Raw genomic sequence first — 72,089 nt, 5'->3', positions numbered from 1 at the left:
GAGAATAAGAACAATGCAGGCATTTTATGCTGTTGTACACTTCCCTGCAGTTCTGCAGGCCTAACCCCTCCTGTTGAACAGGAAAGGGCATACATCTACAGAAAGGGGTTCTACTCGATCAACTGCCAGGTTGTCTGTAATGTCTGAGGAATCATCCTCAGTGTTTGTGCTAGCAATTTAGGCAGTTGCCATGACTCACATTTATGGCTCACCTCTCTGCTTTACAGAACGTTTGCTAGGGGTGATGTTCCACATGGCCATCCACTGGGTAATACAGATTATGAACTGGAACCATGGGTCATGACACTCATCAAAAATGTGCACATACCCATTGAAAAAGGATATGATGCCCATGCTCAAACTGAAAACATCATAGAAAGAGTGTGTTTGGCATACTGAAGCCATGGTTCCACGATATAGACACATCAGGGGGTGCCCAGTAGTATGGCCAGGCACTTGCACAGAAATTCTTAGTCTGTTCCATGTTTCACAATATCATCTTGAGGAAGCAGCTGCACCAGTGACAGCAAGAGCCAGGACCACACATTCCTTGACCACCAGCAAGGCTAGCACCTCCAACACATGTAGACGAGGGTTATCAGGGAGAAACACCAGCTGCGCAGGGATCCAGCAGATACAGGCATGCACAATATGCCCTCATCCTAGCTAAAAGCCAAAGGATAGCACACACTCACCACCTAAGTGGCAGAGGTTATCACACACACTCACCAGCTAAGGAATGCATATAATAACCTAAGCACATACAAATAGTAAAACTGATGCCAGTCAACATCTACATACTTTACTTCCCCACGTATGGCTGTGTACTAATTGCATCAGACAGAGACAGCCCAAAAGGACATGAGTCATACCTGCAGTCATGTTGAGGTAAGTGCGGAACCTGTAGTATACAAACATATGTGTAAGAAGATAAAAGTAACTCATTTACCTGCATACTGTTAGTCGTAAATGTACTGAAGCAATGTACTCAAGCATAACTTGTGTGCGATGTCCAGCAATGGCATTATTGGCAAATATGACTGATATCTGAAATCTACAGCTATGTATTTTACACAATAGCTTACATCAAGCAGGCCACTTATGCACTGTATACAAACCAGTCAACAGGACAATTATTTCAATAGTTTCCCAAGTGGAGCAATAAGCAGGAATGCAAGCTTACTGATTTCAGTGTCTGACTTACAGTACAAACTGAAATAATCATTCCAAAATGAGCAGGTACAAAAACATACCAAACTTTCTTATGTGATGTATATGCATAAAATCATTTTGAGAAAGACACACCTAGCTAGCCACTCTGGGCATCATACATATATACAACCTTAAAAGACGCACTTAACTATCCACTCTGTGCATCATAAATATATACAACTCTAAGTCAAAATGAAAAGAACAAAAGGCACAGCACAGCGATCATCATTTGCACAGGCTGTTAGTGGAAGTGGAGTGGGGGTGGGGGGGGGGGCTCAGAAAGCCAAGGAAGACAGTGAGTGTGTCTGAGTAAGAAACACAGAACATCATAAAAGATGAAAATTTCACAGCATCAGTAACAGGAGATGTATTGCAACTAGCATTAAGATTTGCTTAGCTTGCATGTCTACCAGTTGGTATGTCTACTTTTTGTGAAATGTGTGTGTGTGTGTGTGTGTGTGTGTGTGTGTGTGTGTGTGTGTGTGTGTGTGTGTGTGTGTGTGTGTGTGTGTGTGTGTGTGTGTGTGTGTGTGTGTGCGTGTGTGTGTGTGTGTGTGTGTGTGTGTGTGTGTCTGCATGAACACAGTAAAGCTCTGTGCTAGCAACACATCCTGGTATGTTGGACAGGTGAGCCATGCATGGCAGAGCTGTCAGTTCAGGATCATTGCTCCTGACCATTAGAACTGTTTCTACCAGGAGTTGCACTGTCGCCATGTCCTCAATCTAAAGTGAGAGTTCTACCTGAATGTGATCGACATCTGCAGGATGAGCTCTCTTTACAACTACATCCAGGACCATGACCCCATGGCCTATTATGTCTGGGTTTGGACATCTATATCACTGACAGAGCAGTGAAAGTAGTGCCACTACAGGAGTGAAATCTGGCTAACACCAGGGAAAGTTGCAGCTCTACAGACATGTGGATGTTGATCCTTCCCCAGCACACTTTCTATCACAGACACTGCTCAACCCAGTGTGTCATGCATACTATCTAATAAGCATAACATACACTTGAGTAAGTTATGCAAGACAGAATGTGCCAAATTTAAGATTTGGATTCTCTCCTCTAAGGCCCTGTTGCAACATGCCTGTGCATCCATGATGACCCTATACATACGTCTGGTGGCATGTTATGATATATCTGCAGCAGGAGCAGAGTGCACAGTAGGCCTCCTCCAAGCAGCTCTAGCATTCCTCCTTTATTGTACCATGCCCTCACAATGGCTATGGGAAGACTCAACAAGCTCTGCAAATGGAGTGACTACATTACCCCGATCAACTGTGTCAAACCCAACCTGTCAGTATCTTTGGGCTCAGTGGACTGGATATGAGTAGGCATACTGAATGTGTCTGAAATAAGGCCAGGTAATGAGTGACCTACCATCTCAGTGTCAGACTAAACCTGTGCACTCCTTGACTGTGCCTCTCTATCACCACCTTCGTCATTAGAGCATACCAATATTCTGACATCAGGTAGTACAAGTTCGACACTGCCGCTGTCAGGATCACCTGTGATAATAAGCAACAAGTGCAAAAATAAGAGACAAAGGGAATAGAATGGATCCAAACTGTGTTCTAAACACACTTATTAAACAATTTTGGATGCTAAAGGAATACAATGCTTACACTCTTCTCAGACTTACATCTAAGTAATGGTTATTTCTAATCAAAGAAAGTTTGTGCTTACCATGTGCAGGAGGTCTTTTATATGATAATTCTGATGTCCCTGCAAAAATATAAAGGCAGTGGAAAGAAGGCTGATAAGCATCACAGTGCAAATGACACAAGGCCAAGAGAATAATGCCCTGCCTATTTTCCTCATAAGAAACATCTTAGACCCAAACCAGTCCCTCCCAACACAATATCTGTTGGACTGTGTCTCTTTCTAAGCTACACATCTCTATGTTTCCAGATATATTAGAAGCATGCAAGTATTTACACATAAAGAAGTCTGGAATGGCAGTAAATGCTTTATATATAACATACCTGGAAATTGTTCTTGGGATACACTTGGCCTGTTGTCAACATCAGCAGCAACATCAAGGAGTCTATTTGAACCATCTGCAGAGCTATTGGAATCTCTGACAGTGGACAGGAACTCCTCAGTTTCAGTAAGCAGTGGTTTGGTTGTAGGACCACCCCTCGTAAACATCTGTTGATCTGCAATTGCAGTTAGCCTCTTGAGAGCCACTGTAATCGTATCACTAGCATGGTGCCACTCCTGACTATAGTTTCTGGCACAGCTGCCCACTGCATTTATGTCAGCAACCACCTGCTGCCATATCCTTTCTTTCTGGTATACATATCACCTGTACACCTGTCAAGCATGAAGGATCCATGGTGGCATAGGGCTCAAATCACAACCTTGTTCTCTACATCACTGAATGTTGGCTTGTGTGTAACAGATGGTCTGGGGGCCATAATCCTGTATGACATGAAACATAAAATAGGCAAAACACATTTGTAGCATGTAGCCACATTATTCTCCTAAAATAAAATCAGTGCACACATTGTCAACACAGAACAATGCTCATTTAGGACTACACATAAAGTAAGGGAGCTGCCCAACGAAAAAAATTGCAATACATTAGCATTATAAACATTTTGTTAAAATTTATGTAATGAGGGCAGCAGTTGTGTAACTGACTAGTGGGTGACGATATTATCAGTAAATAGCACAGAATTCAATGTAGAAATGTCAATCAATTTTTCGTTAGTCTTTCCACTGTTGTGGTGGTTGCCACTGGACATTTGAGAAGCCTAATACCTCTGTTAGCTACACATGCACAACCCCTTGAAGTTGATAATAAACACACTATGCTTTTCTGTGATAACTGGTGAAAGGCCAACAACAAATGGTAACAGAATCATACCTCATAACTGTAAGAAGTACTTCTTAATGGCATACTTTGTATCCTGACTAATTGTATGTAGTCTGCCAAACATGACCTCCTGACATTGTCTGTCTGTCCTCTTTCTGAGCCATTGACACTACATGACATGCTGAAAATGTATAGCCTACATGCTGCTTGTAATGTTTGCAGCAGATGTGAAAATGCTGCGCGTCTTAGTAATAGTATAACTGTTGATGAGTGGAAATATATAACGTTTGTCCTTGTTTTTTGTGGTTTTAAATATATATATATATATATATATATATATATATATATATATATATATATATATATTTTTTTTTTTTTTTTTTTTTTTTGCAATTTGAAAAGAGGGCACACAGCTGAAGGAAAAGTGACACATTTAATTTCCATCATCATCATTATTGCAAAAATTCCTGGCACTGTAGAGCAGTAGTTGTACTGAGTGAGTAAAGTGCACCTGATTTCTCTCTTTCTGGCTTTTGCACAAGTTGTAAATGCAGAGACTTCGGACCAATAACAAAGTAGCTATGGGATTCAAATACATACTGTATAAAGGGAATGCCAAAATTATTATTCAAAATGTAAGTTGTAAATTCATCATGACTTCATATGCTTTTTTTTATCTTTCTTGCCTTCTGCACTTGCTTGCTGTTGAGTGGCTTGCAATTTAGCTTACCTGTTTAAGGAAAAAAGTGAACAATTTAATTTGGGGAGCATTCTGTAGAGCAAACAGCTTAGCGGCAATGCCTGAATGGCAGCACTCTGGAATGGAGAACATCTATCGATTGTTTAAACCTCTCTGCGTCAAAAGGTGTGAGTGCAGTGAGTTTATTGATAGAGCACAGGTCATCCAGGGTTCAAATCCAAATAGCCCTTAATTTTACAAAGGGTGTCATAAATTTGGAAGGTAACACTACCTGCAAATGGCTATCATTAGTAGCTGATTGCAAGAAATGTATCAGTAATGCATTGATACCTATACTTTTCTAGGTAGCATATCTCATTAATGACTTACTTATGAAACACATTTGATTGTGCGCAGTTGTTTATGCATAACAATTAAGCACTTGCATTATCTATGATTGGCAAAATTGTTTAGTTAAAGCCATCTTGACTCTTTGGATAACCCAACTAAGTGTTTAGGAGAGTATGTGTTGTGAAGTGGGTATGTATCATACCCAAGCTTGTATTACTCACCTCATGAAAGTCTACCCCTCTGAAATATATTTACAAACAGTACTACTGCTTCTTACATGGGAATGCAGTTCCAAGGACATCTTAACATTGCACGCATACTGGCCTATCTGAAGTATATCTCCATTCATATTGCATGCAATATATCTGTAGTTAGAATACACAAACATGAGTTTTCCTGTAGCACTGAGAAATAATTACCTTGTTTGAAATGCATGTATTCATTATTCCATAGGATTTCCACCTTCTACAGCTACCTTTTTACATTGTGCAGGCAGCAACAAATTATTCCCAAGCCATCCTATTACCTTTCCAAACAGAAAGGCTTACAATGCAAGGCATTAAGCAAGTCAATGTTGAACACTGGAAAAATGTGTATAGGCTGAGTATTACACATAGCAATTAGCACTGCCATGTTTCATATCTTCATTGCTGTTTGATGAAATCCTTGCCTCTTTGTGTGGCAATGGATCTCTCTGCTTTTCATTGTGCATATACAGTTATCATGGTTGGGTGTTTTTGCTCACTGACTGCTACATCAAGATTGGGATTTGGTAACAATGTAGACATACAATTGTTGCTTGACTTCTGCAGCACGGCTGGCATGGGAGCTGATGGTGGTATATTTAGTGCATAGATGTGGGGTGTCGAGTAAAGGATTTTTGTGACACCCATTCTGAAGTGCTATATACATAATCTGCTGCAAGGGGACTATGCTAGGTCTCAGAATAAGTCTGAGGCTTGGAACAGCTTAGCCAAGGCTGTCTCTAATGTAACTGTCATCCCTCTGCGGAGCAATGTTGTTGCCACTACAATCACCTGACATGGTGCAAGAAGAATGCCTTTAGCAAATGGGGGGATGAGTTTAGAAATGTTGACACCCCTCAGTTGTGTAACTATACTGACCCATCACAATTATTTTTTTGTGTCACCCCACCCCTTTTCTCTATCTATTTCTCTCTTTTTTGTTTTAATATTTTCCTTGGCTTAAAATTGTTCTGTTGTCATACATTTCTGCTTAAAAAATAATATTCAGTACAGGGAGATAGATCAACTACTGCAGACTGGCCAGCCATCCCTCCACAGGTTGCAGCACCAACAATAGGTATGTCAGAGTCCTCGTCTTCCAGTGATGCCTCCTCAACCCTTGCCCTATCTCCCTAACTGGTCCATTTGCGTCAAGTAGCTCTGGCCCAGCTGCTGGTTCATCAGTACTCTCCAGGAGGAGTAGTAGTAGTAGTAGTAGTAGTAGTAGTAGAAGTAGTAGTAGTAGTAGTAGTAGTAGTAGTAGAAGTAGTAGTAGTAGTAGTAGTAGTAGTAGTAGTAGTAGTAGTAGTAGTAGTAGAAGTAGTGGTAGCAGTGGTAGTGGTAGTGGTGGTAGCAGTGGTGGTAGCAGTGGTGGTGGTGGTGGTAGCAGTGGTGGTGGTGGGTGGTGGTAGTGGTGGTGGTGGTAGTGGTAGTAGTGCAGTGGTGGTGGCAGTGGTGGTGGTAGTGGTGGTGGTGGTGTAGTAGCAGTGGTGGTGGTGGTAGTGGTGGTGGTGGTGGTGGTAGCAGTGAGTGGTAGCAGTAGTGGTAGCAGTGCAGTAGTAGTAGTAGTAGTAGTAGTAGTAGCAGTAGTAGCAGTAGTAGTAGTAGTAGTAGTAGTAGTAGTAGTAGTAGTAGTAGTAGTAGTAGTAGTAGTGGAGGTGGTGATTTTGTCACCTATCAGGAAATAGCAAAGCTGGTGGAGGCTATCATTGAAAGGCTCTCAGTGCATGAATCAGATGTGTAGAAGAGGTGCTTTGCAGTGTTGCAAAGATGATGCCACATCAAGCACTGATACAGGAAACTGACACAGTTGAGAGTGATGACAGTTCTGATGGTTAGGACTAGAAAGTCTCTGTTCTCAGGCTTGACATAGGTGCACCTCCGATGTCCCCTACCTATCCTCAGTCATGGTACCCCAAACCTTGTTTATATATCACTATCCCTGTCTGTCTTGTACGTCCTTTCTGTCTGCGCCTGCTTCCTCGCCTACCCTACCCTACCTTATCCTCACTTGTCTAAACCCCTTCCACAACATTCCTCTCTCTTTGAAAGTTAAAAAAAAATGGGCACCTGTTCCACAAAAAAATTTAAAAATAATTGACGCATACATTGCTTTCCACTTCACCTACATGTCTTCTTGACACACTTGATTTAGCACAACTGGCTGTACAGCATTTTGTTGTCACCTATCCTTGGTGTGGTGACAGTCCAAAATCTGTAATTTTTGTCTACAGTTCTACATTTACTTTGTGAAGAAGTGGATAGCTATGGTTGCCTTCCACTACCTTCATGCAAATTCTGCTATAATTTCCCCTGTGTCCTCCCTTCCAGTTGTCCACCCATTGCACAACTTTCCTATGACTCCCTTTTTCATATTTTTAATCTGGTCAAACAATAGAATCACACACAATCATAGGATCTTAGGATCATAGGATGTTACTAGGCTATTGGCCCTGAGACCCTTATAAGCCTAGCGAAAAATTTAGCCCATGTTTAGACAAGTCAGCGCACAAAGCCCCTGTCCACCAGGGACCCAAGTGGAATCCCTGGCGTGTATTTTCTGTTTCCCATCCAGTTATCCATGTTACACTTAAAAAGGGATAATGAGGTACTCTGCTTGACGTGGAGACGGAGTCTATTCCACAGATGTGGAGTCTCTGGGACACAAATCTGTTCCACCAACAAGTCCTACTGATATCACAGACCAGGTTGAGGTCGCGCATACGAGTTGCTCGAGTGGAGCTTGACTTGTGGATATGCAGCAGTCCCATCAAGGCAGGGTCTGAGATTGCTTTGTATACCAGACAGAGGTCACCTCCGAGGAATCTGTATAAAACTGAGGGGAAGGACAGGGATTCTAGCCTATCTGTCTAGGGTAGATGTTTGAGGCCCTGAATTCTCCTGCTGAGGAAGCTCTGTCATCTCTCCAGCTGCTGCATGTGCTTTGCAAGGTACATGCTGGCAGGAGCATTGTATTCAATAATTGGTCTTATGAGGGAAGAATACAGGGATGTTATGACCTCTTTGTCCTTGGATGAGATACCCTTACTTATGAGGTGGGCCATGTAGAAAGTTTTCTGTACAACAGAAGCAACATGGTGGTCAAAAGTCAGGTTGCTATCAACCTGGGTGCCCAAGCTCCTCACTACTGATTGTGTACTTAGGACATTGCCATTAATGTGATAGCAACACACATAGAAAGAAATGGCTCATAAGAAAGCCTTCACATTTTGTCATTAGCATTTGCACAGAGTTCGGCATAATGTCCCAATGATGAGTGATGACAAATGGCTTTTTATATTTTATGTCAAAACCTGTCAGTTGTTGCCATCACCCACAGTAGTCCAGTTATCCTCATGCAAAGGTACTTAAACATGCTGAGCTATCAGAACACAGACTAAAGGCAACAGTTTACAATAGTTACTCTAATAGTTCTTTGCCTACCGGATATAATACAGTGCAACTTCCTTTGTGGAGTGTTGACATTAATTACTTATCTGAAGATTGTTTTTTGGCCCTAGCATCAAGGGCTTGATTCCAGATGTATGTTGCATTATTTCTTATTGTGATGTTATACTTCTATGATATGTTTAATTACTTGCATCATCATTTTTATTCAGTTATGACCTTTCAAAAAAAAAAAAAAAGCATTTGAAACGCTTCCTTATGGGCATGAAATCCATGCCCATAAGGAAGAATTTTTAAACCACCCTTAATCTACTCATGTCTTAATCAGGTTTTGACTGTCCTATACCCTCTTGATCCCCTTACATCAATTAATGATGCAGAGCATAACAGGTTTAATAACGAGGACATGCCATAAAGATGTGCATTAATGACCCATAGCAGCAGCCTTTGATATGTCTCTGTCCATCTCTGTCTATCTTAACCCCTTCTCTTTCATGCCTTTTTAGTGTTCACTATTCATTAAGCTGATAGATGTAAAGTTTGTCTTAAGGCATTTTATATTGTCATTACTTTACTGAAGGCTAATACCTGCATCTTCCCTTGCCTCAGTAGGTTATAACTGTGCCTTCAATTATGTGTTTTTTAGATGGATAAAGTAGGATTTCCTTTGTGGTGTGTTGAGATAAGGATTAGCTCAATAAACTTAATTTTGCATCTTGGCAAGGTTTCTAATCCAGCAATAGGTAAAACTCTTATCTCCTGTTCTTATAAGTGTATTTTATGTGCATGTATTGTCTCTGTATCTGTCTACCCCACTTCTTTTTTTATCCATTGTAGTCTTCAGCATTTGCTCAAAGTCTAGCAACAAGCAAGTGCACTATGTGATGCTAAGTGGCATCTCAAGTGTTATTACGAAATGTGGTCAGTTTTTGTCATAGACTGCATTGCCATAGTTATCTTAATGCAAATACCAGTACGTCTGTTGTACTTTACTAAAACAGACATAGGGTAATAAACTATGATACAGTCACTCTGTCATATGTGCCAGGCTCCTGGATATCAGTTAAAGTGTAAGTGAGGGTACAACTGATATAAATGTAACAAATACTGTTGCCTACCTAATGCATTTATTAAACATGTTGGAGTGTCTCTTACAATGTGTGAATGAAAGTTATTAGTTATTACAACATAAGCACCTTTGTGGTGAGCAAAGATAATCTGTAATAGTTTTATTTTCTACTGACAAAGGTTCAAATCCTGCCATAGGTTATACAGTAATGTATTTTTCCATATTAATATTACTTGTGTAAGTGAATGCTACATCTGTTATCAACAAAAAATATCCTCATGTTACCATCATGTTTCCAATTTCCTCACCTTCTTCAACCAGATGTATGTGGCTGTATTGCTCACTGTCACTCCTCCACTTTCTCTATCCCTGTATCGATCACTTAATGGTACAAAGCAGGACGAATTCTGAATGAGGATACAAGTAATACAACACACCATAACAATGGTCATAAATGTAGCATAACACAAACTGTTATGTGTCTCTCCATCTCTGTGTCCCTCATCACCTCTTCTGGCTCATCACATTATACTGTTACATATTTAGTAGGCTGATGTATGAAATGTCCATCTTATATCATCTAGCTACTGTCCTTACTGTGACAAAGAATAATGCCCACACTTCACAAGTTCTGACCTACACACATAGTTAGGATATGTGTTGAGCCATAATAATTATTTCAAAATACATACCATCTTTGTCATGTTTAACAAATTGTACCCCAGTTAACCTGTGATTTCCCTTGAAGCATTTCTGATACATATATAGCAGGTATAAAAGTTTATTTCAGTAGGTGATACTGACACAATTCAGGCAATCAACATATTTAGGATAGTCATTCCAATGTAGTATTACAGTCATGGTCAAAATTGCTTAGAACAATATCGCATTCTGACAGACATTGTAAAACTATCTGCAAACTTTGATTTAAGGCCTGTTTTATCTCTCTCCTTTCACTTAGGTCCCTAAGCTTACAGCTTGTGCCACAAAGAAAACAAGGTGATATGTGGATTTTCAGTAATGTTCAGGGTGCTGACAACCACACATCACCCTTAAGCCTGTTTGCGCTACAGAATGCTCACCAAATTAATCCCTTTTTTCCTTCAGCAGTGAACCTTCTGTGCTTGCCACCTAACATTGTGCAAATGGTGAGGACAAGCACAACAATTCAGTTCTGAATAAAGCTTTGGCCCTAACATTCCAAAGCTAGAGTACAAACATGAAGTGTATATTTGCAAGGCACTGAACAAGTACTGCCCTGACGAATGTTGACATCTTAACACATTAAACATTAACAGAAAACAGATCTGTTCTACATTTAATTAAAATCAGGTCATTTTCTCCTGGCCTTTTATTTACACAAAGGCTGGCATGCAGCACCACTGAATACTGTTACTTCACATTCCAAATTCAACCACTCAAATTAGAGTCATGCATTCATTAATACTTTCCCACATTCAAACAAATGGGTTTTTCTGCATTACACTTTAGGAAGAAATTTTGAACACAGATAGGCATTGTTCCTGCATGTTATTAATTCATTACATGGAAATGGCTTACTGTACACAAGTGAAGTGCACTGAACTGCGTGGTTAACTAACCACTTCACTCTGTACAGGTATGTCTGCACTGCAGCACTTAGACTTACAAATGATACGCAACCACATAGAGCCTTGGCACACATACTTCAGACTTCTCATGTAGCATGTGTGTATAATACACTTGCATGTAGATTGTGGCAGTAGATAGGTAGGGAGTTTGAATACAACTGTGAGAACCGTGTGTGTGTGTGTGTGTGTGTGTGTGTGTGTGTGTGTGTGTGTGTGTGTGTGTGTGTGTGTATGTGAATGCACATGCATGCAGGAGTGTTTTACACTTGTTAGCATTGTCAGCATTTAGAATCCTATATGGCTGTAGAAGTCATATTTGCACACATCTACTTTGCAAGACTTAGCTGATGTCATCAGTTCAAAGACATAGTGAAGCTCACATGCAGTCAGACTTCTGTGACACATGCCTGTAATACATCTGTGTGTAGATTGTGCCAGTAGATAAGTAGGATGTTTGAATACAGGACTGTCTGCCTTTGGAGAATAGGCTGCAAATACATATATTATGTTTATCTATAAAAGGTGCTGGTGCTGTGCCACCACTTTTTAGCAGAAACATTGATGTAATACACAATGGTGATGTCATCTATTGAAATGTGCATTGTCACAATTGTGAGTGTTGCTTTTATTTCAGCAAACTTGGATGATGGTAGGTATATGGTCAAAATCCTTGCATCACTGTTTACACTCAGTGTACATGTTGTTAACGGTGTTGTCACCCACATGTGCTATGTTTATGTGCAGTACAAGAGTTTATTCTAATTTTCATCCCGAGATGCTGTATTGAAGACTATTGCTGTCATTTTATTAGATTTTCCTTCCATACCAGTTGTAGTAAGATGCTTCTTAGGGCTGAGGACATGGGGGCATAGTAATGTATGCTGTCGTCTAAGTAAGGTGCGTGTTCCAATATAGGATTATATCCACATTGTACATGATTATTGTTCTACCATCACAATGACAGCAGCAGAAGGGCACAGATGTGTTTGGACTTACCTAGCATCAGGCACTGTTGTTAGACATACAGTAAGATTATTTCAAAATAATTACAGGGACAAATATTCCTTGAATCATTAACATGATATAATGCTTTCATGTAAACATATGACAATTGGGGGTGCACTTTTACTGTGGTACATTCATTGATCTCACTATTGTGTTGGATTTCTCAATGCTTAGTCAAGTATTTAAAACCAGCATTGAGTGGCTGAAGCATTTAAGTCCTTAACTATTCTGCAGAAATGACAACCCTTGTCCCCCAATTCTAATGCGTATGTATAGAGTGGCAGAGGCCTTCCTCATCCATTTTATTAAATAGAAATTAATGGCAAATAAAGTACATCTGATGTAATGACTTCACATAGGTGGAATTCAATAGCTGTGATAACAGTTCTACTGTGGCACGTATTATTCATAGCCGTATTGTTAGTTGGAGGAGTTCTACAGCATGATGTTCAACTCTAGCATAGGAAATCTTTTTGTGTAAATGTACTGCCATCACACAACAGCCATTACATCACAGTAGTATTACCCCTTGATATGTTGCACAAACACATGTGAATGTATGTTTGAATTTCATGCCAGTAGAAAATTTGTTCTGCCAATGACATGGTAAGACTGCTGCTGTGGCACATGCATTAAGAAGTGCGTTGTGCAAAAGTGTGCTCCATTTCTTGGCTGGTATGTGTACAAAAATACAGAGAAACTTTCCTTGACCAAGGAGCATTGATATTGGACTTATTACAATTGTGTGTGCATAATCATAGCCCATTTATTGCCATCATTCTGACATGCTGATATGACATTCATTATCAGGGATCATTTCTTCATTCACTAATTAATTTCATTTGTTTGTGACAATATCTATTGCCATCTCCTGTGACAGATGCCAACATTACATAGCTGGAATAAATCTCATCATAGTGTGGTGATTAGATCTATTCTTATCTGTCTACCTGATAAATGTGTTAGGCAGTAGTGCCTTAGTCAAGGGTATTACATATTGCACACTCTTCTCCCACGTTTGTAAGGTCACACACACCTACATATGGGATTAATACCTATTAGAATATGAAAGTGCAAAAATTGCTTCAAAGGTGATCCTCCTTGTACATGTGTTAGGCCTGTTTCTGTAGTGAAAGAAGTGAATCAACAGCTCAGTGGTAACATTGATGGGATGGGTTAGATTCTTGCAAAAGGAGATTGTGGCTTCTGAGTCATTCTTATTTTCTAACATGTTTAAATCGACAAAGTGCAGGCTATGCAAATATCCCTTAATGTATCTTCTGTCCTTGCTAAATATCTCCTCAACTCACCATGTTAATGACATTTATATCTCATTTAATCCCCTCTGTTAAAATGTTCCTCTCTGCAACTCTCACATCTTGTAATATTATGTCTGCTTTTATTTACCTACATTTGCTCAGGAAGTGTAACCACCATTAATTATTATGACACATATATTGCATAATGTTATTATTAAAATATGTCTTTGTGACATATGCACCTTTTAATCAATTATCTTAGTACAATTTGAACATTTACCCTCCCTTGTATTTCTGTATACATCTCTTTGATTTCTGTCCATATTGTCCTCACTACACTTTTCCTGCCTGGTAACCCTTTTATTGTTGTTGCCCTTGTCATCCCTCCCCTCTTATTTATTTCTGTATTTATATGTTTGATTTTTGTGCACATTGCACTTACTATTCTCTGCCTAGTACAGTCTGCATTACTTGCCCTGTGTACCCATTTGTGATGTTTGTGAGAGCACATGTAAAAGGTTTGCCCATAGGCAAGAGTGTTTGTTTACTGTGAGTGCTTGTGCTGCTCAAAACATTTTCATGGTCGCCCACACAGTTGCTGGCCATGCAAGCATGTTTGTATTCATTTAATTGTGATGAGCAGCATGCGTATGTGATTAGCACTGCTCCTCATCATGCGGAGCCTACACAGTTATTCATAAATCATGGGGATTATTTATATGGAAGAAGCGAGGTGGTATTTGCATATTTGGTTAAGACAGTAAAGGAGGATATTAGCATAATGACAGAAATTAAAAATACAAAAGGAGAGGTGAAATGAGCACAAGAGTCAATTAGGAATACTGTAGTACAGCAAGAGTGGTTTCTGGCCCAGAACCTGTAGTTTATTGGCCGTTTGAGCAGTTTTTCCATCTCTTTCAACTGTCTGGTTTAAAAGCCTGTGCTTGTTTCTGACCTTTCCTGTAACTGGTCTAGTCCAGATACAGATTTGCTGTATCCAGGACTGTTTGTAAGCTTCTGAGCCACCCAAGCCTTTCTGTGTTGGAGGGAAGCATTCTAGCTTATCAGTGGGAGTGACAAGCACTAAGGTAGCCTATCTGCCACAAGATCCAGGTACAGATTCTTAATTTTAGCACTTGAATTTGTTTATTCATGCTCAGCACTTGTTCAGAACTTGTTGTTAGCACTAAATAAGCTACAAATTACTACAGCACTCAGCCTTCATCTTTACCTAGAGTAAAACACTTTTTGCACTTACTTTCCTCACTTACTTAGAGAAAAAACAGCTCTTATACTCACTTTCCTCACTTGTCTAGAGGAAAGTAGTTTTTTATTCAAGCATGTCCAAGGGTCAGCTCCCAGTGTTCTCTCCTGTCTATCTGATGAATCTGGGCATCTTGGGGCAATGTAGCAATTGCCTCACGTACACAGACAACCCTCTCCTCCTACCACCCAACACCACAACCTGTGAGAGATGCAATTATCTAGCCAATCTGGAGGTAAAGCTCTCTCCAACCAAGACTGAACTTAACAGTCAAGAGGATAAATTAATCACTTGCACCACACCACACTCATTACATAGTCCCACTAAACCTACACCACCAAAATCCACACATAGAATCACAAAAACATTTGCAGAGGCTCTCAATAATAATCTCCTCAAGCAACAGAGAGCTCCAAAGCAGAAATGCAAGCAACCTCCACCCCCCAACACAATCCAAATGACACATAGCCCACAGACTCAGTGTGCCAATAAACCACAGCTCATAAGGCAAAACAACGTACCAACACACTAGTCATAGGTGACTCTATAGTCAGGCATACTCATGTCCCACTCACCAGGCTAAGCAAGGAGAAGGTTACTGTCAGCTGCCTGTCTGGTGCCGGGATCCGCCACATAACCCATGCACTCAGGTCACTCCACAACAAGTACAAATATGACACTGTCATTGTCCATGTTGGTGTGAATGACCTGAGACAAACCTCCCTGGACTACATGAAAATAGACATGGAAGAGCTCTCCAATCTTGCAACCCAGGCAGGTATGACCCTAGCCCTGAGTAGTATCCTGCCATCACCCAGAATGATATCGCAGTACAAGAACAAAATGATTGACTTCAACAATTGGCTAAGCTTCTGGTATCATTCTAAGGGGATCCAGTATCTGTCTGCCTGGGACTACATGTTCGATAGACCACAATGCTTTGCCAGAGATGGCCTGCACCTGTCACCCCTGGGATTTTGGATACTGGCTAAGGGTCTTGCTGCCCCTATAGTGCCTTTTTTAGGCAAGATTCAAATGACAAATTCACCACCATAACAAGAACAGGCAAGCAAAAACTGAGGGTAATGCTACTCAATGCTAGAAGTCTAAATCTCAAAATGCACTCACTCGAGGCACTCCTTAAAATGGACAACATCGATATCTGTGCAGTGACTGAGACCTGGTAAAAGACTCGAGAGATCACACCTGCATTACCAGGCTATAACTCATACCACACTTTTCGGCCATCTAACCTGGACCAGAACACCAAAGGTGGAGGTGTGTCCATATTCATTAAGGATATCCACACCTCCAGGCTAATTGCGCAGCATAATGCATCCAAGGTTATCCAAGTGCAACTAACTCTGGGCAAAACTGCAATCCAAATTGTAGCTTGCTACAGATCCCCCACCATGCTCCAGGATTCCCACTCCTCTTTTCTTGATATACTGGGAAGTATTATGGTTCAACCAAACACCCTAATAATGGGTGATTTCAACTATCCCACCATTAACTGGGAAAACTACTCATGTGCCAACTCCTTCACTCAACTCTTTCTGGAATTCATAAATTCCAATGCCCTGGATTAACTGATCCACACCCCCACCAGGGGCAACAATATCCTAGACCTAGTCATTACCAACATGAGTGACCGGTGTCACACCTGAAGTCAACTCCTCATTGATCAGATCTGACCATAAGCTAATCACTCTAGATATCCGCATCCTGCCCCCACCCCCCATTAAGGAAACCATGGTAAAATATTTCTCCAAAACCAACTTCATGCTTCTTAAGACAGAAGTGGCGAACTTCATGATACCCATGCAGATGGACAATACAGTTACGACTGCTGAATCCTACACAAATGCACTCTATAAGCACTTACACGAGTGCATAAATTGTGCTATCCCAAACAGAACCAAGACACTATCCTCCAAAAAAAGGAAGCCAATCTGGTGGTCCCGGGCCATAAATAAACTCTACAACAAAAGGAAGAAACTGTTGCAAAAGAGAGTAAAATCTCATTAGTGGAGGAGCTCCCTGGTCAGCCTCAGCAAGAAGCTGAGATCCCTTATAAGATCCTACAAAGCTAGCTACAAAAACAAAATCGCCATTGATTCTAAGGGTAACCACAAAGTATTCTATAGCTATGTCAAGAATATCAATGGCAACACCAAGATCTGCTCTGAGTTACAGCACAACGGCATGAAAATTACAGAACCAACTGATATTGCCAACATCCTAGCAGATAGATTCAGTGCTAACTTTACCCCTCCTCACCCCCTAAAGGGCCTATATCTATACAGGAAGAATGCAGTGTCCCTGTAATCACATCTATGCAGGTAAAAGCTGCACTCTCTAAAACCAAAAACACAGCAACCATGGGACCGGACAACATCCCAGGCTGCATTTTACATGAACTTCAGAATGAACTGGCTCCCCACCTAAGCATCATATTCAATCATACATAGTCTCACATCAGGCTTTGTGCCCACTGAATGGTGCACAGCAACAGTTATCCCACTCCACAAAGGGGAAGCCACCACTAATCCTGGGAACTATTGCCCTATTAGCCTGATGAGCCTGGTCTGCAAGGCCATGGAATGTATCATCATGGAACTCATAAACAAAGACATTAGTAACCTCCAAACGCTGGACCCCACCCAGTTTGGATTTGTGAAAACCAAATCATGCCTTCTGAACCTGATCAACTTCTTTGAGGCAGTCACCAAAGCCATAGATGAGGGTAAGGTGGTTCACAAAGCCTATCTTGACCTCGCCAAGGCTTTTGACACCATTTTCCATTCTGGAATAATAGCTAAACTCACTAAACTAGTTATAAATCCCTACATCACAAGATGGGTTGCCATCTGGCTCACTGATAGAACCCACATTGCAAAACTTGCAGACTCCAAATCTGACTTCAAACCAGTGACAAGTGGAGTAACACAAGGTTCAGTCCTGGGACCTCTCGTGTTTTGTATCTACTTCTCTGAAGTACAGGCTAACACAGAAGGCCTCTGGCTAATGAATTTCACAGATGACTGCAAACTAGGAGCCATAGTCGAGTCGCCAAATGATGTGGACATCCTACAGAAAGGTCTCACTGAGACAGATGCCTGGTGTCAGAGGAATGGACTCAAGCTCAATGCCAAAAAGTGCATTTTCATCCAATTTGGTAAAAACTCTGTACCCATGAACTACCACATAAACGGCAGTCTACTTAATGCCGAATGTGTGATAAGAGACCTTGGGACCCAGGTGGACAGTACTCTCTCCTTTGATAATCACATCGCTACAGTAGTCAGGAAATCCTTCTATGTGGCACACCTCATCACAGAAGGGTTCTCATCAAGGAAAAAAGAGGTCATTGTTCCCCTCTACTTGGCACTCAATAGACCCATGAGAGAGTACAACGCCCCTTTTGGAATGTACCTTACAAGACATCTGCAGCAGCTGGAAAGGCCAATTAAGTACCTCAAAAACAGGATTACTGAGCTCAAATAGATGCCCAACACTGACTGTCTCAAAAAACTCCAGCTTTACTCTGTAGCATATCGCCTAATCCGAGGAGATCTCTGCCTAACATATAAATCTATGTTAAACCCAGAGCTGATGGACATGCTACACCTAAAGAAATCCCAATTCCTCCAAGCTACACACTCTAGGGCCCTAAACCTTGTCACCACAATAAACAGGACATGCTGGAGGAATAGATTCCTGTCCCAGAGACTTCCCATACTCTGGAACAAGCTACCCATCTATGTCAATCAAAGTTCCTCATTAGCAGTCTTCAAGAAAAATCTTGATGAGTGGATGGGAAATAGGAAATACACCCCGGGGACCACTTTTCTGGCTCTGCTCAACAGGGGCACAGGAAATGAACTTTCTTGGGTGGCGTAAGCCAGGGAACCTTGTTGGCTAGGCTTGCTTAGGCCCTTGGACCGATAGCCTAGTGCCTACCTATGAACCTATGAACCTATGTGGAAAATAGATAAAGAGTATGAGGATGGATAATAAGAGAAAATATAAAGTAAAGAAAGTAAAGACATTTCCAGTTAAGGATGAATTTGAAAATGAAATTATCACTAGTGATGAGGGATGAGGGAAGTGCTAAAAAAGTAAATATTGATTCAATATCAGGCCCAGGTGGTGGGTCTATATCACATCATCAAACTCTTAATTTATTGAATACCTAATTGTTGAACCCTAATTGTCGAATTACCTATTCAGCAAATGACTTAATCATCGAAGTAGACTTTATCGAAAGATTTTACTTGGCCATTCTGGAAAAAACACTCTGTGATTCACACGCCAACTGGCCATGCTTTACCCATTACCTCATTGTTGTGTGATCTCGGAGTTGATATGTTTAATTTGCAGGGGCACAGCCTCCCTGTAAAAACGTAAAAACGGTTTACCTTCCGCAGTGTTGGCCAAGTAAAATCTTTTGATGAATTCCACTTTAATGATCAGGTCATTCGCTGAATAGGTAGTTCGACAATTAGGGTTCCATGATTAGGTATTCGACAAATTGAGAGTTTGATGATGTGATATAGAGCCCCAGGTGGTATAGGGCATGGAATATACAAGAAAATAATGGACTGGCCAAGAGGGTATTTTATAAATGTACTGAATGAATGACTGAAGGAAGGTTTAGTTCATTCATATGGAAGAAAGATGAAAAGAATTAAATAAAAAATAGGAGACCTATCACACAAAATAACTCAGATAATATTTTTAAGGGAATAATACAGAGAGATTGAAAGAAAAGATGAGGAATATTATGGAAAATGTATATATGCTATAAAATGAAAGGAATGTCAACCATTGTTACTGGTTGCAAGAAAAATTTTGGATGATATTATAAGTAAAAGAGAAAATCTGAAACTTATAGCAGGTGATATTAACAAGACATTTGATACTATGCTTTGTGGGATGTAATGGGGAAGTATGTAATAGAATTAGAAGAGTGTATATCTCAGCATATCAGAAGATTAGAGTGAGAATGTTAAGGAATGGGTGGCAGCATATATGAATATGATTGAATAAGAAGAAAAAATATGTGAAAAGGGCGGATAAGAATTTATTTTATGTAATATGGGTTACTTGGAAGAAAGACTGAATGAAATTTTGTTTAATGTGAAATGGATTTTGGCAGATATAGTATGAAAAATTAGATTATGTTTGTAGACGATTGAATGGTGTCAGTTATGGAAGAATAACATTGAGGACATTTTGAAAAAAATGGTAAGAAGTAAGAAATGGAAATGTATGTATATGTGCCTGCAAATATATACATTTTGCAAATATGTATTTTTTAATGTTGCATTAAATGGCCCTTACTCTTTATGACAAGTACCATGGTATATTTTACATCTACATGAGCTACCACCAACTCAGGCAGATGGTGCCTCAGTTTAATGTCTCTTCCAAAGGACTGTTTACAAGTTGCACTGAAACAGACATTTAGCTTTAGTGATATAACAAAAGGATTAATTGCAAAGTACAGGTGTTGTGCTTGCTAGTCTGATCTGATCACTTCTAAGGTTAGTAAAGGGAAAAGTATCTATAGTATCAGTTTCCCCCCTCATGATCATATCTTCCTTGAACTGTCATTTTCTCTGCAGCCTAAAAGCTCCACTGTGTTATATCCTGTGCATTGTGTAACCAGCCCATGCATCGACATGCATAGACAGAGCGTATGCCTCATTTCATTGTGTTTTCTGTGTCACAGGTTAGAGCTGTGGAAAAGTCCTCAACTCTTTACAATGTACTGCAACTGTAGCTGCCTTGGGTGTGCTACTGCTTCTGCATGTTCCTTCCCACTCTTCTGCTGCTACTATGGCTGGCATGAAAGGCCTAGGCATGATGTTTAGCTACTGAACCGTTTGTTTGCATACTGTCCATTTCTGTAGTACGGCCCTCACAACAAAGGCCTTGCTGTAAGGACTGTATTATAGTGCCAACCCTGATGGGTCAAGATGTCAGTAACATCCCTTCAATTATAATAGCTAGGCTAAACAAAAACTCCACCCAATACCACAAAAAACAAAAGTCAAATAAGGTATTGGATTTGATGTCCCTTTACTGCACTGTAGTGCGATCTCGAAGTTGGTATATTTAAGTAGCGGGGGTGTTTTCTGAAAAAGTCTGTAGAAGAAAGTATGGAAATATAGTTTGTACGCTAATTCTGTGGTTTTTGTGCCTGTTTTCATCCAGACTTCATTGTGCCGTTGGATCCAGTACCTTATTTGGGTTAATAACTGTGTTTTGGATCGGGGTCCTCAAACAGGGCTCTAAGGGACATTTAGCATTGCCTGCAACACACAATATTTTTATGTGGCAAGCTCCCTGTTTGCATGACTCCTCTGTTCATGGCTTGTCTATGTAGCTTGTGAGTGTACAGGACAACCTGGTAATCCTGACTTTGTGGGATATCTCCTCAGTAGAAATGTTGGTATATGTCAGATGTTTACTAGTTGTGAGAATTACTTGTCTTGCCTGGGTGGGTGGTACAAAGACACAGCTGATATATATATATATATATATATATATATATATATATATATATATATGGGAGAATTCTTGAGGTTGGGGAATATACCCTTCCATGATATTGCATGATGTCAGAGTTAGTATATATAATTAACAGGGGGGGTAAAAAAAATGTTTTTTTTTTACTATTTTAGTTTCTATTTTTAGTTTGTGGTTGCTGTCCACAACATATGCAGTAGAGTATCAATGTTTGCATTGCTGATATTTTGCAGTTGATATTTTGAATATTGACATTTAGGTCTTTCAAGAAAAGTAGTTCTATCTATCTGTACACACACACACACACACACACACACACACACACACACACACACACACATATATATATATATATATATATATATATATATATATATATGTATATATATAGAGAGAGAGAGAGACAGAGATACAGATATATGTTTATATATGTACACATATGTATATATAAAGACACACACACACACACACACACACACACACACACACACACACACACACACATTATTTTGGGCATTACAGACAATCTGGCAATGCAGGGAGTGAATGCTGCTCTTGCTGATATATTGTAGGCTGCCTGGGTCATAATTGCAACAGGTCTACAATCTATCACTACAAGGAATTCAAAGAAATTCTGTAATATAAAAGCACATATGGCATTGAGTGACTCCTCCACGATTCTGGAGAACCAAATATGATCCTTCTCGTGTTGTATTATAATGCTGAGGGAGTGTTTCTGTATTCCTGAGCCTGATATCCACATTATGCCTAATGTGTTCCCCCGTAGGTCACTGGAAGCTCTCTGTAGCTGAGATGGTTCAAGCTATGCTTACCATTGCATTCACAGAGAAGGGCATACTACACATCCCCACATTTCTGCTTGTGGTTGACATATTCATATTTTGAATAGGTCTTATAGTGTCCCTGTAAAGTTAGAAATGGCCCATCAACTATTAGCCTGTAAGGTGGTGGCATTTCTGGTGTTGTCAACACATCATCCTGTGATGCTGGTGGCAAATGTGCTCAGTACTGTGAGCATTGCCTCTGATGGCAGTTCAGAAAAGATGCTGATGTTCTTCTGCAGCTGCTTTTCTTAGTAGAATTCCCACTATACACCAGGAGTCCACCATTTTGACTCCCTTCATTTGCATACTCTATGAGGCTGATTTGCATGGAGTTCCTCATTTTCATGTCATTACACACTGCAAAATATGTTATTCTGTCCATAATGTAGATACTCTGTTGGGCACTTTCCTGTGCATGGCCAGTACCCCTGTTACTTTGTAAAGTGCAGTGCACTAATCATCAATAAGTTAGTCATTTATCTTTGTGAATCTCAAGATCTAGTAGATATTTACAACAAACAGCATCAGTATATTCAGTAAAATGCTTGCAGCGAATGAGTGGTATGAAAAAATAAAGGATACTGCTAAATAGGAAAGCTGTGATGAACCCTGCCCTTTTGAGAGGAGATCTATGCTTGGCATACAAGGCATTGTCAGACCCCACTCTGATGGACCTCCAGCATATCCACAAAGCAAACAGTACCAGAATTACCCGTTCTAAAGCCTTAAACCTTGGCTGTGATATAAATAGGACCTGCTGGAGAGATAAGTATGAATTGCAGAAACTACAACATCTATGGAACAGGCTCCCCATCCATGTGAAACAGGGTTCCTCCCTAACCCAATTCAAGTGCAACTTGGACAACTGGATGGGAAACCAGAAATTCATCCCTCGTTTGGTACCTATGTCTCTAATGCAAACAGGTAACCTGTAAATGGTTCATCTCCCAGGCCCATGCTTACACTTGAAGGGTGTCATAACTTGTCAGAGATTTGGGATGCATGGCTAGGCTTAAAAAGGTCCTTGTGGTCGTTAGCCTAGTAAACACCTATGAACATATGAAACTATGAAGGACATAACTTAAATTCTATGTTTTTATGAACTCATTCAAATGAGAAAAAAGGGTTAATTAATCCCAACAAAGTGTTAGCAGTATGGTGGGTAAAGAGAACAATACAGAAGTGTGATTATATTCTATCCACAAAATTTGAGCATGCTTGGAATGTAGTGTTTCTGCAGTAGTTAGTCAATGGAAAAGTCTGAATATCTGTCTATGTCTGTCCATCTATCTAGCTATCTAACTCTGTATGACTATGTTAGTGTTTGTGTGTGTGTGTGTGTGTGTGTGTGTGTGTGTGTGTGTGTGTGTGTGTGTGTGTGTGTGTGTCTGCACCTGTATTCTGCCATGCAAGGAAGCCTAGTTTTTTTTTTTATTGATGCACTAATCTACTGAAATAATCAGCATATTCTGACTGAGGTTCTGCAAAAAGATGCAGGACAATTAATTAATTTATTAATTAATTAATTTTGTTATTGTTGTTAGCATCATGTGCACAATCTGACCTTCATTCTGGCACATTTAAGATAATACCTCTTAAGTAATTTTAGGCTACTTGCCATATTTATTAATTGATAACATTATAGCTACAAATTAGATTTACAGCTTAAGCAAAAAAAGTATATACACATGCAATGAATATTAACTGGTCCCAGTCATTTTCTTTGTCTGTTTCTCTGGGACCATATGTAGCTTTAATCTTTGTCTTGACCTAGGTGCTAATTGCATTATTTTCATAGGAAGGTGAAATACTGTGTAGGGTTAGGGTGGCTTTCTTCCTTGGAAAAGATGGTAAGATATTTTAGATGTTTTCTGAGTAGAGCAATTCAGCAAGAAATTATCATGTAATGCTTCACCGTGCAGTTAACGTACGAATGAAAATAAACCTTTCAGTTTACCCATCTATGCACATGTATTGTTATTTAAGCATTACAGATTTAACCATAACAAAGAATTTAAAGCAAATAACAAGGTAGCTATATATATTGGTTAATGCTTCTATCACGAAATATTGCATCAATCAATTCACCATTAGACATCCAAGAAAAGCATCCGTGTTGGCTACAGTGTATTAACAAAAGATCCACCATTAGTAAGCATACCTTCATTCAACATTCTAACAAAGAATGAAGATTTTACAAATGTAAATCCACAGCATCAGCAGAAATAAAAAAAAATTAAAACAAAAAAATAAGTCTGATCTGACAGAATCCTATAATGTGTGTGTTGGACCTAAAAGAGGACTGTTTAAGTAGTGCAGTTTGTTTTATTTGAAAATATTTTGTCTTGCATGTGTTCCCATTGTATGCTAAACATTGTTATAGCAGTCAGAATTCCAAGAATTTAAATATAATTACAAGGAAATATAAGCTAAGTACAAAACAGTTGCATATTGGAACATTCCCTTTTCTCTAGTAATTGGAGTGTATTAGATACAGCCCTCAAAATTAGGTGTGTAATTTTAATGTGTAACAGTTTCACATTTTACTATTATTTTACAAGGATCACATTTAATTTTTACAGTTTCAGTACTCACAAAACCGAGTTTCAAATTTCTAATAAGTTGTCCTAATCATGCATGACCATAGGTATAACATGTGCAAAGGAATTGCATGTATCAGTACAATCCCTATGCTTTCTATCCTGTAGAATGAGGCAGTTTGCACGCATCTTTAAGATTAATTCTCACATGGTTAGTGATTTTGTATGCCACTAGCAGTTGCACAATTGAATTTCTGCAGGAAGGATTTCATCATTTTAACAAGAGCACATGTTTAGAGTGAAAGAATTTGCCAATCAACATATTAAAAAAGTGAAACTGCAGTGTTGCAGTAGTATATGCTTTGTTTTCCAAAACATATATGGAAGTAATATATGCCACACAGCTTCAGGCTATGGAATTCTTTTATCATTATCTGCTATAAAATACAAGTTTGCTTTCTTTTATTAGCTGACCACACAATCTGCACATACCTCGAGTACACTAAGAACACATCACTGCTTTTACTCCACTATGAATCATTGTTTCATCTGGATGTGACTACAACAAGAACATATTCACCTGCAACTCTGCCCAGGTGAAAATCACAAAGATCTTCTTTTTGCAGGAAGTAAGCCTCCATATACCAACACTGTGGAGGCTACTGCCCTCATATGACCTTTATATTCACATATTCATTCCACTGTTGCACAATCACAGAGGAAAGTGAGAAATGCATGGAAAAATGTGAACAATTGATGGTGCTGCAAAAGAAAACAGTGCTGACAAGTGACATTCAGTGAGAAACTGCAAGTTCTATCAAGGTGCAACTCATCCATCTGCAATCAACAAGTTGCAATCTAATTCACTTTGCACACAGCGAAAGAGAAGCAGTTCATATCAGACAACATTAACTTTCAATTCCAGTACTATCTTTCTACATTTAGTTTCATTTTATTTAAAAAACAGAGTCACAGTGGAAAATAAGATAAAGACACCCAAAGGCAAAGATCACCAGGGTGAAGCACTATTTCACTGAAAGCATACATAGCTTTAAGTCTAGTGTTGTACATCTTGAGCTGCTGCTGCATATACAATTTGTGGGAGGAAGAAATATTTTATGAAAGTGATGTCTCCCTACATTATTTATTTATTTAAATAAATCTTTGCAGCTATTACTTACATTGCTTTTTTGCTGTATTCAATTGATTAATTAAATTACTGGGAAGATGAAGTATTTTGAAGTGCGTGACTTTCTATTGTTTTTATTTAAGAATATTTCTGCAAGCACATACTGATCTCGCCTTTGTCTACCCATTTTTGAAAATGTGGATTTATTTGTTTGTTTCCAGGATAAACTATTTTGAGATGGGTGAATCTTAATGTTATTTATCTAATTATTCATCTGCAGGCATATGCATATTTGGCCTTTGTTCTTACCATCTTTGTGCTGTGTTTGTTCTGTTGCTATGAGAATGACTTATAATGGGGGGGAGGTAGTTTTTTTTTTTTTTATTTTTGCTTTTTATTTAAATATAAAAATACTACTCACTGTTGTCATGTTCTTATTGTAATATGTGTGAATTGATCCTTTAAAACCAAGCTGTGTTAAAGACATCAGACACTCACAGTGAAACAAAATGCAAAGAGTGTGTGTAAAATGCAAAGAGTGTGTGTGTGTGTGTGTGTGTGTGTGTGTGTGTGTGTGTGTGTGTGTGTGTGTGTGTGTGTGTGTGTACATGCATGCATGTGTGTTTGTGTGCACTTTCTGTAGTGCAAAATGTTCTGTAAAGCCATCCATTTGACTTGCATTAGTTCGAAGAGATGACACTGAAATGGAATTTGCATTTTTTAAGATAATGCTAATCTGTAACTGCTATACACCATAGCCTGGTATTTTATACTTGGTGACTGTTGAGGGCCCTGCCTCTCATGATCTATACACTTTTGTCCGAACAAGGTTGCCTCTATGAATAAATGTGAATTGCCTTCACCTTGCCTGCTTAACTATGCACTCCATATAATGTATGCGGGTGATAGGATGTGATTTTGCTTTAATGCTTTTATTAGGTATCAACCCACTTTTTTAAAATTGTTCTTTTTGAATTATTTACAGCATTCTATTCTGAGATAACTCTAAGCTCATGTTACAGATAACATCATGGAGATAGATTGCTTGTCACTCAGCAGTAAGACCATAAAGCACTATCCCAATTAAATCCAAATTAAATACTTTCAAGGCTGACTGTGTGTATGAATATATGGTCTGTATGAGGCTTAATCTCTTAAAGTTACTAACATGCATAACATTTTTATTTAAAAGAGACTTCTAAACCATTTCAGCTTACAAATATGACCAGAAAACTGGCATTCCTCTCTTGGGGCCCATAATGGGTATAAGGAACTACGTTTCATGCTCCATCTTATCAACTTCATAATGCATTCAAACTGTTAAGCAGGTACAGTTGGGCAGCTTAGTTTCCTTTCTTTTTATGCAGACCTAGAGTAGGTCATTGCCTTAGCCAGTTTAGCTTCTCTCAATGTAGAGAAAAATGGATTAATTCAAATCTATATTCTATATAAAAGACTGAAAAAAAAAACTCTTCAGTAACTTCTGGACTGATTGTGCAGTTTGCAGCATAAAACATGCATCATCAAATTTAGTTACAGGCAGAACATAGTCTAAAAGAAGAATAACATTAAATGCCTTGTGCTGGTATGCTCAGTTTACAGAAGGAATAATTTGGTAGAGTGGGGGCAGCCCTGATCAGTCATTTCAGAGTAATGAAATGTCTTCAATAGAATTAATCCTCTGTAAGAGGAAGACTATATGTCCTTCTATTCCATTGTTGCAGTATTCTGCATGTGGGTTTACCCTTCTTCCTTTCTCGTACATCCGGCCAGTATTCCAAAATTTTTCAGTCCCTCAGGGTGCATCAGGCATCTGACGTGGCTGTAGGTACATGGGCCATAAAAGTCATGTCTGCACGCACCAGCTCTCAGAACTTTTCAGTTGCCATTCATATGCCAGGTATTCCTGTTACTTGCTGATGTGGGATTAGAAATAATCAGATAAGTACCCCATTGGGGAACCTTTCAGTCCTTCATTTTTTTTTGCATATAGTTTGTTTATGTCATCTGGAAGGGACAAGTGTGAGTGTGACCAGCAGATTCCCCACAAAGACACCCACGATCAGTGCCTTTTTTGTTTGGGTAAAGAACACGACCATGAGAACTGCTCTATTTGTCAGGTGTTCATTCCTAAGACCTTACATCACTGTTTGCATGGTCTGAACCTTTACCTAGAGAACCAGCAGTTAAAGCAGCTTGCATTGGGGATGGAAGGTGCTTCCGACACCCTGACAGAACCACCTAAGAAGAAGGCCAAATCCGTGCAGCCTACCTCTTCTGTTGCAACTCTACCGCCCATACCTCAGCCTGTGACCAACATTGGCCTGACAGAGGAATCGTCTCCTGCTAGACAGGATAAAGTGGGTACCTACGAGGAAGCCGCACAATCCCAAGCATACAGCACATCCGTAGAGGCATTACCGATGTCTGCATCAGATGCCGGGGGGGGGGGATCAACACTCTCTATGGGACCGTTGGATTCTGCCAATCTCATCCATTCTTCTGACTTGAGGCCTTCTCCTACCCGGATGCCAGCTAGGCCTCTTGAGAATAAACAAAATACCAAACATCTCTCTCCCCTGCCTGAAAACATGCCCGATTGGCAAGCTTTCAGCCAAAGCCTATTCAATGCCTTCAAGGCCTTGCACCCTACCTCAGTAGGAAGCCCTAGCATAGTTCTTCCACTCTTAAGTCCTAGGCCTCAAACTTTGGCTACTATAAGGAGAGGGGAAGAGGAACTTTCTGACTCCTTCTCAGAGGACTCTCTCTTCTACATTTCACAAATCACCTCTCCCCTGGGATATCGCTCCCCAAAAGACTCCATTGACCCTGACTCCCCAGATGTGGATTTAACCTTCGGGGAATCATTCTGGAAAATGAAAGACCACTTTAAGTGGGAATCCGCTGACATGACTGATGTGCAGAACAAGTTCTATGACCTCATACAGGTGGACTCTCCCAGTCCTTCTGCTGTCCCTCCTATTCTGCCAGAATTTATAGATGCCTTTTCTGCAGCATCCCTTAACCCTGACTCACATCCAGTTGCCCCATGCAGGTCTGACAGATTGTACAAAGTTCCAGAATCAGAGAAATTTCTCCTTAAGTGCCCTCCAGCTGACCCAGCCACTATTTCCATTTCCACTGATAGGGCTTCCAAACTTCTACCTACCACAATCCTACTTCCAGCTGACAAGGACAGCAAGACAATGGAACGCCTGGGCAAGAAGAGCTACATTTCTGCCATTCGGTCTTTGAGGGCCAGAAATTACCAGACTCACATGGCCAAGTACTCCTTATCCCTGCTGGACAAAGCCACCAAGGAATTTACCTATGTCCCAAACTGTGCAGCCAAAACCTCACTGTCCTCCCTCCTAGCTCTCACCTCTCAGATGAACAGACACTCCATAAGGTGCAGTTATGATGCAGCTGAAGCCTCAGCTAGGTCAACTGCATTAGCTCCTGCTTTAAGGAGATATTCTTGGCTACATCCACAGCCCCTGCCTGACGTCTTCAGAGCAAAGCTTATTGATGCCCCTTTAGATTATTCTGCCTTGTTTGGCACTAAAGTAGCTGACCGCTTCAAGTCTCTACAGCAAAAAGGCAAAGAAATGCAGGACCTCAAACACCTGCTATTTTCACCCATTCTATAGGAACTACCCTGCCAAAACTCAATTCATAAGGAAACAATCTCACCCTATGGTTCCCTCCAGGCCTAGGAGACCTCCTTGAAAACAACCCCTTCTGGCTAGAGCTTCTTCAGCCCCCAGCCAGAGGCCTCCCTTTCAAGATAGAGCAGGTTGTGTCTGACTACCTGCCAGCCTTACTACCAACCCCTCCTACCCCTCTACCCCTGTCTGCCTATCTGTCTCACTGTCTCCCTGTATGATCCCACATTACCTCAGACAAATGGGGTCTTTCCATCATCTAGAATGGTTACTTTAGTATGAAAGAACACTCCTCAGCCACTCCCCAGTCAGCTCCACCTCCTGCAAGCTGTACTGCAAGCCCTGCTGACTCAAGACTCCATAGAACCAGTACTTCTAGAAGCAAAAGGAAGAGGATTCTATTCAAGAATTTTTCTGGTACCCAGAAAGGATGGACCATGGAGACCTATACTAAATCTTTCATGTCTCAACCTTTTCCTAAAGGTCCTTAAATTCAGGATGCTCATTCTTTCCAACCTCTTCCCCATGCTTCTGCCCCAAGGGTTCATGGTAACCCTAGATATAAAGGATGGATATCTGCACATCCCAATAAAGCCCACATTCAGAAAATACCTGAGGTTTTTGGCAGGCTCATCCTATTTTCAATTCTCTGCCTTGCCCTTTGGTCTTTTCACTGCACCCAGGGTATTCACAAAATGTCTGGCTCCAGTCATCACTTATTACAGGACAAAGGGTATCCAAATATTCCCCTACCTAGATGACCTGCTGATTCAGGCAGACAATCAGAAGACCCTCCTTCACACTCAGCTTCTTCTGTCCCTATTGCAGTCTCAAGGATTTCAGTTACATTTCCCAAAATCTCACCTGGAGCCCACACAGGACATTGTCTTCCTGGGGTGCAGGATTCACACATACCTCATGAAGGCCTTCCTGCTGCCAGACAATGTGGTATCCTTGACAGCCCATCTGCTCTGCATCCTCCATGCATCAGAACTGACAGCAAAGCAGTACCTGAGACTTCTGGGTTACATGGCAGCCACTACACCCATGCTCCCCTTAACAAGACTGCACATGAGAAAGCTACAATAGTATCTTTGGTCAGTCTGGACCAACATTCCCATCCCCCGGAATTCAGGGTCCCCCTTCTACCTTGCTTTAAACAAGAAATTCAGTGGTGGCTGGAACAAGTGGCCAACAACCCAAGCCTCTCTCTCCAACCACCCCCACCTACACAGATCATGCATACAGACACTTCAGATCTGGGCTGAGGTGCAACTCTAGGCCAAAGACATGTGCAGGGTCTGTGGCCAAACACATACAAACTAGAGCACATCAATATCAGAGAGACGAGGGCAATCCTCCTTGCTTTGCAAGCTTTCCTACCTTAACTCCAGCAAGGCCAACTCAAGATTTTCATGGACAACACCACTGTCCTGTGGTATCTAAACAAACAGGGAGGGACCAAATCCTATCTCCTCTGCAGACTGGCTCTGCTGGTGTGGGAGCTGGCCTTCTCACATAGGATTACCCTACAGGCAGTTTACATCCCCTCTCTTCACAACTCCCAGGCAGATTATCTCAGCAGAACCATCAAAAACAATCATGAATGGTTGCTTCACAGAGATGTCTTCCTGGATCTGGTCCACCGGTGGGGTACACCTCAAATAGACCTGTTTGCCTCCTCCATAAACAGGCAACTTCCTGGCTTCTGCACAAGGACACCAGACAGGCACTGGCAACAGATGCCTTCTCAATTTCTTGGAAGGGGAAATTCCTGCATGCCCCCCCCCCCCCATTGATTCAAAAGTGCTGCTGAAAATTCAGCAGGACAGACCAACAATATTGCTGGTGACTCCCTACTGGCCAAGACAGCACTGGCTCCCCCTTCTCCTTCATTTGTCGAAGGGCAATCACCACAAGTTACCCCCCCCTCAGTGGACCACGTCACACAGCACAAGGGATCACAGATATGCCCACAGTGGCAGTCTTTGCACCTCACCCTGTGGTTGATAGGATTCTGATCCCCTTCAGACACCTATACAATGAGGATGTGCTCAATGTCCTGCAGGAGGCCAAGAAACCTAACACAAGAAAAGCTTACCTCTCAAAGTGAAAATGTTTTCCATATGGTGTCACAAAAGACAGTTGGACCTGCTGGCAAGTGTCATCCCTCTGATCCTGTCTTACCTGTGTGAAGTATTGCAGACAACTCTGGCCTACACTTCTATAAAAGCACACTTGTCTGCAATCTCTGCCTGTGTCCCTCTGGATCCACCCCTAGCATCCAGGCTTCCTACCAAACTCTTCTTCAAAGGGGTACTTCACCTACGACTCCCCCCAGGAAACCTTCCCCTCCTCCCTGGGATCATAACTATGTACTGGAAAAACTCACCCTAGCTCCTTTTGTACCAGCAGACAAAGCCTCCCTAAACCTTTGCACATGGAAAAATGTTCTAGTGGTGGTTCTGACCTCAGCCAAGAGGGTCTCAGAGATACAAGCTCTGATGGCTAACCCACCATTCCCATTCTTCCACCTTGACAGGGTTACTTTCAGAACTAACCTGTCCTTCATGTCCAAGGTGGTGAATGACCTATTTTTGCACTAGGCCACACACCTGCCCAGCTTTTTCTCCAACCTGCGAGGGAAAGTGTGAGAGTACTCCATTCCCTAGATTTCCCCAGACAGCTTAGGTTTTATCTCCATAAAACCAAGTCCATTAGAAAATCTGACCAACTGTTTGTCTCTTTTCACCCCAGAGCCCTGGGGAAAGCACTGACCAAACAGACCATTTCGGCCTGGGTCTCCAAGGCCATTTTTTCTTCTACATATACCATGGGAAAACCTTGCAGGGCAATATTAAAGCCCACTCCACCAGAGCTATGGCTTCTTCAGGAGCATTCTTTAAGGGGCTAGACACCAACAAGATCCTTGAAGCAGCTACTTGGTCCTCTGTGCACAGTTTCACCAAACATTACAAGCTGGGCCATATCTCTAGGGCCATGGCAGGGTTTTCCAGGTCTATCCTTTACATATTCCTGGAAATTTCAATCAGACCACCACCACCCCATTCACAATGAGCTTTAGCACTCACCCACATGTAGAATACTGCAACATTGGAATAGAAGGACATAGAAAAGTTGTGTAAAATCTCACCATAACCATAGATGTCCTTCTCCTCCATGTTGCAGTATTCCTTCCCATCCTCCTTCCCCTCCTGTCAGGTTGCACTTGCCCTTCAGCATGGCACTGGATGGGCTATGCCCTTCTAGGACTGGGTCCAACTGGGGCCTTTTGTTCTGATGGCTGGTGCGTGCAGACATCACTTTTATGGCCCACATACCTACAGCCACATGAGATGACTGACACACCCTGATGGACTGAAAAACTTTGGAATACTGGCACAACATACACAAAAGGAAGAAGGGTAAACCCACATGTAGAATACTGCAACATGGAAGAGAAGGACAGATATGGTTATGGTAAGATTTTACACAACTTTTCTTTATTTTATAGGGTGATTACCAACAATCTTTGTTAAAACAAAAGTTGAAAAGTCCCATTCTCCTGCATGCATTACATCAACAGATTCAAATATTTAAGTGATACTTACAGGCTGTGGCAACAAACAATTTGTATTAAGGTAAAGTGTTCATTAGAAATCTGATCAGGTCAGCACAGCATCCATTCCTCACTCATCAAACTCATTTGCAACAATCTTTTTAACTGAGGATTTAATATCAATTAGTCTGACAATCAGTAGCTTAGAGAGTATCTTTATTACTAATACGCTCAATCCTCTGACCTTGTTGCGTCTTTGCTAGTTTTGAGCATTGGAATGATCAGTTACTTAAGGAGTTCTTTAAGCAAAACACCAAAGTCAAAGATGTCCATATAAATCAAGCATTAGATGTAGTGATGTAGTGATGTATTATTTACTATATAACAGATTCATAAGATTCTGTGAGGAAGCCACTGTGCTGGGGAAATTTGTCCTCTATTTTTTCTTTCAGTTGCTGCCTTGTTGGCTGATAAGGACTGGTGTCTCATGCAGGGAAAATACTCTGGGTTCCCTTTTGTAAAACTGAAAAAAGGGAAATCTGACAGTAGTGCTAGCAATAGTTCTAATTGCTGCCTGATCATGCCTGCCCCCTGTTGTCTTAGAGGAAAAAATATGTCTCTTATCCATATTTTTATTCTAAGCTGTTTTCTAAAAGTTGAGGCTGACAAGTACCAAAAGCCCAATGTCTGATTAATCTTCTGCAAAAAGAAAGTGGGCAGATGTCAATCTAACTTATCCATTTTGGCCTTTAAAACATCACTGCTTAACAACAGACTGAGTGTAGGGACTTACTAACTGCATTATATTGCTATAGATCTTTGAGCTCTCTTTCAGTATATAAGCAACAAGGTATTAACTATCCACAGAGGCTGTACACAGCAGATATTGCCAACGAACACTAAAACGTCACTGAACAAACTAAACAAATAATATAGAGACGCGGACTGCTAAATATAGTCCAAGTTTATTAAAATAGCGCTTTCACCACAAGGGCTTCATCAGACTATATTTAGAAGTCTGCGTCTCTATATTATTTGTTTAGTTTGTTCGGTGATGTTTTAGTGTTCGTTAGCAATATCTGCTGTATACAGCCTCTGTGAATGGTTAATACCTTGTTGCTTATTTACTTTATATTTGGAACCACAGGAGCTCTTACCCTTTGGTGGTGCTTTTGTTTATATTTTCTCTTTCAGTATGGCAGTTTAAAGGCCACATTGGCCATCCTTATCTATGCAGACGTGATGAGTCCTTTCAACATAATCGTAATGCTATAATTCAAATCCAAACAGTACATTTGCAGACCAGTTTTGTACTTGTATTTTTATCAATGAATTTTAAAAGATAAGAATACTTAAACTACAAATAAAAAGGCTTGTTTTGAAGGCCATCCAACTGTGTATTTTATTTTATTTAATCTTAACAGTGCACCCTCACAGGATGGCAATTGTGGATATTTCTAATCAGTATCAAAGGGTCTTTTCATTCTTGGACAACACATTTTTTTTCTGAACTCAAATATCTTTTAACCACAAAAAAAAAAAAAAAAAAAAAAAAAAAAAAGCACAGAAATGTCAAAATCTCCAAATTCAAGTAGGTGGGTATCTCCCCAGTGTAAGAAGCAGAGGCTTGCTATCTGACAGTTAACCTGAGTCTGTGACCATGATACTTGTATCCAATGACATAGAGCCTCTGAGCAAAGGCATGCTCCAGTATATGTGCTTGTGCAAAGAAAAAGGTACACACCCTGTCATTCATATGACATAGTCTTCAAATGTCAACCAGATTAGCTGCCACAGTAATCATTAGTGTTACTTTCTGCAGTGTTCCTTGTGTTTAGGTGTACCTACTATGTCCACATGAATATCATGGACTAAAGTTAAGTTGAGACCATAAGTTATGAAATGATTCAGTGGGATGTACAGCACCCAGCCCCCTGCAATTCAGAAAAAAAGTCAGAATTTAAATTAGCTTTTTGTGATTTGACTAAGGCCATATGACCATATACAGCAGCTAACAGGATGAGATATCTGAAAGTCACATCCTTGATAAAGTAAGATTATTCACAATGACCTTTTCCTTATTAACCACATGAATAAGAATGCCTTGCCTTTTCGACTCCAAATGAGCAAAGTTTCTTCACCACTCTTTCCTACAGCTTAGGTCATTAACTTGACTTTTTCTTTTGGGATACCCAGTTCTTGAACTGTTATAAAATCAATCTTTGTTATAAAATCAATCTTTGTGTAGCACATGTAATATAAAAATGACACAGGTGATCCTCAGTGGCCTTTGTCTACACAAAATGCACTATTCCCTGCAATTTGTAAAGACTCCATACACTGTAAAATGGGACTTAAAGAAAATGGCAACTTGTATTTATTTTGCACCATAAAGAAGTGTCAGTGATGACATGTTAGTACTTTTCACAGAGATTACATAAACCCTTTTAATTGTCAAACTGTTGGAGCACTTTCTTTGAAATTAAAAACTCATTCCCTTTAATCAAAAAGAGATGTACTCAACAAGTAGTGATATTGCAACTCATTTGAATCCATACAAAGGTACATTTGTCACTCACAACTAAATGCTACTATTGCATCCTAAAGATGGAAAGTCCAGACCTACCGCATACAAAATCCCCTAATAATTGAAGGAAGTGTTATCTTCAACAGACTGATTCATGGATTTCTAGTTATTCTGCTTATCATTTCAAAAAAAATTGCCATGTTAGTAAAACAGGTCATCTGTGAAGGATTATCTTTATGTCTGTATGTTGTTCATCCCCTCAACATGCATTCTCATATTAAAGACGATGCTACTCTGCAAAAGCAATATTTGGCAAAAATAATATCACTTAAAGACAAAAATGAGTATATGGAAAAATCTTACACACTGCTTCAGCATCAGCAGGGGTCAGTGCAATCAGCAGTATACTTTCATACAAATACCAGCAAAGAACCAGGATCATATTTTATACCCAAGGTGCTCCTAACAAACTGCATTACCAGAAACTGAGGAACCCCTTAAATTTATGGATAAGCAATACGTGATCAGGAATAATTGAAAACACAGAAAGTAGAAGTCAGCTTGATGAGAAAGTGCATCATGACACTGCTTGAAGCCTTCAAAGTGTTACCGCTTGATGATAGCAGCATCAAAACTATCTGAACTAAAGGTCTCAGACTATAGAAACTCACTTCCCAGTGATTCACCTGCTATGGGTTTCTGTTCAAAACTAATTAGTTCTATGCTCAACGGAATACAACTTTTGGTTCTGGGTGCTGTGAATGGCTCACCACCAGAAAGAAAAAGTGCATTTTTTAACAGCCAACCAGCCCTGCTAGTGCCAGCCACCTCACTCATCCATTTATATTACTCTAGTACATGGAGATTACATTCCACAACTGAGAAAATGATAAACTTGTTCCACATTTCCCTTTAGCAAGATTCAATCTTTACAGCACTTAGAAATGCTTAAAAGACATTTATTAAAGTTACCCTAAGCGTTGGTTAAACCAGATCTCATGTTAGGGATTAAAACGAGATGGTACTGGTCAGCAAATTACAGCAGCAAAAGGTAAAAGAGCTTTTAAAAGGTGTTAGAGCTTTACCCTGCCACACTTTTAAAACAGAAAATGTGGAGTAACAGTGGCCAACAGATTTTAAAAGTTGTCTTATCTTCCGCTAGAGGACCACTTAATTTCTGCTTGCTGTGCCTCTCAGCTGCACCTGATTTTGAAGAACATCTCTGATTTTGCATCATATGTTTGCAGTGTCCCTCCTAATTTTTTTTAATTTCTGGTAAATCTCTGAGAATTTTAGTTAGTCAATAATTCCAGACTTTAGATTCTCTTATTTCTTATTGTTATGAAAATGCATGTTTATCCAAATCCTGTTGTTCTAGTAACATTTTAAGTGAATCAGAGCAATATTTAAAAATTTCCTTTGTATTCATCTTTTCTCACCTATTATTTTGGATTTGTCTAGAATTCTTAAATAAAATGTTGTGAGGTATGGTCCTGTCTGTCTGACAGCACTAACTTAAAAATGCTGTATCAGCTTTAAAAGCTAATAAACAATTTGCACTGCTATGCTTTCTCTTCTTTTCACAACTCGTAGAACATGGAGCAAATGAAGATCCATGCAATTCATAGAATTATGATGGGTTGTCTGATCATAACCCTTTATTATGTGTTCTCAAAATGGATTCCAAGATTCACATCTTGAGCTCCAGTCTCAAGGTGAATTTCTTTTCCTTCTTGTTGCAAGCACATGATAAGCTGATTATGGTCAGAGACCTGATTGATATCTTATGAATTAGAAGCCCTTGAAAAAGTGGTAACACATATTGAGTTATGGAGTTCATTTATGTACCCACTAATGTCCATATTCAAAACAAGAGGCTATCTGTTACAAACATTTTTTTCTCATTATCCATTACAATCTTCCATGTAAGAAAAAGCTTCTGCATACTTCTATTCATTGTGTCATACCCCTTTCTCTTCATATGAATCCCTCATGGCTACTTATACTGGCTCCCAAAAGTAAAGAAAGACACACTTTGTCTAAAAGCACACTTGTTTTATTTGTTATTATTTAATGCATACTATTTACAGCAGGTAAAAGCTGTCCAGTATTTGAAATATTAATGTCACTTTATTTAGCCATAACTGATAATAAAAGACTTGTTTTTGTGGATGACCAGTATGCACATCACCACAAAAAGCACATTCTCTTACTGTCTTGATGATATATATTTCAGCCACAAACTGTATCCATATGGACAGCTTGCTTATCCGAGGACTGTAATTTCTTGGTTACCTAGAGTAATCCATTGGAAAACTAAAGCACTGCTTGTGGCCAACAGTTCTACAGATTGACCGATAAAACACTTGCAATGAAGTACATACACTTAGAGACATTGAGTGCTGTCCCTGACCTTGGATATTCATTTAAGCAAGTCGAGCTGCTGTGGAAGTAAAGGTTGTTAGCCATTAGACTGTCAGAAAGTTAATTTATGAACTACAACAACCACAAGGATCAGACGTTTTCTGAGATTTTTCAAAATGTAGGAATCATTGATAATAACCTTTTCTGCCTCTTAAATCAGCAAGCTACCTAAGTTGCTGGTTAGACAGCAAAATATCTGTCAATAAATACTTAGATTTCTTTTGCAAAGCATTAAATTCAATTTTTATTTTGTAACCATAAATTGAAAGCCAGAGTTCAAATCATTCTTAAAGCTGTGTTATAAATGCATTAAAGAAAATAACATTTGCTATATTTTATTCTACAACGAACACATAACAGCAATCCATACATCATATTTTCTGGGTAAAGAATGCATAAAAAAGTTAAAGGGGTGTGCTTGACTCAACAAACAAGGTGGTCATCTGACAGACCTCCCAATTATCCCTGTTTTGAAGAAATGTTCTTATTTTCAGGCCTAGTTTAAGAAGTCCCTGTTTTGGAGTTATGTCACTATTTTCAGACCTGATGTACCAGTTGACAATATTTTCTGTGAGCCCCTCATCACATGTGATATTTGAAGCTGTCTAGTAGAGGGAAAACCTTACTACATGAGCAACATACTGGTGGCAACAATAATCTGAAGAAAGAGGACAGGCATCATCCAACTTACTTTTTGAGGCAAAGTTAATGAACTTGTGGTAGAATTTTTCAATACAATTCATTAAAGTCTACAGATGTCACACTACCTCTGTGATAAAGGGCTTATATTTATCCATCATTTTTATCACTCTATTTTTTTTTAATGCATTTCTTAGATGTAACCCACATGCCTACTGGAAGCAGGGAAAAGTTGTGTGTTATTCTCTTTTTATGCCAATTAGATGTGCAGATTTTTAGCTGGATAGTTCCTATTTTTATTTATTTATTTTATTTTATATTTGGTTACCAGGTAGGACACGAGTCATTTTTCAGCGGTGGCCCGGGGAGAAAAGCTCCACATATAACACATATTAATAAAGTATAATTACACATGTACAAAGCATAACACTACATGTTTTCTATCAAATAAAGCTATGATAATACTTTAATCTGTACATCAGTAAAAACATTCAGTAGGATATAGTATTATAACGATATAAAGTATACACAAAGTGTCTGTACTTAGAAGAAGGAGCGACTGTTTAGAGGAAGAGAGAGGTATGAAGAATGAGACTTGCAAGATAAAGAGGAGTCTACAGCCTAAAAGTGAGAGGAATGTTTGCCCTAGATTGAGCAAAGAGACAATGGAGTTAGTCTCAAGCTAGTTTTAAGAGCTGTTGCTCCTATTTTCACTGTCTGTAGGCTGAGAGATACGTCCTCTGATAATTGTCATCTGATTGTTAAAGTCCATACTTTTTGTGGCCTTTCTTCACTAAATTACAATTATTAAATGATCACGATGCAATCAGAGCTCTTTTCTCTTCTCAAAAAAATTAAAAAAGGTTTGCTAATGAAGGCATGGTACTTTTGTCTGAACAACTTTCACTTCTGTTAGTATTAAAAGAAAAGAACCGAAAAGAAAAGAAAAATAAGAAAATAACAAGTAGAAAATGAGAGAAATTAGGATACATAGAAAATAAAATAATTTGGAAATAAGTTTTTTCTAGTAAAAATAAGATAACATGAGGCATTATAATTTGTAAATAATAATAATAACAGAGGTGATGCATCCCTGAACTCAACTGAATACTTCTATAGAAACAGACTGTATGCAGAGTGAGACATCACTTTCAACTCAATCAGAAGGACACCCAGGCATATATTAAGTATCATGGTCTCTGAAATACTATAGAAATGGTTGCTCAACAACAGCAGGAAACTAAGTGGAATTTCATGTATACAGCATCAAACCTATGTAATTGCAGTCTATAGTAAATTAAACAACTATATGTTTCGCTGCACTAAATGGATTATTGCAAAACAGTTTTTCTGCTATGCTGGTCTACTTTGCAGCTATATTTTTATGGGCAAGTAAAACCAGGATTTTCTTTTTGACATAGGCAGAGACTGAAATCTTTATTAAAAATGTACAGGAACAGCAGTGCCCAGCATTAAGTCACATGAGCTGAACATGTTTTATCTGAACCTAGGGTGGATATTGACAAGGTGATGATGTTATTTTCATCAAAGAGTATGAAAGAGCAAACTGCCCATTCTACTTGATTACCTTTTGTAGGGATTTGGTAATTGTCACTCACTGAAATATCCCAAAGTTCATAGAAAAATGTTCTATACCTCTTATAAATGCACCACTTTTGAAAGATAAACCTGGATCTTTCCTCATGACAAATGATAGTACCACTTCAAAGGACCTAGTTAGTTCTACAAACTGGTGCTGAGAGGGTCATTGAGACAGGATTATGCACCATAGTAGCACCAGAGTCTCACTTGTGAACAAAGATACACCTGGGCTAAGGTCATTTCAGGCAATTTTGATACAGCAAATGAGTATTGCTAGATAAAGTATAAAACAAAACTAGACAAACCATATCATACAACCTGATACCTAAGAAGAACACTTTAAATACCTTTGTCCGATCTCCATACTAGTATGGCATTTCACTATACTTCATTTAACTGTAGCATTATAGTCGTTATTGTAGCATGATGTATTGAATTAGGTCACATTTTCTCAGTTTGGAAACTGACTGAATTACATTTTTAAGAAGTGTATATATGCCATATAACATGGCTGGTAGTTAGTCTATAGGTTTAAGCCTCTAAACTTTTTTATTTTTGTTTTATTTTATTTGACATTTGTTGACTGGAAAAGTCCAACTGAACAAGACCCCTTTTTCAGAGTAGGCCTGGGGCGGAAAGCTCCAGATAGGTAAAAAAAAATAAAATTTTTACACGAGTACATACAAAATTTACATAAGTAGCTGTTAATGATTAGTAACATACAAAGTATACACTAGTGGGAAAGAAGTAGTGACATACACTTGGACAAGATTTTAAAATTGCAAAGGCTTTATTTAATTATTGCAATTTTTTTGTGAGGGGATACATTATACAGCAAACTGCTTCATATATCATGTGCATACGGTTTCATAAGGGATGTATGTGTCCACTGTGGTTGCTTGGTTAATAAATAAATCACCTGATAAATTACAGTCATAGAAATTATTTATTGGTTTTGTTATCTGCCTAGCAAATACTTCATTATTTTTATAAAGTGCATCTTTTGTTGTTTGGTGTTTAATGAGAAAAACGTTGGAAACGTTTTATTTATTTACTGCTACAATTAATAATTATTTACTTCTCTTTCCAGTACAGAGTGGATGCATTGTGAAAGAAAAGGCAAATCAGATATTGCTTTGCAAACTATTATGGCACATTAAAATCTAGTGACAGCTGGTATGGGCACAAATGGCAGCAGTAAAAAAGAAGAGACTAGTAGGATTAGGCACATCTTCAGAACAGCACTGATCCTGCGATTTCTATCTGAAATTTACATGGCAGACTATGGCTGTGTATGTTTAAGTAACTATGAGCATGTTAAAGTAGTTATGATTTTACCACTAACCTTTCAAAAAATGTTAGTACATATTTAGGATCATAGTTTTATAGGTATGTATGAGACAATCAGTGTACAGGCCTAGCCAAAAAAAAAAATAATAATAATGCTTAAAATTACCTCCAGACTGAAGGAGGGTAACACTATAACTCAGATAACCATAGGCTAGGAGAATTAGAGACTTCCCCCTGGGTTACCCAGGTTTACTTTGAAGGAGCCAAGGCTTCTACTCTGTGACATGTAGCAGAGGTTTGCTGCAGAAGTGAGGGAAACATTGGGATATGTATCTATCACAACATGTCTTATTAACATGTTTATAAAGGGGGGCAGAGCCTGAATGGCTAACTGGTAGCAGCATTTTTAGAGCTCCACAAAACTAGTTCAAATAACAGGAAAATAATTAATTTAATTGAACAAAAATATCCAACTATTATTGATAAACTTATGAACTAATAGTGTACTAATTTTGAAAGCTGTTTGTCAATATTTTCCTGTCAAATTAATCTGGAGACTACTATAACCACTTGGAAATGAGTAACTCAAAGAACTCACACTCTGAAACAGCCTTGAAGAAGGAAATCCAATTGATGTCCTCTGTACTGCAGGAGCTGTCATTGAAAATGGATAATTTTAAGGACAATCTTTAAAATCTAAAAGAGAACTGCCAAAAACAAACAGATGTATTTAAAGAATTATTACAGCAGCAACAAACAAAAATAATGGACATTGAAACATCTCTCTCTGATATAGATCGAAGGTTGAAGGAAGAAGAGAACCAAAGTGAATTTCTCTTACAACAAAATAACTGGTTAATCAACAATATAGATGATTTAGAAAACAGAGAAAGGCGCACAAATATTAGAATATTTGGTCTTCCAGAGAAAGCTGAGGGTGAGGACATTATTTTATTTTTAAATTCCTGGTTGCTGGAATTCTTAGACCTAAAAGAAGGACTGTCAAATGGCATAGAAAGGGCTCATTGAGCCATAGGAAAACCTGTATCATCATCCCCTAATACTTCTCCTAGATCCATTGTAATAAAGTTTTTATCATACCTTGATAAAGAACTTATACTAAAGTCAGCATGGAGGAAAAGTCCTTTAAAGTATAAACAACACCAAATAAGATTCGATAATGACTATTCAACTAGAGTTCTAGGTTTAAGGAAGAAAGCATGGCCATTTGTAAAATTCCTGAAACAAAACAAAATCAAAGCTCAACTTGCATACACTGCAAAAATCAAGATTCTTTACTCAAATGAAATGAGAACCTTCGACAACATAGATGATGCATCTTCTTTTATCAAGAATACAATTCCAGAAGAAATGGACTGGTCAACATCTAATTCACTGAAACGATACCAAGAAAAAAATTCCTGGACTGATGTAAAGAAGAAGAAACAAAGAACTGAAATAAAAAATGCAAAAAGTTTAAATACTCTCAAAGATTCTACTAAAAAGTGAAATATATACTAAAGGAAAGGGAAACCAAAATGTTTGTACATTTACTTTTTTTTTAGTTGTCTCAATATGCATAATATTGTTTATAAGTCTCCTGCTTTTCTTTTTTAATACAGTGATGCTTCAACTCTACTTACTACAGGATGAGGCTGCTTGTGTCAAGTGGTTAGCACAACGATACTCATATCAAATTTAGATGTGTAATATTGTAGGGATTGTTTCTTTCAAAAAACTCATTTTATTTACTTAATCGACTGTCTTGATGGGATAGAATTGAGAATGGGAGGTGGGGAGAGGAAGGAGAAGAGTAGTGAATGATCTGGGTGTCTCCGTTAGGAAATACTGACATGCAGCTCATATAGATGGTTTATAACCATCGGGTTTCATGTGGCTACAAGATATCAAACAATAAGCAGTAGGTATCGGTAATAAAATATAAATATAGTAGATATATAACTGATGAGTGTTGAACGCTTTGTTGTTTCAGTTTAAACGCATAATTTTCTTTTTTTTTCTTCACACGAACTGTCTGACGAGGATATGAATAAATAACGGCTGTTTACAAGAAGCCTCAAGCTCATTTCACAGTCAAACACACTTGCGAACACATGAATAACGTCCTTGTAATCATTCAACACCACAGTAACACTAATAGCTTGCACTCACGCTCTACAAGGATACGGTGATGTAAAAGAGAGAGCAAGAGGACAGAATACAGTATAGTCTTACTAAGGAGAGAGTAAGAAAAAGGAAAAAAAATAGTATGAACACACTCAGCTTTATCGGACTACAACAATTATAAAATTCAATGTGAAAAAAGCCCACTATACTAGTACACAAACTAAATCACTACATTAGAAATATAAATAAGAACAGTTACCTTTACAGAGTGGTGAGTGGCAGGGATTCAGTGTATAAACTGTTAGTCAAGATACCAAGAGTTTTCACGTCAATACAGCTGTACACTTCCTGTTAGTCTTAAAGTGACAAGGACCCTCTAACATAGTCCTGATAACACGCTGATTATTAATGTTCAAAACATTCAGGAAATGGTCAGGAATTTGTTTCAAATGTTATGTACAGAATTTATTTTATCTTCCAAATGCTTCTGATTTCAATGCTATAATTAAACTGTATTTCAAAAGGAGAATTGACTTGCATATTGTAAAGCTCTTGGTAGACTCAGAATATTTAGTTGGTATAAATATGAAGTACTTTATAATAAAAGTAATGATAAGACAAGGCTAAACGATAGGAAGAAATAAGTTTACTCAGTTCAGGAAAACACTGTATACTAACTCTGTAAGAGTTAGAGAAACATAGTCAAAGTGATTTATTCTACAAATCCCAAAAATGGAAATATGAGTCTGTATGTGTCAATATATGTGTTTATAAGCACAGAGATGAGCACAAAATAGTGACAATACTCAAATATGTCATTCATCTACATGGCTAGATTTGACAATTTGCACATGTGCAAATACAGACATATCATTTTTAATTGATTCTAGTTATGATTTATATATTTTACTTGGAAACTTAATTTACTTTTTGCCATGCATAGAAACTCATTTACTGCACCATAGCTAAGCTGCACAACAAAGGAAATACTACAATGTGCTTCAGTGGGCATTCTGAGTCTGATATTTTTTAATCAGTAAGCTTATCCTAAATAAAAATATAGTTGGTTTAATAGTTTTTGTTGACAGAAAGTTAAAACTGTTCATTTGAATGAATAAACGAGATGGGTCTTATATAAAAAGTTTATAAAATGTTTATTTAACCTATAGTAAAATCTATGTATTAAACTTATGGATTATATGAAAATACAAAAGAATACTAAAAACTGTAAGACTCTAATATGCATTATAAACTAGGGTTTGAAGTATATAACCAAATAGTCAAAGAAACATTGGATATAATAAGTAATTTATGAGTTTTAAATTATCTTGAACAATAACTAGTTTGTAGAGTTTACTATATGTTTGCACTAAAAAACAATAGAGTTTACTATATGTTTGCGCTAAAAAACAATATCACAACTGTGTTTATTATACAAGTTCTTGATTCATGGGAAATTTATAAGCATATACCATTCAATTATTTTTTTTTAAATCTTAATGTGTTTATGTAAAATAGATTTCATTACAATCAATATGTATTTGGAAAATATTTTATCTGTCATCTACTTTTAGATGATTAACTTGAACATTTGGTGCTTATATTACTATGTTAATAGTTTTGTCATGTACATATATAGAAAATCTATAATCACATCAGATTCAGAAATGATTCAATAGTTGATATCAGTCAGTCACTATGAATGGTTCAATTAAAATAGTATATTATAAAGTACATATTTGTGTCTTTGCAAATTGTTCCTTTACATAAGGGAGAAAGAAAAGGGGAAAAGAAGATGACATTAGAGCAATTGGATGTCGGGTTTAACTTATTTGAGATGAATATACTTAGCCATATGATTTATATGTTACTAAATGTTCATAATAAGGAATACATTTATATATATGTATATAGCCTACAATTACGTATGTGTTTCACTATGTATATACTATGTAGAACCATAAATATCATTCAACATATACTAGTTTATAATTTCAAAGGTCTCTAAGAATACAATAATGGAGCATGAGGAAATCTGTCTACCCAACATGAGGGTTAATCTGGTAGATATTTTGTTTATGTCTATCAGATTAGGAATGTATATCATTCTATGTGTGATGAGGGGGAAGGTTGAAAGAAAAGATTATGTTAATCAAAATAATTTTACTTAAATCATTTTATACTTTTTTATTATGGCCTGAAATGAACAGCAATATAAAGGTATTACAAAACAGATTCAGTCTATTTATGATACATGAAATGAGACTTTTGTTCCAAATACAATACGATAAAATATACTTGAATATTAATATAAATATTAGCAAGCATGAAACTCAACAACAAACATGGACTTAACACTACTCTCACTGAGCATAAATGGTTTAAATAATCCAAAGAAAAGATCAAACCTACTAAAATATTTAAAATTAAACAAAGTGCAAGTAATATTTCTTCAAGAGACTCACTTTAAATATGATGAAAAGCATTTATGGAATCCAAATGAGTATACAACAATAGCGCAATCATCATATAAGACCAAAACTAGAGGAATTAGGATACTATGGAGAAAAAACATCATTAATCCCCAAATTCTTTATAGATATGAAGATAAAGAGGGGTTTATAACAGTAGTTATAATAAAATTCAATAATAGAATCTGGACATTAGTAAATCTTTATTGGTTCCCAGGAACAGGAAAAAGTATGACAAAGAAACATCTAGACTTTATTAGTAAAACATATAAAGGTTGCTTAATATTAGGTGGTGACTTTAATTGCATTCTTTATAATTCAGAGACCACCAACAAAAAAATTTACGTATAACTCCTATAGCAAAACTACTCAAAAAATGGATTGAAAATTACAATTTAATAGCTACATTCAAATTTAGAGAAAATAACTCACTGTTATTTTTGCATCAAGATCACAGATTTACAACCCAAACAAGAATAGATAGATTTTTTTGTTGCACAAGACCTTGATGCGAAGATAAATAGTTTTACAATCATACCATGTTCATTATCAGATCATGGAGCAATCCTTATTAATATTCAAACAATTTTTTAAAAATTAATACAAATGACAAGAATTCCAGCATATATTATGAAACTAGAAGAATTTAAACCTTGGCTACTCACAGAGTTGAAATTCTTTCTAGACACTAATCTCACTAATGAAATCAGCATAGTTATGGTATGGGATGCTCTAAAAGCTTATATTTATGGTCAAATTATCACATGGTTCAAAAATAAACTAAAAGAATGGGAATCAGAATTACTTAACATACAAAATCAAATCATAAAAATAAATAATAATAATAATTTAACAAATGCACTGACTAATAAGAAGAAAATTAATGACCTGCATGAAACATTTAATGAAATTTTAACACATAAAACTAATCTAGCACTAGAAAGATTAAAATTAAACTCATATACTGTTTCTCCTAAACATATGCATAACTTGGCGATAAGAGTTAAAGTACAATCTAAAAGAAATAACATTACTACTATTATACCTGAAGGAAGAAAGAACAAGAAAGTGTCAGACATAAGTGATATATTAGATGCTTTTAAATATCATTTTACAGAATATTATAAGATGGAAGGAATTCAAACAAAAAACTTTAATTTAGATTTGAAACCTGAATTGATTAAAACAATCCAAGAAAATTCAAAATTAGAGCTTCAAAAGCAAATTACTCTTAAAGAAATTTCAGAGAAAATCAAAGAAAGCAAAAATAATAAAACTCCAGGAATGGATGGTATTATAGCTGAAATATACAACATCTTTCCATCATCTATAATCTCAGTCTTCCAAAAATCCTCAATAGAAATACAAAGACACAACACCATTCCACCATCTTGGAGATACTCATTAATTACTCCTATATTAAAAGAAAATAAAGATGCATCAAAATGCAGCTCCTATAGACCAATTTCATTACTAAACAATGATTATAAAATCTTTATGGCTATTTAAGTCAATAGAATCAAAACATGTATGATAAAAATTATAAATGAAGATCAAACAGGGTTTATACATAATAGGCGCACCTATGATAATATACAAAGAATACTAACTATCATTGACTATTTAAATAGAGAAAAACAAGAAGCCTTAATAGTTGCATTGGATACAGAGAAAGCTTTTGACTCCTTAAACTGGGATTTCTTGTTTAAAATATTAGAGTATTATGAGTTTCCTAGCTCCTTTATTTCATTAATAAAGAATATATATATATATATAAAACAATTTAGCATATGTAAAATTAGGACCATTCACCTCTGAATCAATAATATTGACAAAAGGCACTAAACAAGGTTGTCCCATGTCCCCCATATTATTTGCATTAGCCATTGAAATATTTGCCATCTCAATACAAAAAACAATACCAAAATAGAGAGTATAAATTTATATAATCAATATAATTCAAAAATAATGTTATTTGCAGATGATATACTTCTTCCCACATCTACTTCTAAAAATTCATTAAAAGAATTAGATATACAAGTTGATACATTTTATTTGATTTCAGGACTACATTTTAACAAAATGAAATCAGATTTTATGATATTGAATAAAAAATGATTTTCAAATAAATGATAATCATATAATTGGTAAACAATCTCTCACTTTAAACTATCTAGGTATAACATTAATACAACATTAGAAACAAATTTAAATATAAATTACAGGGAAATCATAGACACAATAAAGTCAAATATAATAAAATGGAACAAAATATATATAACATTTGAAGATAGATTGCAAGTACTAAAAATGATATTACTTCCAAAAATCCTATATATATAGCTCAAGCTATTCCGGTAATACCAGGCAAATATTTTTTAAAAGAAATAAATAATTATTATTAAGATTTCTTTGGCATCCTAACAAAAACAGAATAGCTTATACACACCACATTAGATCATGGAAACTAGGTGGAATCAATTTCCCAGATATTGAAACTTATATTAGAGCCTCTATTTTTAAAATAATTATAAATTGGATAGATCCGTGCTATTCTTCTAACTGGAAATCTCTCCACACTGTTATTTATTCAAATTAAAATACCATTTTAAAGAATTTAATGATAGACAACCATATTAATAAACCATGGCATATCTTATGCACTAGCCTTCAATATAATCTAGCAAAACCTACTAATCTAAAATACTTAAATGATATGTATAATTCATTTAGAAGATTTGTAACTTCTAATACAGATATAAAGTTATGGCTAGAACTTTTATATCCTTTCAATGTAACAAGAAATTTTCCAAACAAAATGCATAGGACGGTTTTCATTACTTGGGAAAAGATACAATTAATTTGCTGGCAACAATGCATTAATGAACATAAGCTTTTGGATAGTCAACTTATAATAAAAACTTATAATCTCTCTACATCAGAATGTGTGTTATTACAACGTATATTACAATACTCGCAAGATATATGCAGAATAATTAACAATTCTTCTTTTAGAGATAGACGTAGACTTATAACTCATTTATATCAAATAGTATATAATAATCAAAATGGGAACATTTGACATCAAAATTATATACAATTTTAATAAATTATAAAGTTAAAATCAATCAAAAATTTTGGAATCATATAACAAAAGGTCCTCCAATAAATTTATCCCTGGAAAATAAAAGCAAAATACTAAATTATGTTAAATTGACATCCAACATGCAATTCTGGAGGATTTACACATGGAAATTTGTGCATAGATCTTTTTTTACTCCAAATAGATTAAAAAATGTAATACTTCTAATAATGTTACATGTTGGAGATGTTTGCAAAGTTGTAAAGCAGATTGGGTACATGTATTTCATGACTGTATTAAAGTTAAAAAATTTTGGGAAGATGTCAGCAATTTCATACAGGCCATATTCTCAGATACATTTGTAGTAAGTAAATCTCTAATTTTGTTGAATAGTAATGAGAATTTAGAATTAAATAATAGCAATCTCTACCTACTATGGAACATTCTAGAAAATGCTAGAAAATGTATTACCAGAAAATAGAAGTCAAATCTGGAACCATCATTTAAAGAATTTCTGCTAATATTGAAGGAATCTGCATTACTGGAAACCAGAGTAAAAGAACTAAGAATAGCACCAAGACGATGGAACAAGAATCTATGGGAAAAAATACTTTCACTTATTGAGACACTAAACTTGAATTTAAACTCTTAATGAGAGTGAAAGAAAAAGGAACAAATTATTTCTCATTAATATGATGTTACTCTGACTAGACTGATTGTTGTTGTTGTTGTGTCTTTTGGCTTTTCCCGGTTAGGGGTCGCCACAGCAGAACTCCGGTCTGCTAATGAGTGGCAGTAGATTTTTACGTGCTGAGTTGCCAGCCCTGACACACAACCTTCAACGAAGGTACGCCAATTCACTCATGTCTCCACACAGAAGACGCTTTAGCTGAGAATCGAACATATCAATATAATAATTTAATTTCAGGCCAACTGTAGATATTGTATATAGTTAATAATACTGTTTTACTTATCAGAAAATGTATTAAGATTATTATACAATGGAATTATTTGAAAAATGAATAAAAAACATTTGGATCAAACATGTTTATAAAGGTTTAGTACCTTTAACCAGGTATTTGAGCTTCCATTTTTTTTCTGTGAAGGAATCGGAGGTTTAAGATGATTGGATCTTTCATAGTTCAGAAGGTTAGACACAGATATCCATGGAGGAGTTTATAAGAGACTAGGGAAAAGAGAGGGGCTGATAGCCTGTCCTGAAAACTAAGATTGTTGAGGCCACTGATATTTTTAGTTATGAATTTTTGAGGTCTCTCAAATTGAATGATATGTTCAGACAAATACATGCCAAAAGGTGCATTTTATTAAAAAAAATGGGTCTGATGTGATATGAGTAAAGGGAAGTAAGAATTATTTGGATCTATTGCAGATGCCTTTGGAAATTAGATGAGCCAGATAGAATGCCTTCCAAACTACTATAGAGAGATGATAATAAAATGTTCAGGAATTATTGACAAGAGCTCCAAGATCCCATACAGCAGTGTCTGATTGTTATGGTGTATCACATAAATGTTATATGAAAATATTTTCCTTACAAAATAAACTATCCAATATTGTTTTCACATTTAATTTGAGGCCATTATTCTTGCACCAGTTGTTAACGTGGTCTAACCCATACTGGAAAAAGCATGTGTGAGTGGAAGATCGAATAACAAGAACCAATTTACAATCATCCTGTCATCTTCAAACTTAGATAACCATAGGCTAGGGGTGTGGGTGTGAAGGTCAGAGAAACAGATGACAAAAAAGAGATGGCCCAACTCAGAGCCCTGTGGTACACTACTGATTAAGTTTCAGAAGTGTCAACTGTGACTATAATCACATGGATTGCGTTAGACAACCAGTTAGCTATCCACTACATAATGTGTATTCAAATTTACAAGTCTGACAATAATGCCTACATGGGGAATCGTGTCAAAGGCCTTGACTAGGTCTAGATATGCTGTATGCACTGCATAACCACTAACCACTGTTTTGTTTAATTTTTCAAAGAAATTAATATGATTAAAAGGCAGGACCTTCATTTGACAAAGCTGAATTGGTGGTGGCCCAGGGTTAAGAGATTTGCAATGTCCAAATTACTGAGGTCTGAGATAATATGATCCACAGCATGTCAGGTTTCATTCTGGCAAGCCAAAATATCACATGCGGTTATCCTTTATGATCAAGAAAATATTTTATCAGACAAGAGTATGGAATATCTAATTTAGAGTGCTAAACAACTGACAGAGAAATATCATCCTGATAGTAAAATCAATTTTTTAACTGTGCCTTGTGTGATCAGTATGATGTACATAACCATTTTTATATAGTGTGTGCCAAACAACAGAGCTAATAATAATTATAAATTCTTCCCATAATTATTGCTGGAAAGATAACTTTCTTTTTTTAAGTTCAGAAGTCTGTGATCTGCTGTGCCTGATGACTAGTAATCATTACTTAATTGTGTGCATTTAAAAGACAGCATGCTCATGAAGTCCCCATCTATTAACTGGAATGCATCTCATATATGAAGAAAATGGTGTTATTTAGAAATAAAATCTAGGCTTGCTTAGAATTCTAATTCTATGCCATGTATAACATCTACTTACCAAATTATTATAGTAGTCATTTAGTGTATGTCACTATGGAAACTGAAGGCAAGTTATGTGGGATACCAGTGTGTTGTCTGGTTGTGGACCCTAAAACCAAATGCAGTATCACATCCCCTTTTTGAACACCCCCATCTTTCCACTAACAAGCAACATCCTACCAAATGTACATGGGTACTCGGCAAGGTATATAGGGCATTGGTACTTCATCTGGCTGAGGAATCTAAAACCAGATGCTGTATCACTCCTGAAATGGTTGTAGCATTCTCTTACTTCACAAAAATATCTCTGCCATTAACATACAGCCTGTGCCAGGAAACTCTGCAGACTACATAGGTTTCCCTTCCTTGTTTTGTTAATATTTAGTCTTCTTTATTTCTCCCATCTCCACTAGTAATACAATCAATATCTGAAAGGACATCCTGTTAAGGTATAAACTTCTTTGATCTCAATATACCTTAATTCCTAACCATTCTCTCTCTCTCTCTCTCTCTCTGTCTTTCTCTCTCACTAATTATCTCCTCTTCTATCTATGTCTTTTTCTTTATACTTATATATTTACTTCCTTATGTCATTTCCTCCTCACAGGTGAAATCCAAAGCACATTGGTACTTTGCCTGGCTGTGGAACCTAAAACCAGCTTCTGTATAACTCCTGCTTTGATTCTATCTCTCTGTTAAGAAGCTATATCCTACCAAAGACATAAAAGTAGTAGGCAGCATGCTTCTGATACACCTTCTGATATTGCTCTCTTACAGCTGTTGCACAGCCAACTATATATATATTTTTTTCTAAAGGGACTGTATATCAAGTCAGCACTGGAATGTGGACTTCAAATCAGCCACATTCACCTTAAAACTGAAGCCAGAAGCATCGTCCAATACCTTCACAAACAGAAATAATGCCAAGGTTATTCTGTTGAAGCTAAGTAATGACGTGGCTCAATTCAGCATCCCTTTCAAACTTGATGGCCCCACTGCTTATGCAGAATCCATTGCCACCATATTCTATGTGCAAATGAATAGCTGCATAGATACATATGCCCCCCGCTGAAGTAAACCAAAAAGGATAAACAGTGAGTGACATAAACTTAATCCAGCATAAAAGATAAAAGTATGAAGTCCAAAAAACAGCCAGTAAAAGATTGAAGTTGAGTCTATGTACACGCCAAATGAACATGGCTCAAGGAAACATTTTAATGGCTGATCACATGGATATTTACTTAGAATATGCTGCAGTTTTTTACGTGCTGGTTATTGGAGCTTATACATTTTTCTCTCTAAACCAGATTACATTTATACCACTCATAGCATATCCTGTTTTGGCTTTCTTAAGTTAGTCCTGCTGAAGTGCCCTCAATCCATAACAGGTTTGGATAAACAGCACTGGAGTTTGCTTCACTATAGCTGACTTATGATATATTTGATCACTCTCTGAAGTAAATACAATGCCAAAGTCAAAAAGAAACACCTATGGTGGAACTCAAATATAAATAAGCTCTACAGCTAAAGAAAAATCTCATTGTAAATAAAAAAAAATGTAACTCTCAAGATGCAGAAAAAAGCTCTTTCTAAACTTAACAGAGAACTCTGGATCTGTATCAAATCAACCAAAGACAAGTATTTGGTAAAAAATGCCATTCAGGCAAAGGACAATCACAAAACCTTTTTTAGCTATATTCAAAACCTTAGAAATAATCCACAACACTTTGCAAAGGTAATAGTAAATTATATCATATACTCAGACCCAGAGGATATAGCCATGAACTAGAGAATAAATATAGCTCAACTCCTCAATTACATTCCCAGATATCATACCTGCACCACTCTGCTCAAATCTCCTATGAGCAAGTCTTCAAGGTGCTATCCAGGAGGCAAGAACGCTGCTTCTATGGGGATAATTAATGTAAGGGTCAGCTTACTGGCCAGCATAGAACAGTACCTGTCAGACCCCCATACAATGGCTATTTAGAGTCAGCCTCCAAAAATGCTTTGTGCCACATGAGTGGAGGATAGCAACTGTCATCCTTTTGCTCAAAGGTAGGGCATCAATGAACAATGGAAATTATAGACCCATAAGTCTATCCAGCCTAGTCTGTAGGGCTATGGAAGGAATCATTATGGAATTAATAAATAAGGACTTAGGTAAGATACAAACTACTAAACCAAATCTGTTCAGATTTGCTAAGGGAATATGCTACCAATAACTGCTCTTTCAAGGCATTTTCACTTTGTTCATCCACTTAACCTCCTTTAATTTGAATTAACATTTCTCTAAAACAGACACAATTCATGCTCAGAATCTGGTGATGAATGCCTGTACTGAATGGCTCATATCCCAATCTCTGACCAATGACCTTCTTCAGTCTTCTCCCATTCCCAACCACTGCCACACCAAGGAGCCTGCACATTTATAGATAGATAGCTTCTCCTATTCCATCTCTATGCTTAACTTTACAATGCTCTTCCTACTGTCAAGCAATTACTCTTTTGAGGAAATTAAAAGACAGCTTAAAGCTTCACTACTTCTCCTCCCCTTTTTGTTCATTCACTGACTATAGCAATAAAGGCAACAACAAGGAGCATATTCAACCACAACACGTTCCACATCCAAATAATATTATCACTTGTACACTTACCTTTAAACTATTTAACTTTTATATATCAACATCTGAATTCCCAGTGCAAGAATACAATGACTAGTGCACCAACACTCCTTTATTGTAACAGACCTATTCCAAAGCTTCTCTTAGTAAAAATCAAAAGAAGTTAACTGTGCTGCTTACAATAAAACATGCTCAATATATCATGTTCGGTACACAAGATATAATCAAATGGGTCCCCTACACATGATCGAAATCTCAGAAAGCTGAAACCCATATGGCTGAGACCATATGATTGACTTTTGAAATATCAATCATGCAGAACAGGTATCTCCGTATAGTGCAGAATGTGAAGATCCCCATCTTCCACACTGTAGTGCGATCTTGGAGTTGGTATATTTACATTGTAGGGGATGTGGGGGTGTAGGGTGCCCCCCTGCTAGCAACGTGTAGGTAATTTATTTATTTTTTTTTTAACATGTTTGAAATTTCAAAAGTCGAACATATGCCCCCGGATTTATGAAGCCCTTTATTGCATGCAGGATTAGTCTAAGAGCTATTTTCGGCAATATGGCCGACGTGCGATCCAGGAACAAGCTCCCGGGACGTGCACGTGAGCTCTTAGACTAATCTTGCATGGACCGAGCTCCTGTACGTAAATTACCCTCATTTGCAGTTGAAAAACATGCAAATGAGGGTACGTTGTGATCCAGGAAGCTGGCAGCTGTCTGTGCAGGACGAGTGCAGTCTGCAGAAATGTACTCGATTAGTAACCGAGTACATTTCTGCAAACTACAAAACAGAGGCATGACAGCCCCAAATAAAGTGTGGATATGATGTGTAAAAATGAAATGTTTAACATTTTGTTTTTTGGCCAATATCGGCCATTTAAGCTGAGGGCAGCGGCGTGCAAACTGGATTGGGCTAAAAATAAAAAAAATAAATAAATAAAAAAAAAAACTAAAACAACCATTAAGAAGAAAATCATTATTCTGCCATAATAGTCAGTGACAGGCAGAATACAACATGGCCAGTGCAGACTGGTTGCTAAGGAGGAAGGCTGAGTGTGGGATATGTAACCAAGGATTAGCAGGCAATCCTATGCAAATGAGGGGAATGATATATAATCCCAGATTCCCTGTCAGTGCAAGCCTGCACTCAAGAGTGTAGGACAAGGAAAATCAAGAGTGTAAGCCCTAGACATAGCTGACATCAGAAGGGGGTGTGTCAGGCATGCTGTAAGTTAATTGGAGCACTGTGGCTCATGTTTGCCCTTAGCTAAGCTAAGCTAAGCTAAGGTGGGGGGGGGTGTCCAGGGCTGTCCTACCTTACACCAAGACAATCATGGTGTACACAGGTAGAACAAGCCCAAATCCTGTAAAACGTGCTTATGCGTGTTTGCTCGGTGTGCACCAGGTTTAAAAGAAAACAAAACAGGAAACAGCAGCTCTGTTCACATCTGAGCACTGTGTTTGTGTGGCACACACCTGGGCTTAAACAGAAAGGCAATACAAAGGGAAAACAGCAGTAGGAAGGTAATCAAGGAGAACTAGCTTAGCTGGCACGTGAAATGTATCAGAATCAGACAATTACACAGACAGCAGACCAGCCCAGCCCAGAACATTACTATAAACTAAGCAAACACCTTCACCTCTGGTTTTTCCACACCCTACACCACCGGTGTATACAAGCGGGGAAATTTTAATAAACAAACCTACAAAATGAGAAGGACTGCAGCAGGCAACATAGAACAGCATGCGCAAGTGGCTGAGGGTGGTGAGGATGTGAATGCTGCCAACCAACCCATAGTGAGGAGACAAAGAAGAGTGTACAGACCCAGGGTAACCTACCAGGGGCTACATGAGCCGGAGATAGTGGAGCTATATAGGGTAGACAGAGACCTCCTACAGCAAATTGTTGAGCTGTGTTGGCCACACATGACACACCAAGCTGGCCGAGGGGAACCCATCCCAGTGGATACCAAGGTATGTGTAGGCCTAGGTATACTAGCCACAGGTACCTCCCAGAGCACAACTGGGGATATCATGGGGATCTCACAGGCATCAGCATCCAGAGTATTAACCCATTTCCTGGATACCATGTCAGCACATGCCAGTGAGCACATATATTTCCTCAACACACGTGAGGTGCTGACCAGCAATATGCATCTCTTCCACCAAGCAGCAGAATACCCTGGGGTAGTGGGTGCTATAGACTGCATGCACATATGCATCAAAGTACCACCTGGTGAGCAGGGTAGGGCCTACATCAACCGCAGGGGTATCCCCTCCATCAACTGCCAGGTTGTATGTGATGCCCGGGGCATTATAATGAATGTGTGTGTTGGCTGCCCTGGAAGCTATGACAATTCACACATATGGCATCTGACACAGCTGTATCAGAAATTTGCCAATGCGGATATCCCCTATGGTCACCTACTGGGGGATGCTGGGTACACACTGGAGCCGTGGCTGATGACACCCATCAGAAATGCACATACACCTGAACAACAATGCCATAATGAGGCACACGCACAGGTGAGACATATAATAGAGCATGTGTTTGGGATGCTCGGGTCATGGCTCCACTGACTGTACACATCCGGTGGAGCCTTGCAGTATTCACCAGCTACATATACCCAAATTGTTATGGTATGTGCTATGCTACACAGTATGATCCTGCAGAAACTGCTGCAGCAGGAACAGCATGGGGCAGGGCCACACAGCCCCCCCACCAATGCCAAGTCCTGTACAGGCACAGAGTGACTCAGAGGAGGAACAACCTGAGCCTGCACCAGTAGGCAGAAGGAGGTGTGCCAAGTATGCCCTGGACTTGGCAAAGAAGCAACACATAGCACATGCACAGACACAGTAGGGACCCAGGGAATGACACCTCTCTCTGACTCACACAGATAGTAAAAGGGATGCCAAACATGACACTACCTGTTCTCAACCATGTATAGGGAGTGTACTATGTCCATTCGACATATGCAGCCCTCCAGCACCATCCACAAGTCTGGCTCACCCTCAAGGTAAATCAAGCAACCTACCAATTGCCAAATGGAGTAGAATGTGTTGTTACCTGTAGCCATGGTATGGATGTGCGCATGCAAGGAAATTGGGTGGCCGAATGTTATGGCAGCAGACAGTAGACACCCATAGTGGCACCATAACATCTGTAACACATACTGGAGTCACCATAGTAGCCAGTACTATACAGGGTGACAAAACCCACTGCAGGAAATGGGCTGAGTGACGTGTGTCCATAAGACCCACACATGCCAGTCAGGAAGGTTCACATACCCAACAACAGTCTCAGCCAGTAGGACAGGTGTAGACAAACACAAACAAATGCTGTACTATGACTCCTGAATGAGCCCTATGGGTAATCCTTCCTCCAGGCCTACACAGACAGACTACAGCAGGCCAGGCAGTTGGATGTAAGTTGTGAAGGCTAGGAAGTCAGAAACTAATATGTAGGTAATTAAAGCTAAGATGTGTAGTACACTGGTTTGCCTCTAGCAAGCACGATAGGTAAGACTACAGACTGAAGTAGAGTACCCGACATACCAGTACAGTCCTAGCAAATGTGTACAAGTGTCAGGTGTGCCTCCCCATCCTACACACACTTATAGTAACAGTCAGGTGTGCCCCCCCCCCCACTCCTGTGTAGAAATGTAGAAACAGTCAGGTGCCCCCCCGCTATGCAGAAATGTAACAACAGTCAATGCCAAATGACAGATGGATACCCTGCAGACACAGCATGCTACCTGTTGGTGTACAACATAAAGGTCAGCACCGCAGTACAAACTACCTGGACTTGATCCACACATGCAATACAGATGGCCATACTGGGCATGCTCACACACTTAAACACCTGAAAGCCATGTCTGCAAACACCAGTGGACCAGACATATCTGTCAGTCGCAGTTCTCAGTGCAGACACATGTCAGTATGCACCGCTCCTGCCTTGCACACACAGTGGATAGGAATACAGACATATATATAAGGACAACACACTATAATAAGCGAAAGGTAGATGGACATAGATGTGTGGAAGAGGGTGACCATGACAAGGAACCATCCAGGCCTGTCCCACCCAGCACACAGCCAAAGGGCCCCAAACACATGAGGTTCAGATGTCACTCACTGCAGGTACTAGCCACCAGTATCTGTCAGCATGACAGACTATGTGGTGCATGCGCCAGCTCTGCAACATGACTGTACAAGGAAATAGTCATCTAGTAGCTGTATACACATACCTGTGACATATGACCCCGTGTGTGCCCGCATGTGACATGTCAACCCCTACATGAATGGGTTATGGCCCATGCACACACCGTCCTCCCCATAGCAGTATTATGACAAGCCTGCTGAGGTCATCCAATGTGAAATACACCTTTGGGAGAATTGTAGGTCAGTAATCTACATGGCCAATCCCATAACTGCATACTGTTGTAGTGATAAACTAGTTAGGTAGTAGTTCTAACCCAGACTTGGCAATTATATGACTATTTGTGTGTGTGTCTGTCTCTGACTGTGTAGCGAGAAATGCTTTTTAGGCTACTCACACTCCATGCAATTCATATATTCAACTTTGGCAAGGCTGCTGATGTCACTCACCTAGGCATACACCTCTGGGAAGGGTGTAGCCGAGTAATCTCTGTAGCGTATCCTGTAACTGAGTACTGCTGTAGTGTGATGTAGAGCTGTGATAGGGTTCCATCTCTACCCATGGCAGTTCTGAATGTTGTGTGTGTCTTTCAATGTCTGTGTATTGAGCAATGCATTATAGGCTACTCACAGAACATTTCAACTGCCCTACTTTGGCAATCCTGCTGATGTCATTCATTATGAAATACAACTTTGGGGAAAAGGTTCTTTAGTAATCCTTGTGGTGTGACCTATAACTGCTCCATGCTGTAGTGTGGTATAGGCCTTGGTCAGGGGTTCTATATCCACACATGTCAGTTGTGGATGGTCTGCGTGTGTCTCACTGTCTGTGTAGGGAGTAATGCATTTTAGGCTAATCACTCACAGTAAAGTTGAAATGCCCTTCTTTGGTAATCCTGCTGATGTCATTCATTGTGAAATACACCTTTGGGGAAGGACTTTTCTAGTAATCCTTGTGGTGTGTCCTATAACAGCTCTTTGCTGTAGTGTAATATAAACATCAGTCAGGGGTTCTATACTCACGCATGGCAGTTGCGGATGTTTTGTGAGTGTCTCACTGTCTGTGTAGGGACCAATCCATTTTAGGCTAGTCACTCACAGTACAGTTGAAATGCCCCAGTTTGGTAATCCTGCTGATGTCATTCGTTGTGAAATACACCTTTGGGGAAAAAATACTCCAGTAATGTTGGTGGTGTAGTGTAATAAACTAGTTAGGTAGGGGTTCTACTTCCAGAGGTGTGTGTGTGTGTGTGTGTGTGTGTGTGTGTGTGTGTAACTCATATCCTGTGTAGAGGTGGTTGTGAGTGTGTGACACCTGTGGGCAATGTAGAGGGGTTTTTGCTTATTTCTTTTATTGTGGCCCTACTATATATCACAATGTCAACCATACAGGGATAACAGATGTAAATAAGCTGAGAGGCTTGGGTGCAAAGCCATACCCATATATGTGGCATCAAGGCCAGCCAATCACAGTTAGCAACCCCAATATTACCCAGAGCACACATGTGTCATACGCCCACACATGCCTAGGCACCAGCCAATATGTGGGTAGTACACTGCATATTGGCCACTGATAGTAACTATGCAGTGACAACAGTGGGCTACAGAGGGCATGTCACCCTGCCCATCTGTCCAATATGCACGTACATGCAGACAGTGCGCCTCCACCATGTTCCCCAATGAATACCTGCACCACCTGTGGTGCTTTCACATGTGACTCACAATGGACATACCATGCCTGACAACATGCCCTGTATGGACAGATGACACTGACCTCAAGGAATGCTGTTAGCATGCTATCAATGTAGGTGCAGGGTAAACCTGCTGACCATTACCAGTTCCCGCCACAGGTGGGCAAGACTGGCACATCTGATGATAATCTGTGTTCATAACATGGGCCAGACACCCCAGGTACAGTTCCACATGTCACTGTATATGCATGTGGGAGATGTGCACATCCCAGACATTATCCATGTCATGGACTAAGGAACACATACATGGCAAGTGATGCACAGCATTGGCCACAGACAATAGTCACCCAGGTGACTGGATGGGGGATGCAATACCAACCTGTGTGGGCAAATGCAGAAACTACAGACCTAAGCCACAATGCAGACCATTGTCATGTGGCCTGAAGCCAAGGTATACCCAACGCCTACCCTTGTACAGCCTGCTGGGACAGTTGACCACCACACACCCGTGCAGACATGCACTCATGCATGTCAGAACTGGCACCCTGTGTGTTCGTGCGTGTGTTGTATGGTGCGTATGTCCACATCCACACTCACTACAACCCCCCCTGGGCATACTGAAGCATGCTGTCTGATGTCTGACACCTCTTCATACTCTTTGCCCGTACGACCTCTGTATGACCCATGTGGTGCATGTGATACCTGCACATTGACATGCTGTGGCAATCCCACTAGTGATGAGTTGCACTCCTGGCCCTGCCAAGTGTGTCAGTGTGTGTGTGTCTCTGTGTGAGTGTGCCTGTGTTGATGCTGGCACCTGTTCATGCAGACAGGCATGTGTACATCACCTACCGTATATCTACCGTATCCCTGTTGCAGATGTCACTCACCATCACATATATGTTCTGAGTGCTCCACAGCAGGGGAGCCATGTGACGCATCCAATAACTGCAGCAAATGGTGATAGCACTACATAGTTGTCGGGGGTTTGATACCCTGTGCTGGTAGGTGTGTGACACACACATGCTTCAGTTTTACTCTCCCACCTCTCCCTGACATGTATTTGCTTCTGTCTGCCTCCCCCACTCCCTCTCTGGTGGATGTGGAGACCCTCACCTGCTTTGCTTAGGCATTAGTATGTGTATTTTAAGTGATTCTCCTGATCAGCTGATGGCCTCTGCATGAATTGCAGCCCTCCCCTAGTTGATTGCATGTGGAACAGTTGTGGTAACATTTCCATAGCCAATTGCATGGAAACACACTCCAATACCTAGGAACATCATGGTGGTGTTGGCCCTTTTCAGTCAATGTGAGCAGGAACTAGATCTGTTGTTTGGCAAACAGCATCTCAGATGAATTGGGGATTTACCTCTAACAACATACACTGTGGAAAGAGGGCAACAAACAGGAGGGGGATGTGCCTGACCTGACTAGAAACTGTAAGTGCTGCTAGACTGCATTTGGAGTAATGTTGGTTTAACAGTGTTTGTCTGGATATGTCTGTCGTACATGTCGCAATACTTGCCATGTCAGTTCCATGTATATGAGGAATCCCCATCTGCAGGGTCATCTGCAGACTGGGCAGTGTTGTGCCTTTGGTTTCATGTGTTAGCCACAGTGCATCTGTCTGTGGAATGCAGAAGGTAGTGTGAGGATTGCAGTCTGTAGATGGTGAATGCCATGACAGTTACTGACTTCATATCCCTCATAGGACATATGCTGCAACAAACTCCGTTACAATGGTAAATTTATGAGGTTATCACAGCAGCGTGTCTATACTGGCCCTGTGTATGTGCTGTCAGCCACACCTGTGTCAACCTTTGTACATATGTCGTGCATGAAGTGGTGCATATGTGCTGTACACCATAAATACTGTCATCATATCTGATAACAAGCCAGTGATATATCAGATTGCTACACATGTCATGTACAGTAGGGGTAATATTTCATGACATAACCTGGACATTTTGTGGATGTTTGTACAGTGTACACCACTGAAGACAAACACTTTAAAAATGAAAATAACACCAAGGCAAGGAGCAAGGTACCTTCAATTTAATGAATAGTTAGCGCTTTTGTCTTGACAAATATCAAAACTTCTTCAAAGTACAAGTAAAAAGCCATTTCTTAAACTTTTTATTCAAAACTTAAATTTGTATTTGTTGTTTGATGAATGCTATTCTGCTAGCAGAGGTCCATCCTGGGTCTCTAGCATTTGTAACCCCCCCCCCCTTACACCCATCCCAGGCTGTTTTTGAAAAAATATGTGAATTTCATTTAAGACATCTGCTTCAAAATAGAAATAGGCCAGGTTTTACTTCCAACTTTAATTTTTATGATTGCTTGCATCCATCGGATGTATTTTAAAATTAAAGGCTTTATTAAGATAACAGGTGAGGGCATAACCTGGTTGCTTCATTCATTTTAATTATCAGTTTTTATGCCTTCAATATACTTTTAACATGCGATATTATGGTTACATATGTCTACATATTTTTACAGATTTCTTCTGCCTTTTGTATGTAATTTACTGATGTGTATTTAAATGTTAATTGAATGTTAATTGAACTTGGTTTCTTTTTAAAAAAATGGCATTTGACTTGCTGTACTTTGTCTGAGGAAGTTTTGATATTTGTCAAGAGGAAAGCACTAACTATTCATTAAATTGAAGGTACCTTGCTCCTTGTCTTGGTGTTATTTTTGGTTTTAAGATGTTTGTACAGTACTGAGGTCTGAGTGGCACATATGAGGATGGTGTAGAACAGATAGTCCATATACTGTAATATTATGCTAGCTTACCATATGTGGCTGTGTTCACACTGGTTGTGGTTATGCACTTTCACACAGATGTATCTTACCCTGTGCTGTGACATGGCTGTTGAGCCTGCTATATATGCAGGTACATGTGCATTCCCCCATACGAGATGTAGGTTAGTGTGGAGCCAGTCTGCCTGTAGCCTGCACAATGCATTGTTACATGCCTAGCAGCTTAGTGTACTTACCCAGTGAGATGTCATGTGCAGATACTTGCCAGATGTACTGCTGCCTGGCCTCCCTTAAAAGTCATGCATGTTAGACAGAGCAGTGGGATGCTGTACAGATGTAGGCCAATATCAAGTGGGTAGTATGTGTCCATGGTACTCCTGTACCAGCAGTCATTATGTGTCATGCCGGACAGGAGTGTGTGAATCCAAAATCTATGGGGGCAAATGTATACCAGTCGTTATGTGTTATACCCATCTACATGGCTGTCTACATTCATATTGTCAGGCCTGGTACACATGTTGTGCACTAAGGGATTATGTGTATACCTCTGGACTGTACAGGGTGTGTCTGAAGTTCCACATATATTGGCCAATATCTCTGCTGCACTCCACAGGGGTATTACATGCTAGCGGCTGTACTTTACAATGATTTCCTTAGGATGTCCGTCAGTAGCCAATGGCACACATGTTATAAGCAGATGTCACCTTCCACACACACACACACACACTATGTCTGTGAAGACAATCCCAATGATAGTAGCAATAGTCTAGTAATGTACCTAATATACATACCTGACATCCCCTTGTACTATGACTTTGGGACTATAGGGGCTGAGGTAGGGCTACACTCCATGTCCAGGACATATGGTGGAAATATGTGTACATATACTTATTCAGATAGCCATGTATATATATATATATATATATATATATATATATATATATATATATATATATATATATATACATATATATATATATATATATATATATATATATATATATATATATATATAATTACACATGTGTACTACTTCCAATTACCACTGTCATGGCAACCACTCACTATAAATCCCTACAGCATGTGGGTGTGGTCCCATTAAATTTCTTGTGTGATGGACATCCTTCCTGTGTGTGGGCATCAATGTTACAGACAGCAGGTAGCAATACTTCTTACAGGAGAACCTGCACACTCAGAGCAGCCACATATTTGTAGGAGGATCAGGAACGACAGACAGACTATGAGTAGAGTTACTTTATGCTTTGTATAGTACTGGTGTTACAGGGTGTGAGTGTGTACATACTAGTCTACATTGGAATGCAGTCTGTCTGCATAGCTCACTACTGTGGGCCTATCTTCTTGCTGGATACAGGTATGCCTAGCTGTGTTGTCTGTCCATCACACAGGTCCTGTGTCAGATATTACACTGGCAGTGTGTGTGTTGCATGCTATCAGTACATGGCTATATCCATGTCTGTTTCTAACCTCATTTCCCTGACTAAGGGTATGTTGTAGACTATCCTGTAACACCAGCACCTTGCTTAGTGTATGGCAACAGTGTTCCACATATGTGCCTGTGTTCCAGGGTGTGAGTGTGTACATACTAGTCTACCTTGGAATGCAGTCTGTCTGCATAGCTCACTACTGTGGGCCTATCTTCTTGCTGGATACAGGTATGCCTATCTGTGTTGTCTGTCCATCACACAGGTCCTGTGTCAGATATTACACTGGCAGTGTGTGTGTTGCATGCTATCAGTACATGGCTACATCCATGTCTGTTTCTAACCTCATTTCCCTGACTAAGGGTATGTTGTAGACTATCCTGTAACACCAGCACCTTGCTTAGTGTATGGCAACAGTGTTCCACATATGTGCCTGTGTTCCACTGTATGTTAGATAGAGCAGTGGGATGCTGTACAGATGTAGGCCAATATCAAGTGGGTAGTATGTGTCCATGGTACTCCTGTACCAGCAGTCATTATGTGTCATGCCGGACAGGAGTGTGTGAATCCAAAATCTATGGGGGCAAATGTATACCAGTCGTTATGTGTTATACCCATCAACATGGCTGTCTACATTCATATTGTCAGGCCTGGTACACATGTTGTGCACTAAGGGATTATGTGTATACCTCTGGACTGTGCAGAGTGTGTCTGAAGTTCCACATATATTGGCCAATATCTCTGCTGCACTCCACAGGGGTATTACATGCTAGCGGCTGTACTTTACAATTATTTCCTTAGGATGTCCGTCAGTAGCCAATGGCACACATGTTATAAGCAGATGTCACCTTCCACACACACACACACACTATGTCTGTGAAGACAATCCCAATGCTAGTAGCAATAGTCTAGTAATGTACCTAATATACATACTTGACATCCCCTTGTACTATGACTTTGGGACTATAGGGGCTGAGGTAGGGCTACACTCCATGTCCAGGACATATGGTGGAAATATGTGTACATATACTTATTCAGATAGCCATGTATATATATATATATATATATATATATATATATATATATATATATATATATATATATATATATATATATATATATATATATATATATATATATATAAAATTACACATGTGTACTACTTCCAATTACCACTGTCATGGCAACCACTCACTATAAATCCCTACAGCATGTGGGTGTGGTCCCATTAAATTTCTTGTGTGATGGACATCCTTCCTGTGTGTGGGCATCAATGTTACAGACAGCAGGTAGCAATACTTCTTACAGGAGAACCTGCACACTCAGAGCAGCCACATATTTGTAGGAGGATCAGGAACGACAGACAGACTATGAGTAGAGTTACTTTATGCTTTGTATAGTACTGGTGTTACAGGGTGTGAGTGTGTACATACTAGTCTACCTTGGAATGCAGTCTGTCTGCATAGCTCACTACTGTGGGCCTATCTTCTTGCTGGATACATGTATGCCTATCTGTGTTGTCTGTCCATCACACAGGTCCTGTGTCAGATATTATACTGGCAGTGTGTGTGTTGCATGCTATCAGTACATGGCTACATCCATGTCTGTTTCTAACCTCATTTCCCTGACTAAGGGTATGTTGTAGACTATCCTGTAACACCAGCACCTTGCTTAGTGTATGGCAACAGTGTTCCACATATGTGCCTGTGTTCCACCCTACCTTCTCCAACTACATACCAAGCTTTGCACATATGTCATGCTGTCGGGGTTGTTCTGTAGTGGGCTGTGAGTATATCACACTGCCATTGCTGCCATTAGTCCACTGCTGTTGTATTCACCACACATACAGTGGGGCTGGGGCCATATATGTGTGGGCGTCACCTACACAATACATGTGTGCCCTTATGCACTCCAGATGTCAGTGTATGTAACAGTGGTATATGGGCCAGTATTATTGAGTCTAGGTGGAGAACACCATAAATGACCTAGGCTGTTACAAAATGTGGGGGTATCAGGAGTGAGCTGCCACAAGGTATCTGGATGTACAGTACCGTATACTTCATCTATATTGATATAACTTACATGAATTGGGGTACAGCAAGCCTACTGCCTCCTGCCATACAAACTGTTCTGTTTGTCAGTGTGTTCGTGATGGTGTCAGTATTGCCTTGTTATGTACCAGTAACAACCCATTTGATCACAAAATGTCTTTACCTCCTACTGAGTTTGTACAGAGTGTAGATAGAGGCTGCTGAACTACACACCTGCAGTACATACTGTTGATTGTTTGGTATCCTGTGGCCCAGTCTGTCTTCACTATTGTACAATTTGAAGGGCTTGCTTTGGACAGCAATAGTTGTGAACCTTTCCAGACTACTGTATTAGTGTAACTGTTTCACAGTTGCAGTACTCTGTTTATATGGTTGGCATTATCTGAACAGCTATATGACATGGCATATAGAACTGTTATAGTACACAATTAAAGGATTCACATTTCTGCAAACCTGTGTGTGGTGTCTTTCCTATGACCTTTCTATGGATATATGTTGCAGGCAACGACTGACATTTGTATGGGTGGCCTATACAGTGTCCAGATGTTCAGGTGTTAACTGTAGGCATAGCGACTGTTCCATATTGTGTGCACCTTCTACATAAGTATCTTACTGTACATTAATATGTGTGTGTATGTGTAGTCACATATATATATATATATATATATGTATATCTGTATCTGCATATCTGTGTCTGTGTATCTGTATCCTGGGGATGTTGATGGCTTCCACATATTACATGTCCTATGGGAGGCAGATTGTACTTGGTAGTGTATTGCAGGGCGCATATGTTTGGCTGTGGGGGGATGCCTATTCGTACAAGACGTATAGTGTGTGGGGCCTCTCAACCTCATTAATGATGCATGTGGACATATGTGTATTTGTTAATCTGCCATTGCTATCTACAGATGTATAGCCATATATACCTATATATATATATATATATATATATATATATATATATATATATATATATATATATATCTGCAAACATATATATAACTATGTCCGTATATACCTACATAGATATATATCTGCGTACACATATGTAATGTGCTGTGTATATGTAGATATATAGGTGTATACACATATATGTGTTAATCTAGGCATATGCATGTATATATGTGCATATATAGTGATATATATGTGTGTATACAGTTAGAAAAACAATATATATATATATATATATATATATAGATATATAGATGTGTTGTATCTGTTTAGATTTTAATATAGTTACACATACAGACATCTAGGTGTTGGTATACATTCGCTGTACTATTGCATGACACAACTGGATATGTTTCTGAAAACATTGAATTTCTGTGTATCTGTCATGGTTTAGGTACATCACTTTGTCTAGGGTGTGCAGGGTCCTTGGTTTGAGCCTTGCAAGAGCTGTTTATTTTGTTGCTGGGCAGAACACAGCCCGTTGGATACAGAGTGATTAAGGTACTTTAAAGCAGTTGTAAGCAGGTTTGCCGCTGGTTTGCATGGAGCTAAGCATTGCTTAAACAGGTTAAGCAATTTAGATGCTAACTGAGTGTATGAAAACGTAAGCGGAGGTTAGGAGTGCTTACTGTTGCACAAACCCACACAAACCAACTTACAACTGCTTTAAAGTGCCTTAATCACTTTGTATCCAATGGGCTGTGTTCTGCCCAGCAACAAAATAAACAGTTCCTGCAAGGCTCAAAACCAGGACCCTGCACATCATACACAAAGGGATTTACCACTAAGCCATGGCAAATATGCATAATTATGATGTTTTCACATACATATCATCCAGTCCAGGTATTCAACACTACAGGGAATGTATTCCACCATGCAGATGTATGTGCGTGTGTGTGTATATATATATATATATATATATATATATATATATTCATATTTAAATGGATATAACATATCTATATATATGTAGATATAGCTATAGAAATATATATATATATATATATATATATATATATATATATATATATGCATGCCAGTATATTCATTTATAAATAGATATGTATACAGCTATAGATATATATGTATACATCCATATGTCCACATATATACAGCACTAAAAATACATATATGTAAGCATATATATGGTTCACCTTTCAAAGGGAGAAACTCATGTTTCCGAAAGCTGGAAGGCCGAAAGTATATTTTCAACATTGCACAATCTTGCAATAAGTGCATCAAATGTACAATGAGCGAATGTCACTATGCATTCACTCATTGCAGATTCAGCAATTTGGGTACGGATGGCACTATAGTGGGATGGGGAAAATTTGCCTTTCCCCACTGTAGTGCAACCTCGGAGTTAGTATATCAAAGTAGGGGGGTTATGGGGAGCCCAGCCCCCCAGATGGGGGGTGCCGGAGGGCTTGCTCCCCCCACATTACGATATGTATTCCATCTTGTAGTTCAAGAATCAGCGAAGCGGCTTTTAGATTTGCTGAGTTTTGAACTGTGGTGCAATTAGGAATGATGGATTGTCCTTTCGGTTCACAGCAAGGGCCATTCGAAAAAATGATTGTCTCCCTTTGAAAGATAAACACATATATATCTATATAGGTATATATGGACATACATCTGTACATGAAATTGGGAACATAACCACAATATATATGCCCACATGCACCATTGATGGGTTTGAGAGACCCAAACAACATACATCTGGCACGGATAGGTATCCCCCCCACAGCCAAACACGTCTGCCCTGCAATGCATTACCAACCTTAGCAGATCCCATAACCAGGACCCTACATGACAAGGGCAGTACATGTTAACAGTACTCCATCCCGCCTGTAGGATGTCAGGCTAGCATTATTAACATATCATGCAGTACAGTCAAGTGAAGTGTCATGCTTGGGGGAACCCCCTGAGCAGGTGCATTAAGTAGCTGGGATCCCACATACGATCCAATAGGCCTACACCTGACAATGGATTCACTTATGCTGGCAAGGACAACAACAAATCCACCATGTCAGCTGGGAACTACCACCCAGTAGCCTGATGACCCTGGTCTGCAGGGACATGGAACATATCAACAATAAACCCATGGTCAATGTCACTGGTAATCTTAACACACGGGACCCTGCCAATGTTGGACTTGTCAAAGGCAGAGAATACAACCTGAACCTGGTATACCTCCTTGCCACATTCATGACAGGTGTAGATGGGGGTTAGGATGTGCACAATGCCTATGTAGATCATAGCAGACTTTTGTACACCATCCCACATGTAAGAATGTGTGGAAATGTTAAGGAATCTACCTCCGTTCACAGAATATGTTTCCACCAGGACTGCTTGGGAAATGCCAACATTCCACAGGTGCCATCCTGTGGACATTCTGTCCTTCACAGGTCATAGATGTGTTAATGCCTTCCTCCACACTATAGAGGTGTGCAGCACTACTGGAGTTGCTATAACTCACTGGGTGTGGCTGTTGTGGGCACATCCACCATCATTGCTTGTGTCTATCCTCCACATAACTGTCTGTAATACTGTACAGTGTATGTTATCAGGTTGTTAGTTGTTGTTTACAACATTCACAGTAGTTGAGCACCTCACACCCTCCTCAGGGTAGGGCTATGCCACCGGCATTGGCACACTCATGTTACTGAGGTGAGGATCGCAGTAGAGTGGGGAAAGGGTCATACACTCTGCTGTTAGCATGTTCAATGTCATCCACATTGCAGACTGCATATATAGCAATGTGCATTTGTGCCTATCCTGTCTTGGTGGGATTACATGAGCAACAGATGTGTTACCTGCATGGGGACATATCTCCATGTGTACAGTCTTGTATACGTACTGCATCCAAACCAAAGGCTCTGTGTGTTGTACCCAGCCATGCCATGTGTACCACCCACTACACATACTGGTGTCCACTGTAGAAGGCCTGCTGACACCACTACACCCATCAGCATGTGGCACATGGACAAACACAACACAATCAGAATAGATAATGGTGAAAACAATACAACATTGTTAATTACAGCTATAATGCATCTTGGCTGCACAGCTACACCTTCCAAGATATTAGCATTTCACGTTACTGCTGACAACATGCTACACAGCATTCCATTGCTACACTGCTGTACAGTCACTCTGTGCATCAGCACCATGTTAGCCTGTCCCTGCATTGATGTTACAGGTGACAGGATGTGGCACAGGTATCATCATATGCACAGGGTGTGTTGTTGGTTTGCCAGAGGCCTAAGCAGAGCCATACAATTGACAACGTGTGTGTGTGTGTGTGTGTGTGTGTGTGTGTGTGTGTGTGTGTGTGTGTGTGTGTGTGTGTGTCTGTGTGCACATGCGTGTGTGTGTGTGAGGGGGCTGAGTACTGTTATGGACCAATGGCGATGTTGTGTGTGCAGGTATGTGGTTGCAATGGCGATGTTGTGTGTGCAGGTATGTGGTTGCCCTAGGTTTGTTGTTTATGTGTGTGTCTGCATGCACGCAGTTCCACCATGTGGCTGCTCTATACAGGGATTTGTGAGACAGCTGCAGACTGTACTTGGCAGGGTTTGCAGATCACCATCTCCAGCCATGGACAAGGGACCTGTGCCTGTCAGGGGTGCTACAGGCAGTATCAGGTACAAAGTCAGATTGAGTACTGTCCCCCGAGGTTGACAGATATCCACTGGATCCAGGTCCCTCCTGAAACTGGCCAGGGCCACGTGCATGTGGTCTGCTATAACGGTCTGTGGACAGCATGCCCCCCTCACAGTACTGGGGCTGGTACTGCCACTACTGAAGCATCTGTGACTGGTGGGATGCCCACGGTGACCTCCAGCTGCTGGTGTTGCTGGCATATGTCCACGTGGCCATCGCAACTGTCCCGCCCTGTTCTGATGCATGGACATGACATTGTTGATGAGATCCAATGTCTCACCCCACCGTCTATCCATGACCTCGGTGTAATTATGAATGGCACCTGCTAGGGCACGGATGCTGTCAATTACAGAGGTGTGATGAGCCCTCTATGCCCTTAGACCCTGTCTGGTGTACCATTCCATGTGTGCCTGTGCCTCCATGACAGCCTGGAACATGCATGTGGTTGATATAGATGTGGCATGCCTGCCAGGGGCATGATGACCAGCAGTGCTCTGATGAGCCCCCCTGAACATCTGCCTATGTAGTATCCCACCAGACATCTGGCTATGGCTGCTGTGTCCTGACACACATGCCATAGATACCACACTCTCCTGGCCAATGCCAACCGTAGACTGTCCCTCAGCTAAGGCCAATGGTGATGAGGTATGTAGAGGCAGTGTGATTGTGTGCGTGGATGGGGTGGATACTTGTGGGATGTCAATTGGTGGCCCAGTGGCAGCCCCTGATGACCCTACTTGTGCCTCAACACACCTATCATCATGGTCACTGTCTG

The sequence above is a fragment of the Protopterus annectens genome, chromosome 1.part0, assembly GCF_019279795.1.
Source record: "Protopterus annectens isolate FY-2018-M chromosome 1.part0, PAN1.0, whole genome shotgun sequence".
Lineage (NCBI taxonomy): Eukaryota > Metazoa > Chordata > Ceratodontiformes > Protopteridae > Protopterus > Protopterus annectens.
This window is presented reverse-complemented; position numbering follows the sequence as displayed.